Consider the following 72,089-nt stretch of genomic DNA (forward strand, 5'->3'; position numbering starts at 1 on the left):
CTGCTGAAGTAGAAGAAGATCGTCTGAGTGTTGCAAAGACAGTGGTTGGTAAATCAAGACCTACCACAGGCCAGCTTAAGCCTAAGGTTCCAGATTACTTAGTGCACAATGGGGTTCGCCACTACTGGACAGCTGTTGAAGTTTCAACTGTTGTTCGCACTCCTAAGTAGGAACTTTCACCGTTATTTTGTCCTCTCACCATAGCCCAGGGTGAAGAGATGTTTCATAGGGCTTTGCATTTTACTATTTCTTAGGAAAATGTCCCTCTTTGCTTCGCCCAAAGCAATAGAGTTTTGTTTTATAGGGTCTTTGTTTCAAGAAATGACTGTCCATAAATAAAAATGTCATTCTGTTCCTTCGTTTAGTTTTCCCTTTTCTTTTTTCGGAAATTGGTAATCCTAAAAAACACCCTTAAAAAACATCAAAATTTCATTAACTGCATACACCGAGTCTTCCCTCGTTGTCTAAATAAAACTTATCACACATATGCAGATTAATCATAAAATACCCCGTTGAAACGTGCGACCGTATGACTTCTCCAAGCTTTGAGTTTCCTGTATTCGAGGCAGAGGAAGAAGAAGACGAAGAAATATCAAAGGAAATTTCACGGTTACTTCAACAAAAGGAAGAGGCCATTCAGCCATACAATGAGCCTCTAGAGATCATTAACCTTGGTTCCGATGGAAACAGAAAAGAGGTTAAGATTGGAGCTTCGCTCAGTTCAGAGATCAGAGAGAGTTTGATACAGCTGCTCAAAGAATTCTCAGATGTCTTCGCTTGGTCTTATCAAGATATGCCAGGGTTGGATACCAGTATAGTGGAGCATCACTTGCCATTAAAAGCAGAATGCCCTCCGGTCAAGCAAAAATTAAGAAGAACTCATCCGGAGATGGCCATGAAAATCAAAGAGGAAGTTCAAAAGCAGATCAACGCAGGTTTCCTCGTCACTTCAGAATACCCTCAGTGGTTAGCTAACATTGTTCCCGTTCCTAAGAAAGACGGAAAAGTCCGCATGTGCGTCGACTACAGAGATTTGAACAAAGCTAGCCCTAAGGATGATTTTCCTTTACCACATATTGATATGTTGGTAGACAGTACAGCAAAATCCAAAGTTTTCTCATTCATGGACGGATTTTCAGGATACAACCAAATCAAAATGGCACCTGAAGACATGGAAAAAACAGCTTTCATCACCCCCTGGGGCACGTTCTGCTACCGTGTTATGCCTTTTGGACTAAAGAACGCAGGGGCAACTTATCAAAGGGCCATGACTACACTTTTCCACGACATGATGCATAAGGAAGTGGAAGTCTATGTGGACGACATGATTGCCAAATCAGAAAATGAAGAAGATCACATACAGAATCTGACAAAGTTATTTCAACGCTTACGGAAGTTTCAGCTTCGCCTGAACCCCAACAAGTGTACCTTTGGTGTCTACTCAGGAAAACTCCTTGGTTTCATTGTCAGCAAACGAGGAATTGAAGTAGATCCAGACAAAGTCAAGGCAATTCAAGAAATGCCTTCGCCCAGAACCGAGAAACAAGTTAGAGGATTTCTTGGACGTCTGAATTACATCTCGAGATTCATATATCTCATGACTGCAACTTGCGCTCCTATTTTCAAACTTCTACGGAAAAATCAAAGTTGCGTCTGGACAGACGATTGTCAGAAAGCGTTCGACAGCATTAAGGAATATCTGCTCGAACCACCCATCTTGTCTCCTCCAGTGGAAGGAAGACCTTTGATAATGTACTTAACCGTCTTAGAAGACTCCATGGGTTGTGTCCTTGGACAGCAAGACGAGACAAAAAGAAAAGAGCATGCCATTTACTACCTGAGCAAGAAATTCACTGACTGTGAATCCCGCTACTCCATGCTCGAGAAGACGTGTTGTGCTTTGGCCTGGGCTGCCAAGCGTCTCCGCCAGTACATGATTCGACATACTACTTGTTTGATCTCTCATATGGATCCAATCAAGTACATCTTTGAGAAGCCTGCTTTAACCGGGAGAATTGCCCGTTGGCAGATGTTGTTATCAGAATATGACATTGAGTATCACGCACAGAAAGCCGTGAAAGGAAGCATTCTAGCTGAGCACCTGGCTCACCACCCACTCAATGGTCATGAATCAACCAGTTTCGACTTTCCGGACGAGGACGTCATGTACCTCAAGATGAAAGATTACGACGAGCCACTACCAGACGAAGGACCTGAGATAGGATCCCAGTGGGGCTTAATCTTTGACGGAGCTGTCAATGCTTATGGACGAGGAATTGGGGCAATCATTGTTACACCTCAGGGTACCCATATTCCATTTACTGCCAGATTAACTTTCAAATGCACAAACAATGAGGCCGAATATGAAGCTTGCATCATGGGTCTCGAAGAAGCCATGGATCTAAGAATCAAACACTTGGATGTATATGGAGATTCTGCTTTGGTCATCAATCAAATCAAAGGAGAATGGGAAACACGCCAACCAGGGCTAATTCCTTACAAAGACTACGCGAGAAGATTGTTACCATTCTTCGACAGGGTAGATTTTCATCACATTCCTCGTGAAGAAAACAATTTGGCTGATGCATTAGCCACACTCTCTTCCATGATTAGGATAAATCATTGGAATGACATTCCTCGGATCGATGTTATGCGCCTGGATAGGCCCGCTCATGTTTTCACAGTAGAAGCAATCATCGACGACAAACCGTGGTACTACGACATCAAGAACTTTCTTCAAAAGCAAGAGTACCCTCTTGGGGCATCAAAGAAAGATAGAAAGACTTTGAGAAAGTTAGCTTGTAGATTCTTCTTGAATGAAGATGTTCTGTACAAGAGAAACTTCGACATGGTTCTGCTCAGATGCGTTGACAGAAAAGAAGCAGAAATACTCATGAGAGAAATACATGAAGGTTCCTTTGGTACTCACACCAATGGACATACCATGACAAGGAAAATACTGAGAGCAGGATATTATTGGCTGACGATGGAGTCAGATTGCTACCAGTACGCAAAGAAGTGTCACAAATGTCAGATCTACGCCGATAGAATTCATGTGCCACCATCTCTTCTCAACATACTCTCTTCCCCTTGGCCTTTCTCCATGTGGGGAATCGACATGATTGGAATGATCGAACCAAAAGCGTCCAACGGACATCGCTTCATCTTGGTAGCCATAGACTATTTCACCAAATGGGTTGAAGCAGCTTCATATGCAAACGTTACAAGACAAGTTGTCGTCAGGTTTATCAAGAATCACATCATCTGTCGCTACGGCATTCCTAGCAAGATAATCACTGACAATGGGTCAAATTTGAATAACAAAATGATGAAGGAGCTTTGTGAAGAATTCAAGATCGAACATCACAACTCATCTCCTTACAGACCAAAGATGAATGGAGCTGTAGAAGCAGCTAACAAAAACATCAAGAAAATCATTCAGAAGATGGTCATCACTTACAAAGATTGGCATGAAATGCTCCCGTATGCTCTTCACGGTTACCGTACATCAGTACGTACTTCGACTGGAGCAACTCCTTTCTCCCTTGTATATGGCATGGAGGCAGTCCTACCTATAGAGGTTGAGATTCCATCAATGAGAGTCTTGATGGAAGCAAAATTAACAGAAGCCGAGTGGTGTCAAAGCAGATTCGATGAATTGAACTTAATCGAAGAAAAGCGCATGACAGCTTTATGCCACGGACAGCTATATCAACAAAGAATGAAGAAAGCTTTCGACAAAAAGGTTCGACCTCGCACAATCAAAGAAGGCGACCTTGTACTCAAAAAGATTCAATCTTTTCTCACAGATTCGAGAGGGAAATGGACTCCCAATTATGACGGCCCCTACGTGGTCAAGAGAGCTTTCTCAGGAGGAGCCTTAATACTCACGACTATGGATGGAGAAGAATTCACCCGTCCTGTGAACGTCGACGCAGTCAAGAAATACTTCGCCTAAATAAACAAAAGAACAGCTCGCTAAGTTGAAAACTCGCAAAGAGCGGCTTAGGCAAAAAAGAGCGTCTCGGTGAATCGAAAACCCGAAAGGGCGATTCAGGCAAAAATTAGAGACATAAAAAAATAATAATCAATCCCGGTAAACTTAAAACCCGAAAGGGGTAGTTTACGCAAAAGTTAGGGATATATGGCAAGTAACTGTGTTCAGGACAAACTTGATCATTCAAAATCCATAGCGGAGTGTTCATCAGCAGTAGGTCATCTTCTACGAAGCACGAATACAGCGCAACTCGGAGTGGAAGGGAGAGATAACGGTCGTCACGTTTCATCGTAGCCCTTTTCCCGAAAATTACCAATTTCCAACTTTGTAAATACTCCATGGAATCAAGCATTTGGCTGATTACCATTCCATATATAATAATTTGGGCCTTGTGCTTTTCCTTTGCAATCTAGTCTTATTCAGTTTCTTGGAATGCATTTTAAATTTGAACAGTCATTTTCTTGAAACAAATGTTTTCATAAAATAAAAATGAATTTACTTGCAAAAATAAAGGTGAAATTTCTTTCTGAGGTTTACAAACAGTAGGAAGAATGCAAACAGTTGCTCCGAGAACGGTTGAGACTCCGGGAACCAGGATTTCCCCATGAGGTCGCTTTGCGAACATCTCCCGATGACGGATCTTCACTTCAATTCATATTACTCACTTCGGACAGCGGACAACTGATAACCAGGTATTCCCAACAGAGTTCGAACTACAAGAAGAGGACATCTTCTGATCCACAAGAATTCAAGTCGTATCATAGGATTTTACATCTGCGACAATTCTATTCACCTTCACTTTACATTTTATCATTGTCATAATATTCATGCATACATTACATCATAACTGCATAGTCAAGTCAGGCTTTGATCCTGTGAATGCCTAAGTCATTAAGGCATGAACTCAAGTTTCCCCTGCAAGCCCCGGAGAAACTTTTTCCTTCAAGACAACAGATCCATACAGAGAGGATTCCCCAAGCAAGTCAACAAATGGTAGTCTCCCTCAAAGAGATAGTTTGTTCACTTTTGGAATTCCTCAGCCGAGAATCTCCTGCAGAGCGACATTCGACAGTCTTCTTCAGATAAGATAGTCTGCTTCACATTCCGGAATTCCCTAGAGGTTTGGTATTTCCCCAGCAGGGTCAAGAGGTTCCACTTCTTGTCAGAGGAAAATCCAGAATCTCCCAGCAGATCGACAAATGATTCCCCAGCGGAGTCAGCGAATGATAGTCTTCATCCAGAAGATAGTTCAGATTCCCCAACAAAGTCAGCAAATAGCAGTCTCTTTCAGCAGAAGACAGTTTGCTCACTTTCTTTCATAACAGGGTCGACAAATGGCAGTCTCTCCCAGTAGAAGACAGTTTGTTTCCCCAGCAGTCAGCAAATGGCAGTCTCTTTCAGCAGAAGACAGTTTGCTCACTTTCTCACAGCAGGGTCTACAAATGGCAGTCTCTCCCAGTAGAAGACAGTTTGTTCCCCTAGCAATTGGCAAATGGCAGCCTTTCCCCCAAGGAAAGACAGTTTGTCTGTTAAATACTCAAGAGATCGACAAATGGCAGTTTTTTCAAACAGTTTGTCTGTTTCTGGGATGTTTAATTCCCCACAGAGTCGATGAATGGCAGTTTTCCTCTTAGGGAAACAGTTTGTTGATTCCCCAGGCACCAGTCGACGAATGGCAGTTTTCACCCCGAAAACAGTTCGTCCGCCTTCAAACAAAGTCATTAGCCCCTCAAAAGATCATGAGGCCATATGACATTCTTTCAAAGACGTCAAGTCAAAAGGGAAGATGGTGAAGTTTCTTTACTACCATCAAATGGCATCTTATCTCCAAGCGCTGATAAGAAGTTTGATGAGGAAACAAACCCTTGAAGTTTCTTTACTACCATCAAATGGCGTCTCGCCTCCAAGCGCTGGTGAGAAGTTTGATGAGGAAACAAACCTTTGGAGATTTTCTCTTTATCTGAGATATTGTCCAAACGCAACTAAGACCCGTTTCGAGATTTGGACATCCGAAACAAGGAGAGGTTGTTTACCTTTTTCTAAGTATCAGCACTTAGTTAAAGAAGATGGATTGCGCATCCTACATTGCCATCCATTCACCAGAATCCACATCAAGTACTTCTGCAGGAGTTTGTCTCATCATCCCCCGCCAAGCGCGACAACGGGATCAAATCATGCAAAGACTATGTCAGTTACAACATCTCAGGAGCGCCCAAAATTCGGGCATTCTTTGATATTTAAGTCTCTTTTACGCAGAAGAGATCGAGATATCAATCTCTCTCCCTCCAGATAAAAGAAACTTAAATAGGGGCATCTGTCATACCCTAATTTTTGACCCCCCTGAGATGGCATATCTTTAGGATTTTTCATCAGGTCAAGACAAGTTCCCAGAGCAGTCACTTCTCCATCTGGCATTCAATCGAGGATGCTCAAAGACAAAAAAGCTCAGGCAAAGGATCAATCAATACAAGGATTAGTCCCTAATACAATCATGGGGCTCAAGGACTTCATTTTTCTCATCTATGATTGATTAGACATCCAGTCATCTGAGTACAGGTTTACTCAGGTCACCAGACTAGGGTTTTGAGCCTATCAAGGACTAAAATCAGGGATCACTTTTGGGAAACCCTAAAAAGCCCCAGGGAACCATTCAAAGACATCAATCATCTTCAAATAACTCATATGACAAGATCCACTGGACATTACATCTCAGTTCAAAGCCTACAGTCATTATTTTCACATGGTCGACAAATTAGGGTTTTGACCTAATTCACCAAGATGGTTGACTTTTGATCAGGGCATGAATCCAAAACTCAATACATGATTCAAGAATCTCCATTACCTCAATATAATCCATTTACATCATTCATTTGAGGATAAGATCTTGTTTCTACACAAAAGTCCAAAAATTCACTTTGTCAGGAAAAAGTCAACTGTGAAGGATCATCATTGACTTTTAAGGTTTTTGGTCAAAAAATGACTTTCAAAGATCAATATCATCAATATATGGGTATTAAAGTCATTTGACCAAAGAAATTCAAAGAAATTCATCAAGGAGCAAAAAGTCGGGAATTAGGGTTTTTGAAGGCATGGTGAGAACTCAAAATTTCACCTACACAACTCAAAAAAACTTCCAACATGAAAGTTGTAGATCTTGCAAAATAAAACAACATCTTACAAAGGAACTTTTTTCAAAAGATCAACCATTTATGAAGTTTTGGAAATTTTGAAGTTTAGGTCATAAACACTTAGAAATTTTTCTAAGTGTTTTAACCTAGTTTTCATCCAACTTTGGGCTCATTTTTCACAAATTTCCCAAATGATTCTGAAGAAGACATAAACTAATGATTTAAAGTAGATGTTTAGGGCTTTCCAAATTGTGTTCAACCTTCTCCAAATTCAATTTGAGCTAGGAGTTATGCTTGTTCAAAGTTGGCCTCATGAAGTGAAATTATAGGTCATGGACACTTTTGGACTTTGCAAATTTTGTGCAAATAACCTCTCTTATGGATGCTACACGACCCATAACACATCTGAAAACATGCCATGCATTCATTTTCACCATGCCATAAGAATTGAAGAAGATTCTAAAAACAAGAACATGTGATTATGTAATGATTACATTTGTGAATTTATGGCAAATTGATGAATCACCCAAGGAATCTTCTCACCAACCAATTAGAGCTCATTTCTGGCTCAGAATTGTCCCCTAAGATCAAGCAAAATCGAGGGCTAGGGGATTGATCAAATGGAATCAAAATTCTCATCATTGCATAAGAGATATTTGCAAATTTCCTTCATGGCTAAGAAAGCAAATCAACTTCACTAAGGAAGCTCACACTCTCACTCAGTACTGAACCAATTGCCTATAAATAGAGGCCTCATTCTCATTCAAAAAAGACACCAAAGCAACCATATTCCTTGCTTTCTCTTTCTCTCCTCTTGTTCATTGTTTTTCAAAGTTCTTTGGCAAGAAGAATCGATTTCTTCAAACCAAAGCTTATCTTTGGGAAGTGAGCATTCTAACATCTCAAGGGAGGTCATTTGAGGTGATCCAAGCACCTGGATCACTTCTGTAGGTGGAGGAACACCATTATTGCTCTCACTTTGGAGCATTTGCAGTTGGAGGTCCATGGAGTGATTCAGAAGGTTTCAAGGCAAGCCAATCATCCAGACACACTCCTCAGGTCATAGTGAAGCTAACCAGATGGCTGCAGCTCATCTGTAACTCAGGATTCAACAACCTCCATGTCCACTTGAAGCTCAAATCGAGGGAGGTCCATAGAACAATTCAGAAGGATTCAGGCTACAATAAGCATCCAGTTAGCATCATTGAGTCTCAGGGAAGCTATTGAGATCATTCATTCAAGCCCAGGTGCTCTCAATCATCCTCACGACCTCCATTTTCAGAGGTAAGTTTCTGAACTTCACCTCTCTAATTTAAGTACTCTTTGTGAAATAGCTCGATTCTATCTTGCTCAGCATCATCAGAGGATTGAAAACCCTCTATCATCATCCATTTATCTTTCAGTATAGTCATTTAATTTGATTTTGAAATTTTAGGGTTCTTCACGATTTCTGGTAAATTAGTTAGATGTAGTTAATGATAGTTCATGTTAGTTACATATTTAGAATCGTGAGTGAAATTAGAGCAAGTTTCGTGTTTACATCATGGCAAATGATTGAGAAATGAGTGAGTTCAGAAATTCAAATTCATGGAGCTTGAGGTTGAAGACGAAGATGGTGGTGGCGCGCAAATTTGAATTCTCAGGGGAGAGTTTATTTTATTTTGAGTGGTATGCGTTTTATTAATGACTAAACAACTTGCCCCAGTGGCCACACATGCGCTCTTAGACTCCTCATGCCCAAAGTCTGGGGTTCGAATCCCCCTCGCCCCAGACTTTTTGTTTCTTTTATTTTTTTTTCATGGTTTTACTACTTGTTTGAAAATATAATGAATTGAAGGCAAGTTACTAACACTGAGCGCGCGCTGGCCCAGTGGTTTGGTTTTGGGTATGTGACCTAAAGGGCGTGAGTTCAACCCCTCTAGGTGACAAAATCATATTTTTTATCACTTTTCACACTAAATTTCTTCACAACTTCACACAATTATTTAACCTATCAAATTAAATCATTTTCACTTCATTTTTCACACACTTTTTATTTAACATATCTATTTTGTGAATAATCAAAAAAAATCATAAAAATATTATTTATTTCATATATTTTAATTAGGTTTAAAATAGTATGTTTTTAAGTGTTTTCTTAAATACTTTAAATATATATATTCACTTTGATTTAACCTAATCATTTTATAAATAATTTTATGATAAAACCCTAATTGTTTAGGTCTTAACTAAGTAAAAATCTTTATTTTTACTTTAATTAAGTTGACTTTTGTCAAATCTCAAAACTATTTTCAATCTCTGATAAAATCAAATGATTAGGGTTTCCAAACAACGAAACCTCATATCATTCCAAATCATTTTCAAATTTCTGCTATAACCAGTACTGTAAAGTACTGGGCCTCTAATAGAGTGTAAGTCCCAAAAACCTTCTCTTCTTAGCTTGTTTTCAAAACTGTATTTTCAAAATCTTCTTTATGTTTTCAAAACATTCCTCTGGTATTTGAAGGGCATTATTCCCGGTGAAACTCTTCAGATACCTATGTGACCTTTGTCCATCTTCACTTCTTCTGTTTTCAAAAACCATTAACTGTTTATCATAAATATTCAACTGTTATCAACAAAACAACAAAAATATTGTTGAGGCTCTGTACATACTTCTTCAATGGCCTCCACTCCATCCAGGTTAGGCTTTACAAGCTTTCAATTTACAGTCTTTGTTTAAATTACTGTCAAATATAAACTGTGCATATATTAGTTTAGAACTACGTTTGAGTGTAAACCCTAGGACAGTTAAACTATATATATATTATAGGAATATGGCCTAGGATTGAGAATGTCTTCCCGGTGAAGGCTCTTTCCTAATTAGAGATCTGTAGTTCAAACCCCCAAGATGAATTATTCCCGGTGAAACATCTTGGCAAAAACCTTAGAATCCAAAAATAAATAGGACACATCCACCCAAAGAGGAATTATTCCCGGTGAAACCTCTTACCCATTTGCTTAAAGCCAAAATAAGTTCAAAAACTACATAGCTTTCTCTTGTGCTATAACAAGGACCCTCGATTAGCCTCCTCTTGGGCTTTGTACAAGGACCCACAGGCTTCTTAAAAGCATTTCCAGCTTCCTCTTGAGCTTGTATACAAGGACCCATCAGGTTTCTTATAAACATAGGAACAGGTCTTTAGTCACCTTTTAGCCTACCTTGGTGAGTTTCTTCCAATTTAAACCAGACTTTTAAACAAGCTAAGTTTGTCTCAATTTCACATTGAGTACATTTTTGGAATGAGAGACATGGACAGTCTCTGTCACCCTTATCTTCATCAATCTTCCTTAGTAAAGTCTAGGATCTATGTTTTGGTCATCCTCAGCATTGAGTCAGCCTTCATCTTGGGCTTTAAACAAGAAGTCTCACTAGATAATCTTTCTGCCAATCCTTTCATCCCTAAATAATTAATGGAGTGCTACCCAAATCAATCACTTTGTCAAAACCCCTGGAAAGGGTTAGCCTCCAACATAAATCACTTTGTCAAAACCCCTGGAAAGGGTTAGCCTCCAAAGTCAATTAATAAAAAGTCAAAAAATAAAGATTCATTTCTCTTAGGAGATAATTTCCCCAAAAGAGTCAAAACCCCTGGAAAGGGTCAGCCTCCAAAAACATGATAAAAGTCAGTCTTTTAATAGACAAATTCACCAGCTGAGTCAAAATCCCTGGAAAGGGTTAGCTTCCAAAGAAAAACAGTCTTTTTAATCTCCAGTAGAGTTAAAACCAACAAAAACAGTTAGCCTCAACCTTGGGCTTCATACAAGGCACCAAACAATAAAACTCCCCTGTCAAGAGTCAGCCTCAACCTTGGGCATTGTACAAGGCAGATAATAGAGTCTCCCCAGTGAGTTCTTCATCATTCAGTAGCCTCAACCTTGGGCTTTGTACAAGGCAGATAAACCATACTTTCATGTGTCAAAGATTCCTAACACTTAGGATCTTTCCCCATATAGTCATCCATACTCAATTCATTTATTTAAGAGTCCGCCACAACCTTGGGCTTTGTACAAGGCAGAAAATAATGTTTTTCATAGCTAGAGTCAGCCACAACCTTGGGCTTTGTACAAGGCACATAAATAGAGTCTCCCTCAGTAGAGTCAGCCTCAATTCTGGGCTTTGTACAGAACACCAAATAAAATCCATCAAATAAACATTCTCCAAATAGAGTCAGCCTCAATTCTGGGCTTTGTACAGAACACAAAAATACCCTGTAATTAATCCCCAATGGAGTCATCTCCCAGAGTCAATAATATCAATTAATCAATCAAAAAGCCTCAAGCTTGGGCCTCATACAAGCCAGCTAAAGTCAAATCTTTTATACAGTGGATAGACATAGCTTATCTCTATAGAGAGATATTTTTACTACTCTACCACATTCAAACAAACAAACATTTCAATTTCAATTTCAATCAAAGTCTCCCATTTAGGACTCTGAAAGACATGCTCTGGCACATCCCCAGACTTGTACACTTTCCCTAATTTGGACGAGCAACTTTCTTTCATTTAAGAGGCATCTGACTGGCATACTTGCACACACACAAGTAAGGTCCCCCTCTTGAATGAAATGAATCCAGTTATTCTGTCACTCTTTCAAAATGTTTGTGGTAGAATAGTACAAATACCTCTCTGTAAAGATGATTTCATGTCTCTTTACTGTAAACAGAGATTTAATTCCAAGCTTCAACCTTGAGCTTCAAGCAAGGCACCAAAAACAATCAATTTCCCTAGTTAGTTCCCCGAACTACATTAAGCTCTGACTTCCACTAGGGATATGTAGGCATGAGGTTCACAAGGAATCTCAGCGAGCTAATAAAATACCAAAAATAGTCAGTCTGTCTGTCTGTCTGTCTTTTCAAATCAATTCAATTCCTTCTCCTAACACAAAGGAGAAACTTTCCCAATCATTAGCAGCAAACACAATCACAAATGACACAGAGAAGGTTCCTGTAGAGTACTACAGATATGTAGGGTGTTTAAACACTTCCCTATGTATAACCGACCTCCCGGACTCCAGAATTTCTAGTCTAGGTGAAATCCCCACACTTAGCAAACTCCTAGGGTTTAGTTGAGATCTTTTTTCCCCTTTCCTACTCGTAGGACAAATAAGAAAGTTCGTGTGATATCGTAGGAAGAACTGAAATAAAATTCATCCCACCACGGGCGCATTCTCCTTCCAAATTTCGCGTGAAGGGTTTAGCGTGCCGTCCTCCCAAGTGAAACGGGGAGGTAAAAGAAAACGACCACCACACCGACCTCCCATTGAAATGCTTTTTTGTAGTACCTGAGGATGTAGCCACTTGAATCTTACCACTTCGAATGCCATTCTCGACACGTTCCCCAATCAGTATGAGTTCAGTGAATCCAGATGATGAACTTCCCAGTAAATGACTATAGAAAGGGCCAGTCAATGTATTCATAAACATATCTACCAGCTCTCTATCAGTCAAGGAAGGTTTGACTCTTCCAGCTAGATCTCTCCATTTTTGAGCATATTCTTTGAAACTTTCATTAGAGCCCATAGACATGCTTTGTAATTGCATGCGAGTTGGTGCGAGGTCGGAATTGTATCGATATTGTTGGTAGAAGGCACCCATCAAATCCTCCCAGGTACTGATGTTAGCACTTTCCAATTGATAGTACCATTCGAGTTGATTTCCAGATAAGCTTTCTTGAAAGAAATGGATCCAGAGCCTCTTATCAGCAGTGTGAGGCTGAATCTTCCTTACATAAGACCTCAAGTGTAGTTTAGGACAAGAGACTCCATCATACTTAGCAAAGGCGGGAGTTTTGAATTTTGGAGGAATAACGACCCCAGGAACAAGTCCAAGCTCTTCAAAATCCAGCCCAGGTATCTTCTGAATTTCCACGCTTCTCAGGCGCTCTTCTAACATCTTGTATTTGTCATCGGGATGTTCATCCTCATGGTAATAGTCCTCTTCTTCTTCAGAGAGTTTGGCAGAATCGTGGTTACTTTTTGCATCGGTTTTGATACTAGCATCATCGTCTTGCTCATCCTCATCACTGTCTTCGGAGGCTTCAGCATCCCTGAGTTGCAAGATCGGTCTAAGCTTTTTCACCTGAGTCTTCTTACCCTTCTTTTTCTTCTTTTTAGTCAGCATGGCTTTCAGCTCTTCTTGCCCCTTGGACAAATTCAGAATCAAGGCTTGGAACTCAGTGTTTTGAGCTTGGAGATCCTTAACTGATTGTTCGAGATTCATGATGCTGAAATAAACAGCGAGGAAGGATGAGAAATCCATCATAGGAAACCTGTTATGCGATGTTATGAATGCAAATGAAATGTTTTCAAGGATCTTTAGGAATCTAGTTAGCAGCATTAGAAAATGAGTTGGTCACGTCTTTGTTTGAAGGATTCTAAATTTTGTCTTTGAACGTCCTTCTTTGAGAATCAAGCTCACCATATCGAGTGGGTCATCGCCTCTGATTCGGGATACTTCTGAATTTGAAAATGCATGGCTAGAGGAAAATAAATCCTCTTGCCCCTTGATTGGTACTGTGTCTTTGAATTGGAAGGTATGTGGCCAGAGGAAAATAAATCCTCTTGCCCCTTGATAGGAATTCAGTCTTTGACAAAGGCACCTGAAATTGTGCGCCCTAAATTCCTAAGATCCTTGAAAGGGTTAGTTGATCATGTTATGCTTATGATGTCATGATGTCATGATGTTATGCGAATGTAGTTCATTAGTCATAGTGTGAGATAGTAAGGACAAACAAGTCCTTTCAACAGAACCTGCGAGAAAATGAAGGTTAGTAGCAAACACAAACAAGTGACACAAGTTAGGCAAGTCACATAAGTCACACAATTTTGCCTTATGGTTAGGCTTGCACGTGGTTCACAGGTACGTACCCTCCCCCTGAAGTTTAGTTGGTTCAACCTGTCCTATATAAAGATCGGGTTCTAGGGAGCTCATATCATTGACCTTTCTCGAAGGCGCTTATCTTAGTTTGGCAATCGAATCACCAACCGAGAAGGTCCTGAAAGTCCAGTCCATATGAGTGTAGCTTCGAGTATCAACCAACTTCAGTCGGAACCAAAGCCAGCCATCTCGCTACTTTCTAATAGGCCAAGGTCAAGTTCGACTAAGGTTCTAAGGGCGAATTAGTGCTTAATGACACCACGCGGCAGCCAAGCATTTCCTCAGGTCGGATCCCAAGGAACACCAGGACAAACCAATGTGTCACACTAACGATGGCCATCAGGTCAACCACATCAGTATACGCTGTGCAGTCTCATTGATCTCATGCCATTTACCTAAGGTACTCAGATCCGGGTTAGGATCTTTCACACAGCAGAATACCCAAAACAGCCCTGCAAAAGTAAAGCAAACAAAGCAAACAATAGAAAACATTTAAGTGATTCCTAAACTTTAAAGGTAACCCCTCTTTTATCGAAATTTATCCCCAGCAGAGTCGCCAGTTCTGTAATACGGTGAACTGACTTTTTATCGATCGAAATGTCGCGGTAAGCAAGAGTCGCCACCGACTTTTATTTTATCCAAACAAATTCGGAAAGGCAAAAAGAAACAGAAAAAAACCTTTTTAAAGAAATCTAAGTTCGGGGGGTAATTTATGCAAAGGGAAGGTGTAAGGCACCCTTTGCATCCATGGTTTTCCATGGGCTCTTAATTGCTTTGCTTGCTCGTTTGTTTTTTTTAAAAAGGTAGATGAAAGAAAAAAGTGGACTTTAGCTCGTAAATGAGCGTAGCCAGTTTTCGAAGAATTGTGAGAAAGAATATTAAAGATGAGCATTGCAAGGCAGTTAGGGGCAATTACCTTAAACTCAGATGATAGGTCTCTTTTTAGCCTTTCAGAATGAAAGGGTCTATCCTTGCCATAAGAGGGCAGGAAGCCTTTCGTTTGGAGGTTGAAGGGTCGTCGAAGCATCCTTTGCCATGAGACTGTCCCATGCCATAGAAGGGCAGGTAGTCTAAGGCAAGAATCAGAATAAGCCATTTTCGTTAGGCAACCAGAAGATACCTCAGCCTTTTTCCGTAGGCAACTTCCGAGGGTCGAGGTCATTTGTGTATCGAAGGCAGCATCATTTAGGGTCGTGACCTTTTTATCGAGGCAACATGGCTGAGGTATCCTCGTATTCGAGGGACTTGGCTTATTCTGCAAAAAAAACACAAGGCAACAGGCAACAAGGCAACAGAGAGGTTACCCAAAAGCGTGCGTGTGTGCACCAATCACGTGATTATATTCAATTATATTATCTTGTAAATTAGTGAGGCTAATTCAATTTAATGGTTGTCACTCCCTATTTTACTAACCACGCAGATAATATAAGGCAAGAAACAGTAATATGGGGGAGGGAAATTGTAACCAGCGGATCCCTTAATAGGGTTTGACACAAGTAATAATTAAACAGAAAAATAAAAGGTTAGGGTTTAGGGTTACCAAACTCGTGGCTTTGGCAATTTGACAAACCCTGGAAAAGGCAAACAAAAATAGGGTGAGTGTATGGCTAATTCAAAGGCGAACGGGATTGACCCTAAAATAAAGAATAAATAAATATATATAAAAATAATTAAATAGGTAAGGGTACTTAGCTCGGATTTGATCTGATATGGTTGATAGGACGCTTTAAGGTTAACCCTGAAAAGAGGCAAGGCGGAGGCAGAAAAATTGAGTGTAGGCAATGTTTATTTAAAAAGAGAAACCCTAAAAACAGGAAATAAAATAAATTTTCAATTTTTAGCGTCGAGTACTTAGCTTCGGTTCTTGATCAGGCGCGTAGTCGGAAGACACTTGAAGGATAACCCTGAAAAGGCATAGAAAAAGAAATATTTAGTGTATGGAATGATCTTCGTAAACCCTGATTAGGGCACAAGTTAACTATGATTAATAGAATAAATAACATTGATTAAATCGGCAAAATAAGGTTCTCGATTAAATTGTCTAATCCTAATGGGCATTTTTAACTAATAAAAACATTGATAACGAATTAAACAATTAAACAATTAAATTAATTTAACCATTTAATTAAAATAAATATTTATAAAATAAATTATTTAAAAAAAGGAATTTAGTAGATGTTCTTCTTTAAAAAGAGTGTTTAAAAGACATTTTATTAAATAAAATAAACTAAACAACATATAAAACATAAATATTGAAGAAAAATAAATAAATAAAATTAGGGAACTTAGCTGGTGATTAGGTGTGATGCATCCTTGAGGTCTATGGCACACTAGCAGCCTCCCGTGCGTTGGATGAGTTTCAGTGATAATCTGAAGGGTGGCACTTGCAGGTGCGTGTTGGTTTCGATGAGGGTGCAAACGCTGGATATGTTAGCAAGTCAGAACATCAAAATTACCAAAATTATAGCGTGGAGGGTAGGGTTCGAACCCAGGCCCTCACGCTGAATATCCCTTTGCCTTTACCAGTTGAGCTACGCGCTTACGTTGTTACACAATGGAAACAGAATTATAATAAACAAAGTAATATTTCAAACTCAAGCAAAACGCGCGCTGGCTTGAGTTATCTTCTTCCTCGCGACTCACAGATGCAGCAACGATTTAGCTTCGTGGCAATAGACCTGCAAACCTCAAACTCGACATGGAAGCCGGATAAATAGAAAACAGGAACCCAGATCAAACAAGCATAACCTACTGAACACGAAAACGGGGTCGATTTGGACTAATTTACTCTATAATAGCATGGCCCCAATTCAAAACCTCAAAACCCTAACAATGTTAGATTGTGTTTCCTGCAACTGAAACTTAATCAAACAATCCAGATAGCATTGTAACACCATTATAAACATGAATATAGGTTCAAAACATATTAGGGATGCATGAATCATGAGAATTGAACTTGGCTAAAAGTGAACAAACCGTAACGAACTGGGCACGATTCTGAGGGCTCTGGCTCTTGAGAACAATTGGAGATCCTTCAGTGATATCTTGGGAATGTATCGGAATGCCTTGGATCACTTGAATTGCGCTACAATTTTGACTGCAACCTCACTTTTTCTCACGGTTTAGTGAAATTTGATGAAGCCAATCCTTGCCTCCGAATCCTTCTTTTTCTGCATCTGAATATATTCCTCTCTTTATAGAGGATCCATTAGGTTAACATTTTTAGAAGGAATTTGATTGATTCTTATGATTGAAATTTGATTTGGATATGATTGAATTTGATTATCCAATCTTCCTAAATTGGTTCAATTCCATTCTTAATATCTTCTCCACGTTTTGACTGATCCTGAAATAGGTGTGAATTGATTGAGAACAAATATATGGTCTTTTAATTACCAATTTATGATTTATTTGATTCAATTTGTATTTAAATAAATAAATTCAAGATTATATAATAATAAAAATCATAAAATAGATAGAAAAAGGTTTATGTGCTTCTCAATTTCTATTTGCACCTAAAAACTAAAAGAAATAGAATAATATGTAAATATAATAAAAATGATTTGTTAATTTTAATTAAAATTCAACTTAAATTTAAATTGAATTAAAATTATAATTGTAAGCCTAAAAAGGGGTTAGTGAACCAAAAATATTGCTAAATCGTAAAAACGACCAAAATACGCAAAGATGAACGTATTTTTAAAAAATTGCAAAATTGAGTTATTTTGCAGATGATATGCAAAAGCATACACTTAAAAAAGAATCTGGAGGGCAAATTTTGGGGTATGACAACAGTCATGGAGGAACTTCTATCTCCTATCACCAGAAAGGATCTAAAGATGAAGAAGGAGGATGTAGTTATCAGAATATGCATCAAATCATGACTAAGAGGCTTCTACGTTTTACTGCAACCACATCAGATATAGCTTTAGAAATTGGTGATTGTATCAGAAGTCAAGAAGCACTCACATCGAACCACCTCAGTCAAGCAGAAGGAGTTCTGGAGTCATAATTGGGCACAAGCAAAGCTCTATATTCCTATGATTCGGACTGTATCTCGGTAGAATGCTGTGATTAGACTAAAACTTATGAAGAAGTTTATATCCTAGAAATTAATGTCTCTTGGTCCTGTGACAAGCAGAATTGCGTCGTTCTGCCTGAGGGTGAAAATGACGGTGTTCAACTAATGGCGCCTAACGATAATTCTTCTCTAAATGTTATGACATCATCATGTGACAACTCTAATGCCTCAATATTTACAAGGATTCTAGTCATCTCAACATAAATACTGAGGAAATAAGGACTGTGACTCTAGAGTATAGGGATACTGAAAGAAAGCTTGCTATTAGTCTCTCAAAAGGATTGAACAATACTCATCTCAAGAAAAATCTTGGGATAGGTATTCATGAAGAGTTATAGCAATCACTTTAAGAGTGGCATATGCATGTGGAAGAGCTAAAGATAATGGAGCTTCTACTGTGGTTGCTGGTGCATGACTGCTGGTCATATGATTTTATGTTGCTTTGCACTTTGATTTTGTTTATTTTAGTTTATGATTTTGTAGGGGTTAAATGCCTAGGATATTCTCTTTAGTTTTCTTACCTGATGAAAAAAACAAAAAAAATGTTGAACAGGTACCTTGCTTAGGTCTACTACCTTTGTCACTTTGTGGCTAAAAAAGGGGAGTACAAGTTGAGTATACAAGAGGTGCTTGTGTTGAGGGGGAGAGTTCTCGGGTCTCTCTTTGTGGTGTGTGTGTGTGTGTGTGTTGGTTTTGAGGGGGAGCTAATCAGAAGAATCATTATGCTGTGCTAACCCCGGCTAGTTGAAATGTTTTTCCGCTGCTGTATTTCTGATGACAGGTTTATTTGGTTGTTTTAGCCAAAATGTGCCAAAGGGCAAGATTGTAGTTTCTCTAAGGTTGGCATGAATTTTGGTAAAACATACTTAGTAAGAACAGGTTGAAAGAAACGCAAGATTCCTAACGTTCAGACATCAACATGTCAAATTAGATGTCACAACATGTCTGGTATGACATTGTGACTGCAGAAGCTGATCTGTCAAGTGAATCAGGCGTTTTTATTGCTACAGGAATCTCGTGTTTCAGCTACAGAATATTCAGGAATAATTAATTAGCTGATGTGTTATCCAAGATTGATTCAATCAAGAGATTTCCACACTTTCTATAATTGGAGACAATATAGGAAACTTTGGATTGAAGACCTATTTTCTTAGAGAACAAGTAGCAGTTATGTATTTTTTTTATTTTTTATTTTTTTGTAATAATGTGGATGTCCAAATTTGTTGGAGATGGGAGTTGAACCCAACTCCTGCACTTCAAGGTGCAGCGCCTAGCCACTAGGCTAGAAGTTCTAAGTTCTTATATGTTTGCATTTAATGATTGTTATAGTATCCAACTAATTATTTGCATTTAATTAATAATTATATACAACTAATTATATACTATTTACTGTAACTTTTTTAATATATATTTTATATACTATTTACTATAGATTTTTTAATACTATGTTTTATATACTATATTTTATATGTTTTATATAATATATTTTACCGTAGCTTCTTTAATATATATATATATATATATATATATATATATATACACTAATTTACATATTTACGTTTTATATATATGCTTTAATAAATAATAATATACTGCATACTAATTTACATATTTTTTAATATTATGCTTTAATAAATAATAATATACTATTTAATATTATGCTTTTAATGTATGCTGCATCTAGTATAAAATATTAAAATATATATATAAATTAATTTAAACTATGAGTATTAATTAGTATATAGTATTGGAATTGTAATTGTAAATATATATATATATATATATACTTGATGCAATATTGGAATTGTAAATAATATCAGTCAGTATTATTTCAGTATATATTATACCATGCAGTATTGGAATTGTAAATAATACCATTCAGTAAATAATACCATGCAGTATTGTTTTAATGTAAATATATATATATATATATATATATATATATATATATATATATATATATATATATATATATATATATATATATATACACTATTGGAATTGTAAATAAAAATGAAGTATGCTATTAATACGATTCAAAGTATTTATTGAACAAAACAAACCGCTTAGCTTAGTGGTTAGGCGCTTGGACTTTCTAATGGAAAGGAGTGGGTTTAACTCCTACTTCTAACAAGTTTTGGTTATTTAAAATATTTTGACATATCAACCAAAAATTAATATAATATAAATTGCCAACGTGGCACTATAAATAATAATAAATTAAAATAAAAAGCCACATGGGCCATCCACAGCATTAGAAAAAAATAAAAAAAATACATGTCACGTCAGCTTTTTTGCTGACTGGATGTGATGAAGGTAAAAAATGAGAGAATCTTGAAATGTTAGGGAAATTCTTGTAACTTTTTTTTTGCAGGGGGTTTTTCAAATGACCCCTATATGGCAGGGGAAAATAGGTATTAACCCTTAATCTTATAAATAGAAGAGTTGTAATCTAGTTTTAGGTGGAACTGATACTTGTGTTTTTAGGGTTATAGGAATCATTATTTTAAGTTGTGCTGTAAGTTCCATATGTATGCATTCACAAACCTGTAGGTGTTGAATGTTGGTTTAATCTCCAAAGTTGTTAAGCAAGGAGAGTAATGTCGTTCTCATAAGCTTTTAAGCATCGAGGATTGTGTGTCTTGGAAGAGTGTCTTCTGTTTTTGTTATTTATGTTATTTGTCACGGGTTTGTGACGGAGGGGATTTGAGGAGGGCCTCATACCTAGGCAAGTCTTAGGTATAAGTCATAGGAAGGGTAGTGATTAAGTGAGAAGTTGTAAACGAGGAAGTTTAGCTTCGAATTGATACTATCGTGTATTGGTTTCATCCCAGGCTTGGTATCCCCTAGTGTAGGAAGGTTGTTCCTAATTGGGTAAACAATTCTGTGTGTTCTTTACCTTTGTGCACAGTTATTGTTTTCGTTATTACTGTTGTTTATTCTATTAGTTTTGTCAACAGATATTTTTGTCGTGACATCTCATTCGACATCACATATCTGATACAAAAATTTCACATATCAAAAACATCATTAAGTACCTCTTATCTAAAATGCTTTTTGATGGAAATAGGAACTATACAGGCTAGTGTTACTAGAACTAGGGAGCCTTTTCCAATCCAACCGAGGGAGTATGAATTCTAATGGAGTTCTCCGGACAACTTCATACAATCTACCAATTTCTGCGACACCATATTATTCGTACTGCCATAATCCACGATCAGATTACACACTTTGTTCTTAATAGAATAATGTGTCTTAAAAAACATTCTTGTGTTTCCTAGCATATTTGAATGCTAGTAAATTTCTATGCAACACAAAATTTACCCTCTCAACATATTCTTCTGCTACACTCTTAACCCCTGCATATTCATCACTTTTAGCTACATATCATTCGCTTTCATCTTCCTCTTCCCTTTCTTCCACAATTGCAACAACTCTCCTAGTTGGACAAACGTTTGATCCATGACCTCTTCCATTACAATGATATCACATGTCTCCGGGGGGTTAAGCATATGGATTACTCTGACTCTGGATGAATTTTTCACTCTATTGTACAATGATATAACTGCTAGTCCCTTTATTCCTAAGGTTGGAATCCTTGGTTAAGGCGCCCTTTCCGTTGTTGCTTGCCGATTCAAAGTTACTCTTATGCGAATAACTAAAATTTGATAAATTTCTAGTGGATTTATCCATCAATTCTTCCTTCAAAACTAGATTGCACAGTTCAACCACATTCCATATGGGTTGTAAGCCATCTTCTACTAGAGATATCCTTTTAAGACACTAATGTATCGAGCCACTTTTTGGCTCTCAGATTCTCTTAGTTCGTTGCGCTAAAAAAATCTAGGAACTTAGTTGTATATTCTTTCATCATTCTCTTGCCTTAAACATACACAATTAACATTTTATAAAGAATTTGGTCATAATCTTCATATAAAAACAACTCCAACATCAATTTTGTCATTCTTTGCCAAGTTATGACATGCCCCCTTCTTTGTCTCTACCTCTTAGCAACAAGATTATCCCATAAGACAACAGTAGTAATCTTCAGACTTATTGCCACCATAGTAAATTTCTTAGTCTCAAGCTCGCCCATAGTGTCGAAGAATATGTCAACTCTGATCTTCCAATCTAGAAACTCCTTCATTCCGATTGTTCCATAGAATAATGAAATATCAGTATTTACTCGATCGTTATGGTTATATTATTGATTCCTCTGATCATTTATCTCTTCCTCGCTGGATGCTTTGTCTTCAGAACTTGACTTTTCATCAATAATATCAAGACTGTTTCCACCCTATAGAACGCTAATCGGTTCTCTTCTCTTGTCTTTTCGCAAGTTATCATTGTCAACAAATACACCGTAATAATGGTTCAACACTAAATGCAGATATTAAAGGTAAATATATGTCTAGAAATTAGCAACTAATAGATGAAAGCTTTGGATCTAGTATTGACTAGTACATTTCATATAGCAGTTCATACAATGAAAACATGTTTTAGGTAGTTAATCCAAAACAATCATTAAGAATGAAGCATCCATATATAATTTAACTTAAGAAAAAATACATAGAGCGCCATGGTCTGCATCAAAATATTATTAATAGGACAACTAGATCTAACTTGAACAAAATAGAAAATTAGTTAAGCATAATCATCATTACCTTACAATTAAGCCCTACGAGAAAGAAGTTAAACAACATTTGTTGATGATTCCTCATACCTCACATCCAACTTTATTCTTCCTCTCATATTCTCTCCTTTTTCGATTTGGGTTTTTCATTTGATTAAGAGTAAAAAAAGTTAATAAGTGTCTACATTTTTAACTTATTCCTTGGCACTAAGATAGAAGTTTGTGTACACCAGTACCTAGTGTCTTTGGAAGTAGAGTATGAGTTTCCATGTAGTTACGATGATTTCCAAGGCGATTCTCTCAATATTTTGGTACCTAACCTCAAAATCTTGTACACATCGATCATGAAATAGGTAGCTTTCTAAACTTTATCTTTCTATTTACAAGAAAATAGCTCTTTGTCTGGTGAGTAACATATAGATAAAAAGAGAAGGGGGATCTAGCCTTCAGACGTGTCACTATGGTAGCCAAGACCATCTTGGTATATTTTCCGTGGGAAGTACTGGATTCTCTCCCGCCGGTGAAACCTCTAGAAATGGTGTTGACAAAATTAAGTGGTGAATGATAATGAGTGCGGCTCAAGTAAGTTTTATTGGGGCCCACGCTAGGTGCCACTATTACTTGTTAAAAGTAAAATTAGTGAGAAGTCTTAATCAGGTAGGTTTTTTGTTAGTTGAAATATCACAAGAAGTATCAAAAGAAATAACAACCTATAAAGAAGCATCAATTTGAACACAAAGTGTACTTAGATGAGTATCACTATAAACATCACAAGTATATGTATCATAAAATCAGATAAAGAAGGAAAATTAATATAAAGTAAACTAGATTAGGTTCGTCAATCAAATTAACAAGTAATTCAATTATAAAAAACATTAACTTTACAATATGTTAAATTTTGTAAGATCGGTAAAAGAGTTCTAGCATTAATTTTAAAAATATTGTTATCCCACATTTAGTGAGTTAACACATGTCTATATTAGTATTTATTTTAATGTTATTTTTATTTTTATTCATTTATTTGTATGTTTATTTGTTTTTTTAATCAAATTAGTGTGGAGCACATTAGGTGCTCCCGTTTATTAGTTTAATGTTTATTTTGTGTGCAGAAGCTAGCAATTAGTCAAGCTGAGTCATGACTGGGCAAGTTAGAAGATGAGCAATGAGTGAGGAAGAAAAAAATTATAAAGAAAAACCAAACTCATGTGAAAGCTAGCAACATGGGAATAGGAATCAGTACTGATGGAGGGAAAGACTCAAATGGCGCTGAAAAAGATAGTGGAATGAAGTCAAATTCAAGGTGGAAAGAAAGCAGCACTAAAAGACAAAATTCTGGTACAAAAGTACTCTGCGCGCCGCCTACACCTGCTGCATCAGACTGTCCATTTCTCCTTGTCCATTCCCCTTGGTCGGTAGTATGAGTATCCTCTTTGTCCTTCTTAAAACGTTGCTTAGTGCATTGGGCTGGGTGATATTCTTGATCCTAGGCCCATGATTCGAGACCGAAAAAGAAATTCTAATTCCTCGGCTTATAAAAGGAGCTTGAAGAAACTTTGGAAAGGGTTCAACATTTGTTCCAAGTTTATATATTTTCCTGAAGCATGTCGTAGAAGAGTGTTGTCATTTCCTCTCCTCACCCATCTATGTGCTTGCTAATGAACACCGGCACAACTGGAGTTTCCTCTTGAAGACTTAGCCATCTCAAGTTCTACTCAAAGTCTCTTTTAGGTTGTTATCTTTTGTGCAATTTCTTATCTTAAGATGTTTCCTTTGAGAACCATGTTCATTGTTTGTACTCAGCTCACTATGAGTTAAACTCCTTTTAGTTGAGTTATGTGAAGTTAATATTATTAGTGTGTTTATGTTATGTGCTTGTGTGATTAGTGCATGTTTTACCATGTGTTATAAATCTTACACACATTGTTCTCTTTGTCTATTTTAATTTATTATCAAAAAGATGGATTTAAAACCATCACCTATTGTAATTTTCCTACTTATGCTTAAAGTGAAATCATAGTGAAAATTCTGGTAGGACAGACTCAGAATGTCATACACAAGGTCACAACACCTTTTCTGTCATCACCTTAGCTGAGGTAGTACATACAGATCCCCCAAATTTTGAATACTTCTTGCATTCATAAGTCCATGAGTGCCGGGATCATATTAGTTCAGTTAACACAAATAACTCTGTTTTGCATAGGTTCTGTGATAGCACAGTCATTAAACCAAACACTGATGTCATGAACAATGTTATAACATCCAAACTGAATAAACAAATAAACAATGCAGAAACATAAACAACACACAGAAAGGAAGGAAATCCACTATCAGTAGTCTTAATTTGAAGCTAAACTCCCCCGTTTACAACTTCACACTTAAACCCTACCCAATGCAATCTCTACCTAGGTTCTCCCTAGATATGGAATATCTCCATTCCACTCCCAATCATAGCAATGATGTCTAGAAGTCAACAACTCAACCACTGCATCGACAACCTAATTCCCAACACTCTAAACACAAATAAACACAATATCAACTTGAAGTTGCTTACAAGCTTCCTCCAAGAACAAACCTTCACTCATTGCTTCACAGCTTCTGAGTGATTACACTAAACCTCTCACCTACAGGTTTTGAGGCACAAATCAGTGAACATCCCACACACCGGGTGATTCACCTACACGGTTAACCCTAGAGACTACATCTTCCTAGCTCTGGCTAATATCTCTACTAAATTAGGTTACAAAGATTTCTATTTATAACCTGATCCCAGTTGGACTTGGGCTTACAAATCGCAACACTTGTTGTTACAAATATGCAGAAAATATTCTGCTACTAATAAGGTCTTTAATCATAAGTTTCCTAATTTATCTCCTAAATTAGAAACCGTTGAATCTTCATTCTTCAGATTTGATTCTTCAATATTCTGACTTGATCTTTGATCTTTAAATATGTGCCACATAGGATTACATAATATTCATAGAATATTATGTATCTGTTTTTAAACCAAACTGATCTTTCTTCCTCAGTTCTGCAGGCGCGATGTCATGGTTGAAGTCATGACATTCCATATAACATCTTGCTTTAGTACCTGTTTTGTTCTTTTCATATTTGCAAGACTTATACACTATTACTTTCAGCTGCTATTATGTTTTAGCCAAGCATGGATGCCAATAAGATAATTCTACATAGCAGAACATCAACAATCTTCCCCTTTGGCTTATTTTGGCTAAAACTTACATTGATCAAGAGCAGCTGCTTCAACTTTCAAGACATCAGGAAGAACAGTCTTTTACATTCTCAAAATTGCGACTTCTGTTCTTCACTTTAACCAAATCATAACATCTTCAAATCACTCTGTCTTCAGATCTTTCCTTTGTTTCTTTTGACAGTAGAAAAATCAGCATGCTATGTACCATCTCTCCCCCTTTTTAGCCATAATATGACAAAGCTTGAACCAATGTCATACCTTTGAAGTTCAACACCTTCATGCAACACTCGTACATGAGGAGGACGATGGATGCTGGCCTTTGTCTGTGAGGACTATTGGTGACAATATGAAAACCCATTCCTTCTAGCTCAAGGTCCAAGATGAAGCTTGAATGAGTTTCTGCCATCCTTCCTCGTAACTCAGAACACAAATCACAATTGTGTTCATAACTCAGATCACAAATCACAATTAAAATGACTCCATTATTGAAGGCTGAATAAGGAGAAACATTTTTGTTGTTATATGTGAAATACCACTGGTAGAGACACATGATTTATCCATACTGTGATTTTATGGACATGTTTTGGTAAATGCATCCATCATAATACCAAACCTGCACGCACCCAACACGAACACTCATGAAACACATCTTGAGAGATTTGATTTCTGAAGCCTGTTGCGAAGATGCTAATTTATAGCCATTTGAGATCATAGATAGTAACGATGGTCTTTGGTCTTGTTCAATGGTCAACCGATTAAATAGGAAACAGTTCTAAAAGCAATTACTTTTTCCAAAGCAGTTTTTTGACTGTTTTCTTCTGATAGGAGTTATCTTTAATCCAGCACATGCATAGTCATTGATTAAACTTTACGCCGGCCACTGACTAGACAAGATAAACCCACTGCAGTATTCTTTGTTTGACCCTGAAGAATCAATGTCTTTAACTATGTCATGACATCCTGTCATACATTATCCCTCTTTTACCCCTTAAGCACAATGCTCAAGATTCTTTTAAGAGATTTTGACAAATCTTCCTATGAACCAAGTAAGAGACCTCCCACTTACTCTACTGACTCACTAGTCATAGAATTCTGTTGTTATGATTACCTTTAGACTGTGTACTGCAACAGTGAAGAGCCTTCCACCACCTGTTGAAGCATGCAGCCACAAGACCAGATAAAGAATTGTGGATACCAGATGCACATGGTTGGGTTCAACCATTCCCAGATAATTGAATGTAATGATACATCTTGTTATATGAACCTTTTGATAAGAAACTCCCTCTAATTGAGTTGAAAAAGCTTCTACTGACTTGGAACATCTTCATTAAGATGGTAGAGTATTACAGACCAAGATAATTTTCTAGAATTTTATCTTGAACTAAGAAGTCACTCCCCCTATCTGAGATAGTCTGAGCTTCCCCAATGGAATAAGTATGAAATGATGAATGGAAAATATAAGACTCATCTTAATATCTTCAAGAGCAACACCCTTTGTTCAACAATCCTGCTGAACACACTCACTATAGCAAATTTGTTCCTAAAAAAAATACTCACATCAGAAATTAGATGTTATAACGTCTTGTATAACATTAGAATACAACTGAGCTGTTTAGTACATCCCATTAACTCCACTTCTCTTTCTGCAACAGATTCAAGTCTACCACCTTGTCTTCACCTGAAATGTTCAACTGATGACCCTTTGACACTAGATGTTTCCATAGAAAGGTTGCCACAGACCACCATAAAGAACTGCCACTTCTTCCATTGTTGATCATTACCCTGCCATGTTTCAATCAGATCATGGTCTGCTAAGACAAACTGAGCTCCTTCTTGATAGAACTAGAAGAATCCCCTTTTTTTTCTTTAGCTATGTTGATCATCTCACTGTTGCACCCCAAAATTTGCCCATCTAATTTTATTTCTAACTGGCTTAAAGTTTCACATTCATGTGCATATCTTCATTAGGTCATTGACATAACATACATCATTAATCAATAATCTGACAAGGGATCAAGGGTCGTGAAATAAGCTGGAGTCTCACATAGGCCTTGGCAAAAGATTATTTATTCCCTCAAAAAGGGTATTTGTTACTTAATCAAGACTGTGATTGGTACAGGTCTTCTAGAAGGCATTTGTTCAGAAAACTTATTGCTTGACCCAAGGTTTATTTCCTAGGTTATTTGAATCAAGATTTCTTGATTAGGGTTATGGCCTCATATGTACTACATTGGTTAATTCTGTTACGATGCTATGATTTGAGTTGAGGTATTGATTCGTCTCTGTGTGGGCAACTATTGGTCGGGTTTTGTTTCTTCTACGACAAGATATTGGGTTAATGGCCGATTTGAAGATTAAAGTGCAAATTTTTTTTGATGTTAAGCATTGAGAGAAATAAAAGATAATTGCTCATTTGAATCCGAAAAAGGAAAATATAAAGATGCTCACATTCAGTTATGAGTTGACTTTTATGTCAACAAGTCGACTAAAGAAAGTTGACATTCGTGGACCAAATTATATTGACTTGCCCATATGGATTCTTACACTATTAGAGGCATTAAGGGTACTTGAAGAAAGAAATCACAATCGAAGGATCTCATTCAAAAGAGGAATATTTGAAATTTCTAATCAACAAAAGTGGAGGGAAAGTTCAAGGTTTGAATAAAGTTACAAAGAGTCAAATTACATTTTGATTCAAATTGATTTCATCTGCCTAGTTCTAATAAGCCCATGTTCTTCTTTGATCCTAAAACTTCATGCCACTCTTCCTTTAAAACTTTGCCAAAGCCTCACTTCATCATTCCAAGCCAATATGACCTTGCTGCTAAAAGCCCTGCACAATTGAGACTCGGTTTAAACCAATAAAAACAAGATGCTGCACAATACACATAACCATGTCAACATTCAAACCTGCATCAGCCTGCAACTTCAAATCGAAACAACCGGCATGGAAAACTTTACAAAAAAACAATTAAACCGCAAATCTGCATCAGTAGACAGAAAACCAAACCTGCCCTGCATTCAAACACACCATCAAAACTATTCAGACTATTAGAATAAATCCAGAAAATAAATCCAGCTTACCACTCAAAACCCGCAAAATAAAATCGGAGCTGCCATCAAACATTCACAGACTTGCAGCACCTCAAAAATAGACCTGCAACATTAAATCATCATCGTTATCTTACCAATCCACAACAAATTCAGCCAGTTCAAAAATGGATCAGATTCGCAAAACCAGCGCCCATTCTAATGTTCATACAATCCCATTCATATAAGTATACATTCAGCAGCAATTCCTAAAAGAAAACTGAATCCAATAACCTAGTACTAACCGAAAACCAAACATGTCCTAACTGTCACTAACAGTTTATAACTAATTCAGTTACTAACCTATAACCGTCCCTAACTAACCCTAACAGAAAAATAACTACCAAAAAAATCAGTTACAACCTTCCTAACAGAATTCTAACTGAATCAAAACAGAAATATCAAAGGAAAAACTAACCTTCTCACCTTTATAAATCAGAACCTTCACCATTGTTCAGGGGTTCCTCCACCATAATCACCACTTCACCATTATCATCAACCTTCTCCCTTCTCACCCTCTGCAACTTCACCACTACATCTCTTCTTCACGACACCAATTCTTCACCATCTTCATCATTCTGCAACCTTTCTCCTTTTCTCTCTTCATCTTCAACCACCTTCTCAGAAAATCTTCAGCTTCTCTTCGATTTTCAACCTTCAATCACCATAAACAACTCCTCAATCTCAGAACCTCTCCCCCAATCATGCCTCAATCTTCATAATCTCAGAATTCATCACCTTCATCCTCTCTCTTCATCACCAAAGCTCTTCAACCTTCTTCAACGAAATCACCATAACCGGATCCCTTCATCTACTTCAATCTTCAACCACAACCACTTCCCTCTCTTCAGCCTTCAACTCCCTTCATCTTCAATTCTGAAAATCATCACCAAGAAACTATCATCAACAACAACAACACTGAGTTCGAAAAAGAAGAAGAAGAACGCAGAATAACCAAAAGCAAAAGAAGAGAGGAAAGCACCTGGATTTGTTTTGTTTGGTGCTTGATTCGAATCGGAATAGAGAGATGATGCCAAGAGCTAATCGAAAAATAAGAGACGATCCAGTCGCCGTCGCTGTTCGCTCAAGGAAAGGAGGAGATTGATGTTTGCTTACTGGCCTGATAGTGAGGAGGATCGAAGAATAAATGTCCGCCGCCGTGTGTTGTGTGAGTTGAGAGTGAGGTCGCGAGCAGAATCGAGGGAGATTGAGACGGAGCCGAATCGGAGTTCTCTGACCGCTGCGAGTTGCTCGACGGAGAGAGTGAAGTTCTCCGGCCGCCGTCGTGTTCGTGAAAGAGAGTAGGAAGAAGGAGAATTTGAAGCGTCACAGGTAATTTAACCTAATTCCCAAACCTCTATTTTAGGTTTTATTTGTTTATTTTATTTTATTTCATAATTAAATCTGAGAATCTGGATCCATAGTCCTTGGGCCTCACACGAAGTAGCATGCTATACCCCCCTTTGAGAGCCCAACCATACGGTTTTTTGGCCATAGGAGAAACTGAACAAAAACTATTCTGGGCCACTGCTGTTTGGGCTTAGCGCCATTATTTGGCTTACACTGATTTCAACAATTCACCCCCCGGGGCCCATTATTTCATGTTAAATTTAGATTGTTGACATAGTTTTGTTCTATATTTTTTTAGATGATAAAAGGTAATGAAAATCATAATTTTTTCATTAGATTTTTAGGTAATAACAATAGTTAGAATCATAACTTTTGTTTGGTTTTTAGGAAATAAAAATGACATAGAAAACAATAAAAATGTTAGTTTTTAGGATTAATAGATTTTAGTATATTTAGGTTTGAATTAGATTTCCCTTGTTGACAATAAAAAAACTCATAAAAATAGTAGTATTTTTAGGTTGATTTTGTACTAATGCTTGAATTGTTTTTGTAACCATTTCCATACTAGTTTTTGTATAATTGTTGTGTGATTTTGTTACTTGTTTTGGCCATATTTTTGGCCTACTTTGTTAATATCATTTTAATGCTCCTTTTAGAATTTAGTCACCATGTTAACTTTAGAATTAGACTTAGAATAACAATTAGGCTAGAAAGTAGGATAGCCTCCCATTTTCATTCTTTTTCTTTTTCAACATTAAAACATTAACAAATAGAGATGCGAATCACATTAAGAAAGTGATGGAGAAATGGGTGGGATTCATTCCCTAATCTGTTTCTCAATCACTTAGTGGCATAGAAATGAGTGGGATTCATTCCCTAATCTGTTTCTCGGTCACTACTTAATGGGAGAGAAATGAGTGGGATCCATTCCCTAATCTGTTTCTCGAACATTAATTAATGGGATAGAAATGAGTGGGATTCATTCCCTAATCTGTTTCTTGAACATTATATAATGGGATAGAAGTGAGTGGGATTCATTCCCTAATCTGCTTCCCGATCATTATACATTTTTATGTGATTCGAATCGCAAAGTAAATTCCCTTAAAAAATACCCAACCAAAAACACTTAAAACACTTAATAAAGGCTCAAATTAAAAGCAAAGTAATGAAGTGGTGTGAAACCTTGTATTGGGTTTTGTTCATCATGTAGTTACATAAAAAACACAAACCCAAGTTCACTCTTTTGCCTTGTTAGGCGCTTAAGAACATGTTGAGTCCATTCCAAAGTAGGCGTATAAGTCTCCAAAGGTCGAGCATCGTGGATTGTGACCTTAACCGCTGTTCAACTAAAAAACACAAAACAAATGGAAACTATGGAGCCGAACTACGGTCGCTCTGATTCCTGAAAAGGATACGTAGGCATTGGGTCGCGGGGCCTAAGCGAGCACATTTGTAAATAATTCCTTCTTTTCCCCGTATTTCTTTTTGCATTCATTCGCATTTAGGTTTTAGACATTAGACACCCTTTAGATAGAAACAAACATAGGTGGATACCATCGAGTACGATGGGCGTGAGGGGTGCTAGCACCTTCCCCTTGCGTAACCGACTCCCGTACCCTGTTCTCTGGTCGAAAGACCTTGTTCTTATTCTGAGTTAGGTTTCCTGGTATTCCTTTCCCTCGATGGGATGAATATATTAGTGGCGACTTTGATCCATTTTTCGTGGTAGCGACAGCTGGCGACTCTGCTGGGGATGTGATAGACCTGTGCTGGTCCATTCTTAGCGAGTCGATCCTAGCCTTTGTTTGTTTCGTTTATTGGGTGTTTCTTTGTTTCCTTATATGTTTATATCCTGTATATATACTTGTATATCATGTCTATTTTCCTGCTTGCATATCATGTTTACTTTCCGCATGCATCTGGACTATATTATGGGTCCCCGTGGGGACCATATATTTTCTCTGTTTGCAGGTTGGGTGGGATGTTCTATGAGGTAAAAGGCCCAATACCCAGGCCAGAGTTGACACATAGGATACCTAGGATAGAGTGAATAGTCATGACGCCAACAGAATGTCAGGTTCTGTTGATTGCGATCATGAGACCCACGACCAGTTGAGGTTCAAATGAGATACCATTATTGGCATGTATTTGCAACGATGATGGTGTTTTAGGAGAACTGTTAACGCTGGAGACCTTTTGACCTACCCTGACCTAGATTCACTTGTGAGTGGGGAGGGATATACATGACAGGTACCGTGGGTGACTATTCATATTCTGTTGGTGACTATTGGTTCTCCTGGTATTCAAAAAGGTGTCGGACCTTTGATCTCATGACATTTGACCTACCGAGGCTTTACATCAGCTATTCAGAGGATTGTATAGTGGTTACTCGGATTATATGGACCTTGATCCCATCCTTTTGCACTGCATAACATCATTACTTTATCCACTTCATTTGTGGGGGATTCTAAAGTCTATTTCCAAAAAAAAGAGAAAAAAAAGTAGAAAAACTGAAAAGATGGAAAAGAAAAAAAAAGAGAAAAGATACTATATGCAAAAAAAAAAAAGAATAAAAGAGAAACAAAAGTAGATGAAAAGACCTTAGGATCCCTTAGAAATGAAACATGCATTCATACTATCATGCATTTCATAGAAGCTTATGGGGCCCTTTCTACTCAGATACTGACTCCAACAACAAATTGACTTCTCACCGCTACGTGCTTGAAAGTTAATGATGGAACAACTCCGTGAGGACTTGAATGAGATGAGGACATAAATGGGGATTGACATGAATCAGTGTATGGAGGTTATTCAAGCCTTTTCTCTTTGACTAGAAGAATTGAGATAGGTTCCTCAAAGGCTAGACGCAAATGTTAATCTCTCCCATGAGAAGGTCTTATGAATCAGAATGTTTGAAATAATGTTGAGATTCCTATTCTTGTTAAGGAGAATTCACATCATTAGAATAATTTGGAAATTGAAGTCTTCAAGTTTCAGATTATCGAAATTGATAAAAGGTTCCACCTCTTGGAGGAAAGGTTGAAATCCATAAAAGGTCGTGACTCCACTTATTTAGACATTGTTGGTTTGTGCCTAATGCCTGATGTCAAGAGCTGAAAGGGTCATTTTATTCTCTCTCTGGATAGTTTGGATATGCAAGCCACAGTGGTAATCATCTCTTGTACATAAGTGGAAGTTGCTTGGGGCTCCCGACCGAGGGATAAGCAAGACGTATTCTTATCTTGAGCATTGCACCATTTGCATTGCTCGAATCCCTAAAGCATTACAAATTCTTGTGCATCTTCGTCAGAATCTTTTTCCATGTGGTAATCAAGAGTGTTTTGCAGAGACATTTCTCGTTCTCAAGCTGTTGCTTCATATCGTGTGCCATCTCTTCCCGGAATGTTCTTATCAGACGGCTTTTGCTTGTCAACAAAGAAAGGAAAATATGAGATGTAATTCTAATGCCTTGTGCCCAATTACTTCCCTGCTGGTTAGAATCTCAGTTGGTTAAGATTTGTGTTGTGGGTCTTGCTTACCACATATAGCTCTCTTGATTGTGATGATCATACTAGTTTCTTCCATTTATAATGGTGATTACTGTTCTAGCATCTATATTTGGGGCTCTCGACCGAGGGATAAGCAAGACATTGTCTATCTTGAGTATTGCATCATTTGAATTGCTCGAATCCCTAAAGTAAGGCAAAAATGCACCATTCTTGTACGCCTTTGTTGGAATATTCTTCTGGGAAGTAATCTAATGTGTGTGGAAGGAACACGTAATAAGGCTAAGTGGCTATCATGCTGGGGCACCTAGCCATTAAACTAAAGGTGGTAGGACATTCAACGGCAGAATTCAAGTCCTCATTGATTTCAGAACAACCGCATCCACGCCAAGAGGTTTTATGCACAAGATGAAGTCTCAATGGGGTATCAAAACTGCAAAAGGCATTCGAGAGCAATAAGTCCATACGGAGTCAGGTCTCCTCAATAATGGCATTCATTTAAGATCTTTATTGCATTCTCATTTGTAATATTTCATTGTTTGTTTAAGCATTGATTGCATGTAAAAATTTGTTAATTTCTGAATGAAAATCATAATACATTGTTTATGTTTGTCTTGAAGTAATCCATTCGTTTTCACTCATAAAAATGTTTTTGGCATTACGATACCAACTTTTACTTATCACTTTTTTAGGCAATGAGCGGAGGGAGAATGATGATAAATAAAAAATGCAAAATCCCTAATTGTGTGTTTTTGATTAAAATCCTGCTGATGATGTACAGGCATTGTTTCAAATCCCCAAACACCGGAGATATAAGGGAGATAGACCCTCGTCAACCCCTTTGAGCCTTGAAGTAGGAGTTTCTTTTCTGATAAAAAAAACCCTTAATTTTAACCCTGGGGCAGGGTAGTGTTCAGTTAATCCGACCGAGCATTCAAAACTCATAAAGGATGTGCATCTAAGGATACAACAATGGTTATCTTTCAAAAGGTTGAGGAAAGTTAAAACCGTGATGGTTATCCTTCACCTACCAAAAGGACAAAAGATGACGATACCACAATGGTAATCCTTCATCAATCATGGAATGAGGCAGTCGCAATCACTTCCAACGAATCAAAGACAATGCGACGTCACACGACTTGTTCAAAAAAAAAAGAAGAAAAAATATGGCAAAAAAATAAATAAATAAAATGATGAAAGAAAAGAAATAGCAATAAAAAGAAAAAGTTGTGAAAATAAAGCAAGAACAAAGTCGTGTGATAATGAATCAAAAGAATAAAAGGTGAGCGACTGCCATGTCCAAAAACATCATTGATTCCTCAACCGTTTCAAAATTCCTTGTGAGGGATGAGCACTCATGTTGAGTTAATTGAACTTAGGAGTGGAGAACATCACGAAGGGGGTGGGCACCAAATAATTTTGAGCCTAAAAATCCTTTGTTTCTGAAAACCGTGAACCCGGCCAAGTTACAACCCTTAAAAGTCCTAATTGAAGTAGGGTTTATTTCGAAGACGCACTCCAATGAGATAGCGTTTAACTGACTCTCAATGAAGCGTAACACATATCTATGTTGGTATTGTATGCCCGCTTTACATCTCATTCACAAGAGGTGGCCACCTCATTGCATAAAAAGTTTTTAAACTTCAAGACTAGCATAGGCTTTGCATTAGAATTATCATTCTTATAATTAACATTCTTTTGCATACAAAACATTTGCTTAAACATCAAGGAAGTTTGTATGATGAGAATCCATGAAGATCTTGATCACGTCAAAGTAAAAGAGACTTGAGAACTCCGTAGAGTAAAAAGAAATCATTATCAAAGCAAGTTATCTGAATACTCCTTTGAGCCTGTGCAGTTTGATGCCCTCGTTGTTTGATCATTAAGGGACAAGTGCCTGAAGACTCCAATGAGCCTGATCAGTTTCATAATGTTTTTGATTGGTTACCCTGAGGGGAAAGGGTTGAATTCTCCAATGAGAAAATCAGTTGATACCTTCTTTGATTAAATACCCTGAAGGGAGAAGTCTGAATACTCGGTGTAGTAGATGCATTTTGATTAAGTACCCTACGAGGAAGAGTTTGAAGACTCCATTGAGCGTGATAAAGTTGCTTCCATAGTTTGGTTGATTTCAAAGGAAGTAAACTTGAGGATTCTGATAAGATGTACATAATCAGGGGCAGTCACGACGAGGAATCTCTCTCGTGAGTTCAACCTATCTGGGGCAAGCAAATCAGGGTTTGACATCTCAAATTCAATCAATCTGGGTTAATCAAGTCGAGGAATCTCTCTCTTGATTTCAATCAATTTGAAGTAGTGACGTCGAGGAATCTCTCAAACTCACTCAATCTGGGGCAGTTACGTTGAGATTCGACAAATCTCTTCAAGGATCCGTGGATCAAGAGAAAGAATATTTCAAACGCTTGAATATGCTGGGGCAGGATTATCTCAAGTAATTGCGGTGTAGGGATCCTTTCGAGGCAAATATCTTCACAAGTCAGGCAGCCTAGGGCATGATCTTTTTGGTTTGTATTGAAGGAACCGTCATTCACTTGTAAAGTGTAGTTGGCCATCCCAGAATGGAGAAGTATCATAATGCTTTTCCCCAGCAAGTTACTCTCTCCCCAAGCATAGGAGTTTATTTCTCCTGAGAGTTATTTCCATTCCTCAAGCATAGGAGTTTATTTCTCCTAGAAAAGTGCTCTCCCCAAGCATAGGAGTTTATTTCTCCTGGAAAAAGTCTCTCCCCGAGCATAGGAGTTTATTTCTCCTTGAAATTCAAGTCTCTCCCCGAGTATAGGAGTTTATTTCTCCTGAGAGTTTGTTCCATTCCACGAGCATAGGAGTTTATTTCTCCTAGGAGTGTTCCAATCCTCCCAACAAGGGTTCCTTATCCAGATTTCTAATCCCCCACCATGGTGAATTGAGGGAATCTCCTCAAAGCTGAAAATTCTCCAAGAAATGGCACATGGTGAGAAGTCAGAAATTATTCTTCAAGTCAACAATCATAAGTATATCTTGCAAGTCAAAGTCCAATGTCTATTGGCACCCCCACAGAGTTCTTAACACTAAAGGGATTCTCCCTGGTGTTTACCTCTCCCGAGGTCAGAGACAAAGCTCGATCTACAAGTCAGCGAAATATTCTTTAAAGGGCCCTCGTCATCTCTTGCATATAGTAATCATTGCATTCACATTGCATCTACAAAAATGCGTAGCATTTCCATGACTATGGAGCATTACGCCATGAAAAAATTCAAACATGCATCAATACATAAGCCAAGTCTGTGTGTGCTCCAAAGGCACAAAGTAATATATTCCCAAAAGAAGTCTCACTTTCTCCCTCCAGTGTGGATTGAATACAAAGTCATTCTTCGTCAAGATCATTGTCTCTTTGGTTATTTCCCGTTTGCTGAACTCAATCGTTCGGGTAACCCATACTTTGTGGGTGGCAATTCGAATGATTGTCACTCTTGTAGAATTACACCCCGCCTCTCGGCCTGAGGGAACCATGTAGTTCTTATGTTCCATAAGTAACAATACCTTCTTCAAAGCCCAGTGTTTACTGGCATCATCTAATAGAGTCTGGTCGTCACCAGTCCTCTCTTTGTATTTACTTTTTGTGAGTCCCGTTACCGCCTTTTGCATAAGGGATATCTCTTGCTTCTTACAAGTTTGCCTTGGTTATTTTCCCGCATGCCGCGTGCATAATAGAGTGCGAATGAGGGTGGGCATTCAACCCATCTCATTTTTCAATCATTTGAAATCCATACTATGTGTGTGGCAATTCGAGTGATTGCCACCCTTGAAGGGTTACACCCCGCCTTTGGCCTGAGGGATCCATGTAATTTTTATGCTTCGCGGACATTAATGCCTTTTTGAAAGCCCAGTGTTTACTGGCATCTTCTGATTGATTCTAGTTTTTCTTTCAGTCAAGCCCAATAGTTATTGGCATCGCCTTCAGTTCATCAACATCCCTAATAGAATCTAGTCATTGCTAGTCTCCTTCAATCAAGTCCAATGATTATTGGCATCTCTTTCCTTTAAAGTATTGTTGTTACAGGCATCCTTCAAAGTCTGGTTGTTACCAGCAAAAGTCCTATGGTTATAGGCATCCTTTGGTCAGTTCTAGTTGTTACTAGTCTGTTCCTTTAAAGTCCTGTTGTTACAGGCATCCTTCAAAGTCTGGTTGTTACCAGCAAAAGTCCTATTGTTATAGGCATCCTTTGGTCAGGTCTAGTTGTTACTAGTCTGTTCCTTAAAGTCCTGTGGTTACAGGCATCCTTTGGTTAGGTCTGCTTGTTATTAGTCCTTTCTTTCAAAGTCTGGTTGTTACCAGCAAAAGTCCTATTGTTATAGGCATCCTTTGGTCAGGTCTAGTTGTTACTAGTCTGTTCCTTAAAGTCCCGTGGTTACAGGCATCCTTTGGTTAGGTCTGATTGTTATTAGTCCTTTCTTTCAAAGTCTGGTTGTTACCAGCAAAAGTCATGTTGTTACAGGCATCCTTTGGTCAGTTCTAGTTGTTACTAGTCTGTTCCTTTAAAGTCCTGTTGTTACAGGCATCCTTTGGCTAGGTCTGATTGTTATTGGTCCTTTCCTTCAAAGTCCGGTTGTTATCGGCAAATGTCCAGTAGTTGACTGGCGCTTCTTGTTTATATCAAGCATTTAATAGTATCCCTTGGCCGGAATTAGTAGTAACTGATGTCCTCTTTCAAAATCACAATTACAAACATCACCTCAGAGTTGTTGCTCCTGAGCGCAAATTTTTGGGTTCTTTCGTATTCAATCCACTTACACCTCAAATGTCCAGAACTTGTGTCGTTCGTACATTCAGGTTTAAGACGATTAAATAGGGGCAGCTGTTGCACCCCAAAATTTGCCCATCTAATTTTATTTCTAACTGGCTTAAAGTTTCACATTCATGTGCATATCTTCATTAGGTCATTGACATAACATACATCATTAATCAATAATCTAACAAGGGATCAAGGGTCGTGAAATAAGCTGGAGTCTCACATAGGCCTTGGCAAAAGGTTATTTATTCCCTCAAAAAGGGTATTTGTTACTTAATCAAGACTGTGATTGGTACAGGTCTTCTAGAAGGCATTTGTTCAGAAAACTTATTGCTTGACCCAAGGTTTATTTCCTAGGTTATTTGAATCAAGATTTCTTGATTAGGGTTATGGCCTCATATGTACTACATTGGTTAATTCTGTTACGATGCTATGATTTGAGTTGAGGTATTGATTCGTCTCTGTGTGGGCAACTATTGGTCGGGTTTTGTTTCTTCTACGACAAGATATTGGGTTAATGTCCGATTTGAAGATTAAAGTGCAAATTTTTTTTGATGTTAAGCATTGAGAGAAATAAAAGATAATTAATCATTTGAATCCGAAAAAGGAAGATATAAAGATGCTCACATTCAGTTATGAGTTGACTTTTATGTCAACAAGTCGACTAAAGAAAGTTGACATTCGTGGACCAAATTATATTGACTTGCCCATATGGATTCTTACACTATTAGAGGCATTAAGGGTACTTGAAGAAAGAAATCACAATCGAAGGATCTCATTCAAAAGAGGAATATTTGAAATTTCTAATCAACAAAAGTGGAGGGAAAGTTCAAGGTTTGAATAAAGTTACAAAGAGTCAAATTACATTTTGATTCAAATTGATTTCATCTGCCTAGTTCTAATAAGCCCATGTTCTTCTTTGATCCTAAAACTTCATGCCACTCTTCCTTTAAAACTTTGCCAAAGCCTCACTTCATCATTCCAAGCCAATATGACCTTGCTGCTAAAAGCCCTACACAATTGAGACTCGGATTAAACCAAGAAAAACAAGATGCTGCACAATACACATAACCATGTCAACATTCAAACCTGCATCAGCCTGCAACTTCAAATCGAAACAACCGGCATGGAAAACTTTACAAAAAAACAATTAAACCGCAAATCTGCATCAGTAGACAGAAAACCAAACCTGCCCTGCATTCAAACACACCATCAAAACTATTCAGACTATTAGAATAAATCTAGAAAATAAATCCAGCTTACCACTCAAAACCCGCAAAATAAAATCGGAGCTGCCATCAAACATTCACAGACTTGCAGCACCTCAAAAACAGACCTGCAACATTAAATCGTCATCGTTATCTTACCAATCCACAACAAATTCAGCCAGTTCAAAAACGGATCAGATTCGCAAAACCAGCGCCCATTCTAATGTTCATACAATCCCATTCATATAAGTATACATTCAGCAGCAATTCCTAAAAGAAAACTGAATCCAATAACCTAGTACTAACCGAAAACCAAACATATCCTAACTGTCACTAACAGTTTATAACTAATTCAGTTACTAACCTATAACCGTCCCTAACTAACCCTAACAGAAAGATAACTACCAAAAAAATCAGTTACAACCTTCCTAACAGAATTCTAACTGAATCAAAACAGAAATATCAAAGGAAAAACTAACCTTCTCACCTTTATAAATCAGAACCTTCACCATTGTTCAGGGGTTCCTCCACCATAATCACCACTTCACCATTATCATCAACCTTCTCCCTTCTCACCCTCTGCAACTTCACCACTACATCTCTTCTTCACGACACCAATTCTTCACCATCTTCATCATTCTGCAACCTTTCTCCTTTTCTCTCTTCATCTTCAACCACCTTCTCAGAAAATCTTCAGCTTCTCTTCGATTTTCAACCTTCAATCACCATAAACAACTCCTCAATCTCAGAACCTCTCCCCCAATCATGCCTCAATCTTCATAATCTTAGAATTCATCACCTTCATCCTCTCTCTTCATCACCAAAGCTCTTCAACCTTCTTCAACGAAATCACCATAACCGGATCCCTTCATCTACTTCAATCTTCAACCACAACCACTTCCCTCTCTTCAGCCTTCAACTCCCTTCATCTTCAATTCTGAAAATCATCACCAAGAAACTATCATCAACAACAACAACACTGAGTTCGAAAAAGAAGAAGAAGAACGCAGAATAACCAAAAGCGAAAGAAGAGAGGAAAGCACCTGGATTTGTTTCGTTTGGTGCTTGATTCGAATCGGAATAGAGAGATGATGCCAAGAGCTAATTGAAAAAGAAGAGACGGTCCGGTCGCCGTCGCTGTTCGCTCAAGGAAAGGAGGAGATTGATGTTTGCTTACTGGCCTGATAGTGAGGAGGATCGAAGAAGAAATGTCTGCCGCCGTGTGTTGTGTGAGTTGAGAGTGAGGTCGCGAGCAGAATCGAGGGAGATTGAGACGGAGCCGAATCGGAGTTCTCTGACCGCTGCGAGTTGCTCGACGGAGAGAGTGAAGTTCTCCGGCCGCCTTCGTGTTCGTGAAAGAGAGTAGGAAGAAGGAGAATTTGAAGCGTCACAGGTAATTTAACCTAATTCCCAAACCTCTATTTTAGGTTTTATTTGTTTATTTTATTTTATTTCATAATTAAATCTGAGAATCTGGATCCATAGTCCTTGGGCCTCACACGAAGTAGCATGCTATACCCCCCTTTGAGAGCCCAACCATACGGTTTTTTGGCAATAGGAGAAACTGAACAAAAACTATTCTGGGCCACTGCTGTTTGGGCCTAGCGCCATTATTTGGCTTACACTGATTTCAACAATTCACCCCCCTGGGCCCATTATTTCATGTTAAATTTAGATTGTTGACATAGTTTTGTTCTATATTTTTTTAGATGATAAAAGGTAATGAAAATCATAATTTTTTCATTAGATTTTTAGGTAATAACAATAGTTAGAATCATAATTTTTGTTTGGTTTTTAGGAAATAAAAATGACATAGAAAACAATAAAAATGTTAGTTTTTAGGATTAATAGATTTTAGTATATTTAGGTTTGAATTAGATTTCCCTTGTTGACAATAAAAAAACTCATAAAAATAGTAGTATTTTTAGGTTGATTTTGTACTAATGCTTGAATTGTTTTTGTAACCATTTCCATACTAGTTTTTGTATAATTGTTGTGTGATTTTGTTACTTGTTTTGGCCATATTTTTGGCCTACTTTGTTAATATCATTTTAATGCTCCTTTTAGAATTTAGTCACCATGTTAACTTTAGAATTAGACTTAGAATAACAATTAGGCTAGAAAGTAGGATAGCCTCCCATTTTCATTCTTTTTCTTTTTCAACATTAAAACATTAACAAATAGAGATGCGAATCACATTAAGAAAGTGATGGAGAAATGGGTGGGATTCATTCCCTAATCTGTTTCTCAATCACTTAGTGGCATAGAAATGAGTGGGATTCATTCCCTAATCTGTTTCTCGGTCACTACTTAATGGGAGAGAAATGAGTGGGATCCATTCCCTAATCTGTTTCTCGAACATTAATTAATGGGATAGAAATGAGTGGGATTCATTCCCTAATCTGTTTCTTGAACATTATATAATGGGATAGAAGTGAGTGGGATTCATTCCCTAATCTGCTTCCCGATCATTATACATTTTTATGTGATTCGAATCGCAAAGTAAATTCCCTTAAAAAATACCCAACCAAAAACACTTAAAACACTTAATAAAGGCTCAAATTAAAAGCAAAGTAATGAAGTGGTGCGAAACCTTGTATTGGGTTTTGTTCATCATGTAGTTACATAAAAAACACAAACCCAAGTTCACTCTTTTGCCTTGTTAGGCGCTTAAGAACATGTTGAGTCCATTCCAAAGTAGGCGTATAAGTCTCCAAAGGTCGAGCATCGTGGATTGTGACCTTAACCTCTGTTCAACTAAAAAACACAAAACAAATGGAAACTATGGAGCCGAACTACGGTCGCTCTGATTCCTGAAAAGGATTCGTAGGCATTGGGTCGCGGGGCCTAAGCGAGCACATTTGTAAATAATTCCTTCTTTTCCCCGTATTTCTTTTTGCATTCATTCGCATTTAGGTTTTAGACATTAGACACCCTTTAGATAGAAACAAATATAGGTGGATACCATCGAGTACGATGGGCGTGAGGGGTGCTAGCACCTTCCCCTTGCGTAACCGACTCCCGTACCCTGTTCTCTGGTCAAAAGACCTTGTTCTTATTCTGAGTTAGGTTTCCTGGTATTCCTTTCCCTCGATGGGATGAATATATTAGTGGCGACTTTGATCCATTTTTCGCGGTAGCGACACTCACCAAACTTCTGCCCATTCTAATCCACATTAAGTCAGAACTGTCACTTCCGACATTAATGCTGCTTCTTCATTCTTCACATATAGTGATGTTGTGATATCACACAAGACATTAGTTTATCAGACTTAGAATATCATCCATTCCTTTGAGTGTTCCCTTACATACACCGGTTGATGCCTTGTCTTGCTTCATTCTCCCCCTGAGAATTATAACATAAGGATGTTTTGAATGATTGTCCTTACCCTTGAAGCATTCTTCATTTGGAGACTTGCCACTTTTTCCAAGTTTGGAATCCTTCGTTTGCTAGCTACACAAGATCAAGACTGCCACTTCTTGTACCTTGAAGTAGAAGAAACTTCTGAATAGCCCTGAACTTGTCTTTAACAAATAGGTCTGAACCTAAACTTTACAGCCAACCATTGCCCTTCTTAATTCTTTAAGAGAAGATAACACAGAACTATAATTGATACATAGTTCACACCAGACCATGGATACTTAATACACATACTCTGCTCCCGACATAGTATATGAGTCTTGTATTCAGGCTGTACATTCAATAAGTACTAAGTCTCCCATCAAAGTACCTATTAGACACTCAGATAGAATTTACTGCTCACACCAGATCCTTCTAAATGATTTCTTCTTCATACATAAGAGCATTCTTCTTGGCAATAATGTTTCAACATCTGTTATGACATCATTTATTAAGGCTTTTAGGATCTCACACTCATCATCCTTTTTATGTCCCTTGAGGAAAGACAGAGAAAGCACGACACACACCATCAACTCAGCTACACATCAGTCATGATTAAGGGATAATATAAGCCATATCTCAATAGATTTTTCTTCAGACTTTCATTCTGATTTTGAGATAATGGATGTCACAATTTGTACCTACAGAGGAGATTCCCTCAATAAGGTTTCTGGAACAGATTCACTTATGACATAACACAAAAAAAACTTAGATTCTTCACAGCAATCTGATTCCCTTAAATCATCACACAATATTCAAAACCATATTTCACTGTAATAGAGATACAGTATTCAGTTTTCACCATTAACTGTTATATGGTTAAGAAAAAATTCCACATATCTGGTTCCTTTGATCAGAAGAGAATACCAGATATAAGCTCATCTTGAATTCTTCATACAGGTCTTAAAAAACTGAATGAATTCTTTTACTTGCACTGAGCTTTACTCCCATATTCCCATATATATGTCCAAAATAAACTGACAATTGGGATGGAAGGTTCAGTTGATTGTATTATGACCAATCAACACACAAGGCAGATGTCTCCTCTTCCAGATCAGGAGTAGGTTCCAAGCTAATGCACTCACGCTACATCAGTTTAGGACCAGAACATTTGTTCTTCAACTGGTAGCTGCATACCAGTTCTTAATGTCCCAACATCAGATAGGACATATGTTCCTCCTTCTAGGAACACCTCAACCTTGAAGATTTCAAGGTGCACACTTGCAGATAATTATGAATATCATTGATCAGTTGACATTCATCAGCTCTAATAAACCATGTCAGTATGAGTGGACATGAGAGGATACTCAAGTATCTTTGACACTTTAATTATAGCTATCAACACCTGCCATACATTCTGTTGAACCTTCATAACCCTAGGGTTTTTCAGAGACTATGCAGCGGAAAAATAGTCATATATCAACAGAATTCACACAATGCTTACTCCAGTAACCAGTGGTAAGCATGACAGCCAAGGAATGAAGCTAAACAATCCAACACAACAAGACCTAACCAATGTTCTGACAAAAAGGAAACAGATAAGCACAAATATTACCTTATCATTAACTTCACTCCCGCATGAAGTTTTTGATATTCTTCTTCTGTACTTTGCTATATGCTGAATAGATCAATACAAATTCTTCACTCCCGCATGAAACCTTTGGATATCCTTGAATCCAGCAACACCATCTTCTCTTGCTAAGAGAGTACACCTGTTTTGATCAGATTGGTTTAGTCTACCATACATAGGTCCATCCTGCACTTCTAGGGACCATACAATATGAACAAAACTTGTTCAAACAATCTTCTACCTTCAACTACCAGAAAGTATCCCTTATGGATCTCATCCAGAAACAGACAGGATGCCTGCTCTGATACCAATTGAAAATTATGGTAGGACAGACTCAGAATGTCATACGCAAGGTCATGACACCTTTTCTGTCATCAGCTTAGCTGAGGCAGTACATACAGATCCCCCAAATTTTGATTACTTCTTGCATTCAGAAGTCCATGAGTGCCGGAATCATATTAGTTCAGTTAACACAAATAACTCTGTTTTGCAGAGGTTCGGTGATAGCACAGTCATTAAACCAAACACTGAGGTCATGCACGATGTTATGACATCCAAACTGAACAAACAAATAAACAATGCAGAAACATAAACAACACACAGAATTGTTCACCCAGTTCGGTTCTAACTAACCTACTCTGGGGGCAACCAAGCCTGATCCACTATCAGTAGTCTTAATTTGAAGCTAAACTCCCCCGTTTACAACTTCGCACTTAAACCCTACCCAATGCAATCTCTACCTAGGTTCTCCCTAGATATGGAATATCTCCATTCCACTCCCAATCATAGCAATGATGTCTAACAGTCAACAACTCAGTCACTGCATCGACAGCCTAATTCCCAACACTCTAAACACAAATAAACACAATATCAACTTGAAGTTGCTTACAAGCTTCCTCCAAGAACAAAGCTTCACTCATTGCTTCACAGCTTCTGAGTGATTACACTAAACCTCTCACCTACAGGTTTTAAGGCACAAATTAGTGACCATCCCACACATCGGGTGGTTCACCTACACGGCTAAACCTAGAGACTACATCTTTCTAGCTCTGGCAATTAGCTCTACTAAATTAGGTTACAAAGATTTCTATTTATAACCTGATGTCATACCCCAAAATTTACCCTATCATTTTAAACGTTCAATTATTCATATCACTAAGTTATTTTTATATACTTATATATAACTTTTTTTTTAATTTATTATTTAAATTTATTCTAAAAGGGGGTGTCTAGTGGACTTAACATTTAAATTGCTAAGCCCATCCTTAAAACCATTTAATCCTATAAGTGGGGTGCATTTTTTCTTTTAGAAAATCATGTTAAGTTCATTTGAACTTTAGGTCCATTAGAACTTAATGTGTATTCTTATATTATAATTATAATTGACTAAAAATCTAAGTAGTAAAGTTTAAATAACCACTTTGGACTATGGTATGTATTTTCGGAAAAAAATATGTACTATTTTCTTTAATTAGACCATGCCAACAAAATTAATTTATAGTATTAAAATCATCTTATTATTTAGTATAGTATTTTGGTTCTTATAAATATCATTATATTATGAATGATAATATTAGTGCCTTAATTAAACTAATTTATTAAAATAATTAATTTTGTAAATATTATATTATTTACATCATCATTAGTTGCTGATGGTTTTTTTTTAAAAAGAAATTTTTTTTAACGTATATATTAATCTATTAGGAAAAATTACTCTTTATTTTTATTAATTTTTTTTAGAGGAATATTTGACTAGGTCAAAATTAGGGTAGAACTCTCTTCATCTTTCTAATGGCCGCCGACCACCTTCAACCTTACACAAACCCTAACTTTCTTTCCCAAATCTAAAAAAACATGTGAATCAATAAACACAAATTGAATCAAATATTCAAAAAAAGGAAAAAATCATTCATTTAAAGTACAACAATTACAAGCTTTAATTGAATTAAAACCAAATCAAATCCGAAAATTGCACAAAATCAAATCTTTAATCAGAACCAAATCGTAAACACTTTGAAACCTTGATTCTGCAAATCAAAACTCTAAAACAATTTGATTGTCTTTCATTCGTAATAACTAAGACTTAAAGAATGTTTCCTAATTCAACTAAACCTAAAGACACTATAAAACGAGACATAAAATATACAGAATGGGGGGAGAAAAAAATCGAAAATTAGAGTGGTGGAAAATTAACAAAAAAAAAAGAGAGGAGAAGAAGAATTCGTGAAAAATTGTTTGTGGAGATCATCACCATAACGCTCCGAGTGCACCTCTTACCACCGCGATTCCCCCGCAAGCTAGGGTGCCGCCGCCGTCACCATTTTGATACCTTAGCCATCGACTTCGGTAACCCTATTCCCTTTTGATTTCTATATGTTTAATTTAATTGGTGTTTCTTCATTTGTTATTATGGTTTGCTATAGATAGGGATGATAAACACAATTGATTGATTTTGTTTATCTTTTTGCTTGTTTAAGAAAATAATAAACACAAAAATGGAGAAGATAGGAAGAAATGAAAAATGATGATGAATAGTAGTGATGAGAGAGAGAAGCAAATAGTAATTAGAGAGGGGTGGAGACCGAGAAAGTTATGTGGGGGAGAGGAAAAGCCTTTTTGGGAAAGTGGAGGTAGAGATAACATTATCACCTCACACCCTTTCATAACGCGACACGTGGCCACTAAAAGGCCACGTGATTGGTCGGCTAGATTATGGTCCATCAAGCTTTTATGATACACCTTTATTCAACTTAACATGCAGACCATTGGACCGTCCTATTCTGGATCTACGTCCCAGATCGTAACTCTGGAGGCCATTAGATCTGAATCAAACGATCACGATTCTGCAACCCACCGTAAATACCATACGCGCACTCTCGTCTTGTCCAAATAGACCTTGAGTCATATTGGGCCAGACCTATAATATTGACACCCCATAAAAATTGCTTAGTAGTACAAGACACACCCTCTTTATTCTTTAATCAAAATTTCTAATATATTTTCTTATTTAATGAATAATTTAGATAATAGGGTTAAATAAGTTTTTGGTCCCTATAAAATTACCAAATTTCGTTTTAAGTCCCTCTAAAATTTTCCTTCAAATTTCAGTCCCTACAAAATATTTCGTCTAAAGAAATGGTCCCTGACGTTAAAAGCCACTAACGGCTGCTGACGTGTCAAGACAGGTGGAAATTTTTTAAACCAATTACTAATTGTTTTAATCCAGCGTGTTATTAAAGGGGCCACACAGTGTCATTCCTTTGCAAATCCTTTGCCCTAATTCCTCTTCTTCATCTTCTGCCTCCATCGTGTCCTAGTTCCTCTTCTTCTTTTGCCCTAATTCCTCATTCAGTGTCACTTTGTGCTTCTTCTTCGTTCATTCCTTCAAGTTATTCTTCGTTCATCGTGACCTATGTCGTCTGTTTCAGTGAAATCGCGATTTGGTGGTAGGTTTTGTGGGTGTCAAGCTCGGATGGTGATGTATCAATGTAACAATGGACCAAATAAGGGGAGGTTGTTTTGGAGATGTCCTTACTGGAAGAATGCTGAATGCTGATACTTGTAATCTATTCATATGGGCTGAAGATGTTGGTGAAAAATCTGGAAATGAAGATCTTACCATTAGGAATTCAGAGTTTGATGTCATGGAATCTGTGGGATATATGAAGTCATTGTATGAGGATGCAAGGAAGAAGAACAAGAACTTAAAGGCCAAGTTGAAAATATTGGAATTTCATGGAAAAATAAAGATGTTGGTTCTTGTTGTGTCCTGTATGATTAATTTGTATTTTGTGTTCAAGTGTAATTACTGAGTTGTTTAGGCTTGTGAACACTTGATCAAACGATTACGATTCTGCAACCCACCGTAAATACCATACGCGCACTCTCGTCTTGTCCAAATAGACCTTGAGTCATATTGGGCCAGACCTATAATATTGACACCCCATAAAAATTGCTTAATAGTGCAAGACACACCCTCTTTATTCTTTAATCAAAATTTCTAATATATTTTCTTATTTAATGAATAATTTAGATAATAATACAAAAAAATAATTTTATCTTGTATTCTCAAATATAAAGTTTTGTTTAACGTTTTTTATTATAATAATTATTTGACTATTTTCTACTAATAATGTAAAATGATTAATAAAACGTTTGATTTAGATATTGATCTAATTAAAATAAAGCTCATTTAATATAATATCTAAAATTATTAGTTTTATTAGTAACTCATAAAAAATTCTATTATAATTAAATTTAGATGGCATTATTTTTTTCCCTTAACTAATTTCTTAGCATTTGTTATATAATTACAATTGTAAAAAAAATATATCTAACGATACTTTTTTAACTTTTCTTTATAGAATTTTAAATATAATTATAACAACACTAAAACTATATATTTTTTTTCTTCTCTTCTAAAATAATGATAGTAAATGTTTAAACACTTACATCATTTAAATTACAGACTTAAACATGCAATGTAATCTTGCTAACACATTTAACATAATTATTATTACAAAAAATATAAAAAAAAATAGGGATTGTACATAAAAATCATTTTTTTAATTACGAACTACGGTAACTGCGAACTACGTGAACTACGTAAAATACACTCAACATACAAAATAACGTACAATCCCATAAAAAATACCAACAAATAAACTACGAACTACGTTGACTCTGATCCTCCATAAGGAGGTATGTAGGCACTTGGCAACAAGGCGAGTCCCCTTCCCCAAAAATTAAGTAGGTTTGAGATTTTATTCTCTACCCTATTGTATACCTTTAACCACAATCTTTTATAAACCTTACCATAAAACTCTTATTATAAACCTTATTATAGAGACACTGTAAACCTTAAGGAAGGGTTAAGGGTGCCTAACACCTTCCCTTGACCCTAATTTCTCAACTTACCTAGAAAACTCTTAAATAGGTTTTATCCCATATTTTCCCTTATCCTTAGGATAGAATAAATATAGGTGGCGACTCTGTAGTTTAAGTTAATAACTTAAAATTTAAAGCCGGTCGTAACACCTGATCCCAGTTGGACTTGGGCTTAAAAATCGCAACACTTTTGCTGTTACAAATATGCAGAAAATATTCTGCTACAAATAAGGTCTTTAATCATAGGTTTCCTAATTTATCTCCTAAATTAGAAACCGTTGAATCTTCAATCTTCAGATTTGATTCTTCAATATTCTGACTTGATTCTTTGACCTTTAAATACGCGCCACATAGTGAAGGATAGAAAAACACTTAGAAGGGGGGGGGGGTTGAATAAGTGTGGTCTTAAAAACTCAAACGATAAAAACAATTTGCACAGTTATTTTTATCCTGGTTCGTTGTTAACTAAACTACTCCAGTCCACCCCCACGGAGTGATTTACCTCACCTGAGGATTTAATCCACTAATCGCAACAGTTTACAATGGTTTTCCACTTAGCCCACGACTAAGTCTTCTAGAGTATCCTGATCACAACTTGATCACTCCAGGAACAAATGCTTAGACACAAGCTAAGACTTTCTTAGAGTATCCTGACCACCACGTGATCACTCTAATTACAACTGCTTAGACACAAGCTAAGACTTCCTAGAGTATCCTGATCAACACTTGATCACTCTAGTTACTTTACAAATTAATGTAATCAAATAAGAGTTTTACAATGCTTCTGAAAAGCTATAATCACAACAGTGATATTTCTCTTAGAGTTTAAGCTTAATCTCACTAATATATTACAACAGCAATGTAGTGAGCTTTGATGAAGATGAAGTTTCTGAGCTTTTGATTTGAACAGCGTTTCAGCAAGTTTTTCAGAATAAGTTTGTTCAAAATTGGTAACCTTGCTTCTCATCAGAACTTCATATTTATAGGCACTTGAGAAGATGACTGTTGGGAGCATTTAATGCTTTGTGTATTCCGTACAGCATTGCATTTAATGTTTCACGCTTTTGTTAACTACCTCGAGCCTTGTTCACGCTGTGTCTACTGACGTTGCCTTTAATAGCTTCCAACGTTCCTTTTGTCAGTCAGCGTAGCCTGCCACCTGTACTTTCTTCTGATCTGACGTTTGTGAATACAACATTTGAATATCATCAGAGTCAAACAGCTTGGTGCATAGCATCTTCTTGTCTTCTGACCTTGAAGTGCTTCTGAGCGTGATACCATGAGAACTTCAGTGCTTCTGCTTCTGATCTCAAGTTCTTCTGATGCTTCCATAGACCCATGTTCTGATTCTGCCTTGACCATCTTCTGATGTCTTGCCAGACCATGTTCTGATGTTGCATGCTGAACCTTCTGAGACAAAGCTTCTGAGCGCTGATTTGTGCATACTCTTTATATATTTCCTGAAAGGGAAATTGCAATGTATTAGAGTACCACATTATCTCACACAAAATTCATATCCTTGTTATCATCAAAACTAAGAATATTGATCAGAACAAATCTTGTTCTAACAATCTCCCCCTTTTTGATGATGACAAAAACATATATAAATGATATGAATTTGCGATCAGAAAGAGCAGACGGCTAAAGACAATTACACAGCTATAGCATAAGCATGTGAATATGTCTCCCCCTGAGATTAACAATCTCCCCCTGAGATGAATAATCTCCCCCTGAAATTAATACTAGAAGAATTTTAATAATAAAAGACTTCCCTGATTATTTCGGTAGAGACGTCCACATGTGCTTGATCTTCAGAACATTCATGATTTCTGATTTCTGCTTCCATAGGACAGCTTCAGAACATTGAATTTCTTTAGATCCTCAGAACATTCACAGCTTCTGATTCCTGCTTCCATCGGACAGCTTCAGAACTTGAATTTCTTTGATCTTCAGAACATTCACAGCTTCTGATTCCTGCTTCCATCGGACAACTTCAGAACTTGAATTTCTTTAGATCTTCAGAACATCCACAGCTTCTAATTCTTGCTTCCACTTGGACAGCTTCAGAGCTTGAATTTCTTCTTTCATCACTTCATGCTAGAATGTATCAGAACATTGTTGAATGTACCAGAGCATCATCAGAGAATCTCTACATCCTGAAATGTTACAGAACAAAACTAAACGACAAAAGTCAGCATGAATGAATCAGAACATAAAATATGTTTCAGAACACATAATATGTATCAGAGCCATATAAGCCATATAGAATGTATCAGAACATATAGACATAATGTTTCAGATCATATTCTATCATCAGAATATCTGAACATTCTTGCTTCTGCTTCTGATTCTGAAGCTTCATAGCACTCAGCTTGCTTCAAGAATCCAAGAACTTGATTCATCTTGTTGCTTCTTATGTTGTTCTTTAAAGAGAATCTTCAATTCCTGCAACAACACAACTTAAAGCATAGAACTTTGCAAGTTCTGTTAGTAAAGCAACTGATTAAATCAAATCATTTATCACATATTTCTCCCCCTTTTTGTCATAACATCAAAAACATAAAAGATTCAAATGAAAAACAAAAAAGAAACGCATGGAAGAAAAAGATAATTTTCATTGAAGTTCAAGCAGACAGAAGTACAAAAGTTCAGGGAGATAAGGAAGACCAGATGCACAAAAACAGATGCAGCAAAAGCAAAAACAAAACAACTAAGACTCAATCTAAGATGACCCTAGCCTTGACAAGATCTTGGCCAGCATCTCTTGAACCCCATTGTTGTGCTCATTCTGCTTCTCTATGAAAGCTCTAAACTCAGCATTGACTGAGCTTTGCTCATCCTGGTTCTTCTGAAGAACTTCCAGAGTCCTTGCAAGACGGGAAGGTTCATCAGAAGAAGCTTCACAGCTTCTATCCAACGGGATGGCATTGTGATCTGTAGCTTCCATTGATAGATCATTTGCAGGGATTTCCTCAACAGGAACTGATTCAGCAACATGATCTTCTACATCTGCTTCTTGCATAGAAGCATCTTCATATTCTACAGCTGGAATCTCAGAATCTCCATTCTCAAGTGCCTGAAGAATGGCAGCTAGATTCCTAGGAGCAGACGGACCTTCAACTTCTGGTGGGTCAACAACTTCTGGAATGACCAAGCTTGGGTCTTCCTTAGAAGGGTTTTCCCTCAGAAAGTCAAAGAGAGTCTTGAAGTCTCCAAGTAGAACAGGATATTGAGGTATCCAGACCACAATCTCCCTGCAAGGGTTAGCTTCCAATGCAGCAGCCAGTCTTGCTTCTTCCAATTCATCCACAAACTGCTTCTCCTCAGCAGCAACACAATTTCTGAGAGGATGGTAGTATATACCATTATCGCCCTCCAGAAGGTAACCAGGGTAACTAGGGGCAGCAGCCACTAGTCTTTTATGTACTCCCATTGCTTCTACTTGAAAATCCTTGCGAAAGCTTTTCCAAAGATTTCTTGTAGAAACATCATCCAGACCATTTAGAAAGGCATCCTTCAGAAGGTCTAAACTGCTAATCACCTCATGTCTGAATAGTTCCAAGTAGGTATAGGGTTCAGGTTCAGGCGGATTGAAGGTGAATTTGTAGTCAGGTTAGAGAAGGTAGTAGGGTTTGGATTCTCTGGTAGGTAAGGGATGGGATATAGAAGGTGGAGGTGCGGTGGATGAGGAAGGGGGGATATCTGAGAGAATGATTGATGAGGATGGGATATCAGAAAGGATAGATTGAGAAGAGGATGGAATATTTGTAAAGGGAATTGGTGAGAAAGATTTATCTGAAGGAGTTGGGGGAAGAATACTTAGAGGTGTGGGGTTTAGAATGGGAGAGGAAAAAGATGATGGAGAAGGATTTGGTAAAGTGAAGTTTACTTTAGGTTCAGATGGGGGTGATTGGAGAGATGGTTTAGGGACAGAAGGAGGTGGAGTAAAAACCTGCCTGGAGATTTGTACAGAAGAAGCATGTGAAGATCTGGTTCTGTGAAAGGAATCTCTGATCCTTTTCTTCCTTCGTTCTTTAGAGTCCACCTTGTTAGGATCATAGGTGACCCTCAACTTCTTGGCTTTCATAACCTCATCTTCTCGGGCCTTTCTTTTTAGCCTAGCCTTTTGTTCCTTCTGATCCTTCTTCAGAAGATCAGCTTTGGACGGAAGTACTCTGCCACGGATCCAAGCAGGATCAATATCTGATTGCTTCCTAACACAATCTTCCAGGTAAAGCTTGACAACCTGATGCAGTTCTTTATGAAACAAGGAGACGAATCCTTCAACAGCAACTCTTCTTGACAGAATGTCAGGAAAACTTGTGCACACAACAGGTACATTCTTAATAAGTTCCAGTCTGAACAAATCAACACCATTGAAGATGGGACCTTGAACTACTCCAAGAAAATGAGGTGCATTGAGTTTTCTGATGGAGTCCAGCACTTTGCTTTCAATCAGAATGTCTGAAATCATTCTTCCGAACGGAATAGTTGTTCTTGGAATATGAGGGTACTTCGCCCTTTCATCTTCTCTTGACTCAAAGATAGAAGTCTTCAGATTCTCAAACAGAATATGAGAGATGTTGATCTCAGTCTTTTTAAAGTTGTGTAAGCTTAGGCATCTCATAGACCTTTCCGTTAGCTTTCCATTTCCTCCGACGACGCCTAATTCTGAGTTGGGGAACTCCAATTATGGAAAAAATAATAAAAGGGAAATGTTCTGTCAGGTGCAATCGATTTACATTGTTGTGCAATCGATTCCTCATTGAACAAAATGTAGAGAATGTCAATTTTTCACATTGCAATCGATTGCTTGACCCATGCAATCGATTTCTCACTAAACCATAAGCAAAAATCACATATTTTGAGCATAGTGAAATCGATTGTTCCACTATAGCAACTGATTGCTCACTGAACCAGAGCTAAAATGCTACATTTCCTGCATTGTGTCAGGTCCAAAGCCATTGATTCTCAATCCAAACAGACCCAAACATAACATAATCATTCTTTAAATGAATTTACAGGTAAATGAGATAAAGAATAGGCAAACAAATTCATAAAATCAAGGATCGCGTATCTTCATAATTCACCACAACATGCAACACGATCAAGCATCATATTTCTCAAATTAAACACAAAATCAACATATTTAGCATAAGAACATAGAGTCACTTATTTCTAATGAACCCCAAAATCACTTATTATGTAACTCTAACATTTACCCCAAAGTTTCTGCCTAGGAACCCACCTTTAAGAACAAATTATGAGTTGATGATAGAGATGAAGCAAGGATGATAATGATGATGAGGCATGCAATTAGTCTTGGACTTCTCCTCTCCTTTTCTCCCTTAACCGTCCCCTTCTCGTTTCTCTTACTCTTTCTCAATCTTTTTAAGAAGTTAATGAGTTAGAGGTGAGTCCTGGCTTATAAATATTCTTCAGGTAAAAGGACTAATATACTCTTGACTTATTCTTCAAAAGACTAAGCAATCCATGTCTAGCGAATTCCATTCTAAATCCACTTCCTAATCACTAATCACAATAGTTATGTCTTAATACCAACATTAGCATTATGGAGAATTAGTGAATAGGGATGTTACACATAAAATATATATTAAATGTGATGTATAATACATATCAATATATGATATCACTTAGATAAGCCATCAATCAAATACACAAAATGCTAAAAAGAAAAATATTATATCGATTGATATACACGGTAACAAAATTTCAACAAGAGTAAAAGCAATGCATTTATTAACAAATGAAAGTTTGTAGTTATCAAATTTGAAATTTTTATATATTTGTTTCTGCCTCACTTTGACTCAATTAAATCTAAGGAAAATTAAATGGCAGGAAAGTTATAACCACCAATGTATGCACTAATAGTGTAAAATAATTTTTGTGAAAAACGATGTCAAGAACAAAGTATAATAGAGAATTAGGAAAGACAAGAAGAACCAAAAGGATTGGTTTATAACTGTTATTCTTTTATTTTCTCTTAAAACAAGATTACAAGTGTTACAAGAAGAAGAAATAACCCTCTCACCCTAAATTAGAATTTGCAGTATGCAATGATGAGAGACTAGTATGCTATTTATAATAAAACCTAACATATTAAACTAATGGGCTTTTTCACAAATACCCATTACAAGCCAACTTAGGGTACAAGCTAACTTAAACAATTGGACATAACAAACAGGCCCAATTCGCAATACTAACAACCATATCATTTCAACACCCACATACTAGAAAACACTTCGACTACAGTATGTAGGTCTTCGACATAATCTCTGTCGAACCAGAAGCTACCCTTCGACACACTAGAGTTCGATCCAATTCTCACAAATCTCCACCTTGAAACAAACTCTATAACATCAAAGAACAAATTAGCTTTCTTCATGCAGCTTTATCAACTGCATACAGTGGAAAAACTTGCAACTCGGCAATGTCTTGGTGATCATATCAACAACATTGTGATCTGTCAAAACCTTTAGCACTTGGACTTCTCCACGCTCGATTACTCATCTGACGACATGCAACCTCACATCGATGTGCTTAGTTCACTCATGATATGCTGAGTTCTTCGACAAGTGTATTGCACTTTTACTATCACATTTAACAATGATACCTCGACCTTGAAGTTTCAGCTCATTCGCAAAACCTTCAAGCCACAATGCTTCTTTCACAGCTTCAGTTAGGGCAATATACTCCACTTCAGTGGTTGATAGAGCAACAACTTTCTGAAGTGTTGCTTTCCAACTAATTGTTGGGCCAAACATAGTGAAAACATATCCAGAAATAGATTTTCTAGAATCCATACAACCTGCATAATAAGAGTCGACATATCCTTCAATTACTGCTTTACTATCTTCACCCAAGGCTCCACCATAAATTAGGACCCTATTCAGAGACCCATTTATGTACCTTAAAATCCACTTCAATGCTTGTCAGTGAGCCTTTCCAGGATTCGCCATGTGTCTGCTTGCAAGACTTAGTGCATATGCTATATCGGGTCTAGTATAGACCATATCATACATCAAAGAACCAACTATATTAGCATATGGGATGCTTTTCGTATACTCTTTTGACATCAGTACTGGAACACTGATCAGTACTCAACTTGAATTGAGAGTTTGTTGGAGTCACAACCGGCTCTGAATTTGACATACCAAACTTTTCAAGAATCTTCAGTAGGTATGCCTCTTGAGATAAGCATAATTTTGATTGCTTTCTATCTCTTCGAATGTCAATCCCAAGAATTCTGGAAGCAGCTCCCAGATCCTTCATATCGAACTCCTTATTGAGTTCAGCCTTCACCCTCATTACATCTTCGACATTGTTGCTTGCTCTGAGAATATCATCCACATAAAGCAACAAAATAACAAATGAATTATCAGGTCGAAATCGAAAGTAAACACAATGATCAAATTGTCTACTAACGAAACTTATGCGTTCCATGAACTTGTCGAATCTCCTATTCCAGTATCGAGGAGATTATTTCAGTCCACATAAGAATCTATTCAACTTGCACACATAATCAACACCAAGTTACGCCCTCTTAAACTTCTATAGCATAGTCAAATAGAATTTTAGTAAAGGATATTATCAACATCCAAGATAAAACTAGTAACTGTTAACTAAACAACATTGAAAAAATTTACCAACAAAATTTATCAACAAAATTAAAATGAATACGAGTTAAGAATAGGCTATCTCAAAATAGAGGAGGATCTGGAAGAGTGAAAGGAAAATAAAATCCCTCTTTTCGTCATATTCAAGCACATTGGAAGAATAGGGACAATTGAGGAAGGAATTAGAATGTGTTAGATGAAGAAACTCTGACGAGTGATTATGAAACTATAAAGAGAAGGAAGCATACATACTGGTGGAACAAAAATTGGATTGCATTAGTGACATGGGTCTTTTCTAAATATCAATATAGAATATTAAGCATTAAAATTAAATTTAATATAAATATATTATGTAAACAAACGCACGTATCAGACTAGAAAACATTTTGACTTTGTGTATAATTTCATCCAAATCTAGCACATTAATCTTGAAAATTATATCATTACAATGACTTCAAACGCACCAACAAATTGCTAGTGAAAAAACACCCACTCTTTTAATTGAACACTCTCTGTCCAAATTGGCCATCATAATAATCCTATTTTCTTTTTAAGAAAGATGAATTTTCATGTAAAAAGAAGAAAAAAAATCGCAGAGATATGACTAGACCTATAAGATTCTATGCTCAAAGAAGTCATATGTTAACAAACAAAACCCTGTATCCACATAAATCTATACCACATAATTCATAAGTTACTTTTATTTATGATCTCTATACCTACTACGGTAATAAATTTCTATTGGGATATGCCACTTACCCACAATTTTATCAGCAATTATTAATGATGTCTATTGATATATTGTAAATTTCTTGTAGTGTTCGCCAAAACTACATTTTCATATTCATAAGAATTGTTTTGCATCAGGCCTTAGGTTTTGATGATAACTTTTCATGTTATCTTAAGAAATAATTATACACTAAAGGTTTTCTTTTTAGTATGTGGCTTTTTTGGATGGAGGATAATTCACAATAAAATTGCTACAAAAGACCAACTTCACAAAAGAGGTATTTTGGATAGCAATAATTTATTGTGTTTTGTGTTCGACGGAGGAGGAGAGCGTATCGTATCTTCTTGGGGATGTAGGGTGGTGGTGGCTATTTGGAAGAAGGTTTTCGAGTGGTTAGGTAACGATGTGGGGTTGCCTTTGGAGGAGTTTGAATTCTATCCCTTTCGTTACAGGAAGGTGAGGAATTTGGTCAAAAGGGAAATTGTTGCGGTCATTTGGTTAGCAACGGTGTGGTGTGTTTGGAAGAGGCGGAATGCAATCATTTTCAATAATGTGACTTTAAGTTTTACGGAATGCATGACGGAGATCATTTTCAATTCTTGGAAATGGTTATTTGCTAGTCATAAAGTTATGAACAATTGTAATTTCTTTACTTGGAGTACTCTGCCTCTTCTTTGCTTTGAGATGTAGAGGTTCTGCATTTGTATTGAGTGGAGTATCCCTTATACTGCCTTTCCAATTCCATTTCCTATTGAAAAAAAAGTATATGGATTTTTTCTTGTAGGTTTTGACTCTGGTAAGAAGGCTTGTGACGTCATCTGGTTCAGAACTCAACACTCTAGAAGAACACTAGTTCTGTGTTACAATGGAAGTTATGATTCTGGAATGCTACTTATACAACGGTTCAAAGGAACGTTAGTACAGGAGCTTTTGATCATGACTCTATAAAGAAATCTTTGGAGGCCTTCTAAAGCTTTATTTTTGCGTCCCATGTTCTGAATGTGCTGAAGTCGAAGTTCTGTTGAACGCGTTATGAAGATTCGAAGACATCGCTTCAGAAGTCCAAGTGTTGAAGACTTTGGAGACAAAGGTTCTGCTGAACAATATTTAAAGACTCAAAGACTTAGGTTTGAAGATTAAATTTTTTATCATCTGCAACATGCTTCAATCAACATACTATCAGAAGCCTCTGAAGATTTAGAAGATCAAGTACGGCTTACGTGTGATGGTGAGCATAAAAGTACTAACGTAAATTGTGACCTCTACTCTTTTAGGGTGGCGTAAGCACATTCCAACCTGTACTTGTTACCTACCATTTTCACTATGACTGTTAGGGACTTTACATTTGTACTTTGCATTACCTATTATATCCTCCAACAGGTCTATCCTTCTCTATAAAAGAACCCATTGGGAGTATTTGAAATCAACAAATCAGTTCTACAAAACTACACCCAAGCGTTGCACAAACTGTGTTAGAGAAATGTTGTGTATAGTTTTGTATTTTAAGTAAGGAGTTTTAATTTGTTTGTATCTTACTTGTCACACTTTTGTGTTGTTGTACTTAAACATTGTGTAACCTTCTTATTATAAGCATTTTAAAATACACACTTGTAATCAACTTGATTGATTGTTTCTTTGGGGTCTAGGTGCTAGTCAGAAGCCCTGAGAAGAATGTGGCCGCGGTCATAGTGGTTTCACGATAAAGATCAAGTGAACTTGTTGGGATTGTCAGCAAGGTTGATCGGAAGCTTATTATGGTTGTTTCCTTGAGAAGGCTATATGCTAGTCATGAGTCTCAAGAAGGCATTGGTTGCGGTCACTGTGGTTGTATGTAATCAGTTTGGTTATAGTGGATTAAGTCGTTATTGAGAAGACAAAATCACCTTGGCAGATGGACTGAAGTAACACTCAAGTCAAAGAAATGAAGGTTCTTGCCTTGATTCAAAAATATGAAGCCTTCTGAATGGAGGATGACAAAACTATGAGATAATGTGTTCAAAAATATCATTGTGTTCAATTTTTTTATCTACCAAGTTTTTGAGTTACACTTATTCAATCCCCCTTTCTAAGTGTTTTTCTATCCTTCAATTGGTATCAGAGGCTGGTTCTAGGTGCAAGCACTTAACCGTGTTAGACAAAAGATTCAGGGAGAAAAACACAAAATGGTTGATCCAGTTCCAATTCATACTGATCAAAACAACAATGGTAACAATGGAAGTAACAACTTCAATGGCTACTGTCATACCTCAATTTTTGACCCTAAGATCATACATTGGTGGTAGTTTAATCATCATTCAAGAGCACCAGTTTGAGACTCCATTCTTGATATTGTGTTTATCTCTGAGGGGAATCATCAAGCACTTTTAGTTTTTATTATTTGTTTTATACTAACCAAAATACAAAAATATGTATTTTGTCTCTTTTGTTTATATTTTACAGGTAAAAGATCGGGCAAAAATCTAAACAGTGCAAGAAATCAATTTTTGAAAATTTTGAAGATGGAAATCGATTTACCCAAGGGGAAATCGATTTCCCTGGGGCGAAATTCAAAAATAATAAGGAGGGAAGTGTGACATCATTTTGGCACCTACTTTCTTTGATCATTTTTGTCATTTTACCAATTTTCCACCTCAACAAAATTAATTCCCTTCATTAAACCCACTTAAACCCCATTTTTCCATTTAAATACCATTTAAACACCAATTAAACACAAGTTAATTAACCAAAAGCAAAAAGACCAAATTGCCACTACTCTTGCTCCCATCCTATAAATAGAGGTCTCTACTCCCTTATTTCACAAGCTTGGAGAGCTAAAAAAGTTCTTGCAAATTCATTTCTCACCCTTTCCAAAACCCTCACCCAAAGTTCATTTTCATAGAATTAGTGAGATTCACATTGAATCTTACTAGTTTTGAACTAAACCTCCTACATTTCACTGTTTTCTTTGTTTGTTCATCTCCAATTTTGAAGGATCTACACATTTTGTGCTTGTTCTTGAAGCTACTTCAACATTTGGTTCAAGAATTGGTAAATTCCTAAACTCTAAGATGTAGATCTTTGTTGCTTGTGTTCAATGCATCTTTGATGCTATATTGGTCCTATTTGATGGTGAATTGGTGGAAATTTCGTGCTCCAATGGATATGTGATCATAAGGTGTTTGTATGTTTGTCTAAATTGAGTTTTATAGTGCATAATGCTGTTTTTTTGAAAACTGTGCGCAGGAAATCGATTTCCTCCAGAGGGAAATCGATTTCCACTCTGTTTTTTGCGCCTGTTTTTGAAGTCTGAAGGCAAGAAATCGATTTCCCACAGAGGGAAATCGATTTCATTAAGGCAGAATGCTTGTTTTTGTGGTTTTTTGACTTGCTTTTGGTTCTAACTCTTCTTCTACTCCATTCTTTTGATATTTTCTTTGAATCACAAGTTAGAGGCCTAATTTCTCTCTAATTTCAATGGACTTAGGGCGTCGATAGGATGAGAATCCAAATCTGTAATATTAAGTGATTGAAATTATGGATGAAAGGAGCCTTTGAATGTGGTTCCATCTTTTATTTCTTTTTATTTTGATCGATGAAAGTCTTAATACCTTAGGAATTCTTATGGATTCTTGGTAAAGACTAGATCACTCCCTATTTTTCTCTTCGTGCGGTGTTGCTTTCGGAGAGTGATCTACATATCGCTTCTCTCGCATGCATTAGCACACAAAGTTTTGACCGGTCTCGTTGTAGGGTGATTTCTACATAAATCACTTGGCGATGTGCTTAACATAGCGCAATATTTCGTGTCCTGAATCAAAAAAGATCAAATATGGAAGAGAATTGTATGCGGTTGATTTAAGACTTATGGAGGTTTATCGTGTAGTCGCTATGATTTTATCAAGCTTCTGATAAATGTCCATTGAATTTAAATCCGAGAACATTCTTCACTCACCATCGATCTTTATTACTAACTTTGATAACATACTTGACAAGTTTCAAGATGGTTATCTTTAACATCTGACAACTAACTTTAATTTCAGCAATTTATTATATTGCTCTTTATATTTCTCGCTTTATCGCTTTATTTTAGCATTTCATCATATTTCTCTTTGTCCATTTGGACATTTATATTCTGCTATTTTTCCTTTGTCCATTTGGACGTATTGTTTATGTTTCCGCTATTTTCTTTTTGTCCACTTGGACCATACTTTACTTTTATGCTAAAACACTAATAAACAACAAAAATCTAAAAAACGCTTAAGGCTTTTTTTTCGGACTATTGGTTACTATCCCGAGCATTTTGGAGACTTGGACTTTTGGACTTAGTACCTCTGGACCCTGTTATGATATTGTTACTTTGTTGTTATTTTGTCTGTCTGGCATTGGATTGTTGTCTGTTTGTGTATGCAGGTATTTTCTTGAAAGTCCTTAATGGTTAATTCCAAGGCATTGTGATAAGGATTTTACCCGAAAACAGCCGTTACTCTGTTTGATTTTCGTCAGAATTTTAGTGTGCTTAATGTGAAGTGGTGCTAAGACAATAAGTTCATCTGGATCCCCAAGTAATGTGTTGGTTTGGTATTGATAAGTCCAAAGGATGGGAAATCTACCTTGACTCATAATGTCAAGTGTTGGCTTCTTATTTCGGTTAGACCGTTCTTTTCCTTAGCTTTTATTTTACACATTAGGATAGCCTCTTCATCTCCTCCCACTTCTTAGATTTTCAAAATCTTTTTCCTTTTTCAAAAAACCTTCTTATGTTTGTACAACCTTTTTAAAACCTTTTCTTTAAAAATATCTTTTGCCCTTAGTGGCTTTTCTTCAAAAGTTTAGACACGACTAATTGTTGAAACGAGTGGCATTACCCCACGATTTTGAAATTGATTGATATAATGAGATCTTTTCCGCATGAGAGAGCTAGTGGCATACTCGTTAATTTCTATCCGAGTTGGAGCCCTTCTTTCATTTGCGATGCAAAGAACTCGTTTGTTCTCATGCTCAAGATCAATGGCTGAGTATTTCTCTCCGACGATGATAAAGTGTTTATTCGTTTTAAAAATGTTTTCCCTTTTAAGTGGAACTACATTAGCTGACTTCTCCATTTCACCGAGGAGGTATGTAGGCACAACGCTTAATGCCTTGCTGAGTTTATTTTAAAAATAAAACAAACCCTTTTTTTAGCACACACAACACAGATTTTCAAAAAGGTTCCTGTGGAGTACCACAGATATGAGGGGTGCTGTAAACCTTCCCCTTGTATAATCAACACCCGTACCTAAGATCTCTTCTTTTTGTTTAAAAAATAAATTTTGGGTTTTTTCGTTCTTTTCACTTTTCCTTTGGAAATAATAAAGCGCGGTGGCGACTTTCACTGAAATATTGAGTCGAGTCAACTTAATGGCTTCGATCTCAGATTTTCCCCGCTACAGAAAAATGGCGACTTCACTGGGGATCCAGTTTTAAGTGTGTTAAGCCTATTTTTGTTTATCTGTGTGTTTTTTATTTGTATATATTATTGTGTGCTTTGTTTGTTTATTTTCTTTTTTCTTTTTGGTGCTCGATGGTTCCTCTGTGATGAGATAAAGTTCTAACCCAGACTCTGGTGAGTAACTTGAGATAGGAGGTGGCAAAACCAATAGTCGCATGTCAGGAGCAATCCTTACCATGAGCGTCATATGGTGGAACCCAATCAGTGGAGGCCTCATGGAAGGTAGTAGATGTTGTTACGAATCATCGTAAGAACGCTATTTCTTTCAATAGTTAGTGTCCGTAGAAGCTGAATGGCCTAGAACCCTTTTAACCCATCTAAGCCTTTTTAGGATGTAGTGCAGAAACAAGATCAAGTACCAATTTGAGCTTGTTGTCATGCGATACTACGCTCAGACGAGGTCTTTTTAGGCATATTATTGGCGCCCACGAGCAATTGTGCGTTCCTGTAGTATTCGATAGAAGATTGAAAACTCTGGGAACCTTTGTAGAACCCGGTCGGCAGGTACAAAATTCCTTAGATCACACCTTGTGGGATGGGTAGACCCGTGGCTCCATGCTCGTGACGTCGAACCTTTGAACCTGGATTGTGTGATTTTGTGTGATTTTTGTGAATCTTGTGTGCTCTTAATTGTGGTTGATGCATAAACCATGCATTCATAAAAATGTCCTTCACAAATGGTTTTCAAGGAACTTAGAGACTTTCTTTGTAAACATCACAGGTACCATGGATCAAAAGAGAAGCATCAAGAAGTACACCTTCAGGAATTCAAGCGCAAAAGAGTTGAAAGAGCTAGCAACTTTGGTTCCTAATCTTGACAACTTCAGAAACCGTTATGGGAAATTGATCTCTATCTTGAAAACCAAAGTGGAGAAGGGGATTCTTGAGACTCTTGTGCAGTTTTATGACCCGGTTTATCATTGTTTCACCTTTCCAGACTATCAGCTTATGCCCACTTTGGAGGAGTATTCATATTGGATTAGTTTGCCAGTCACAAATGATATACCATTTAGTGGTCTGGAGAAAGAACCTCAGGTTGATGAGATAGCAGAGCTTCTTTAGTTGAAGATATCAGATGTGAAAGCAAATATGACCAAAAAAGGAGGAATTTGGGGTTTGACTTCTAAGTTCTTGATTGGAAAGGCTTCTACGTTGGCTAGCAAAGGAAGTATGATTGCTTTTGAGACATTTCTGGCCTTGCTCATCTATGGTTTGATACTCTTTCCCAACATTGACAACTTTGTCGATGTTAATGCTATTCGGATCTTCATCATTGGGAATCCTGTGCCTACTTTGCTTGGGGATACTTATCATTCCATTCACCATAGGACTGATAAGAAAGGTGGACTTATCAACTGTTGCACTCCTTTGCTCTATAAGTGGTTTATTTCGCACTTACCTTAGACCAAGAATTTCTTGAGCAATCCTGATGGTCTCTCATGGTCTCAGAAGATCATGCCTCTTACTAATGGGAACATCCATTGGTACAATCTTGCTTATGACATTGGTGAGATTATTGATAGTTGTGGAGAATTCCCTAATGTACCTCTTCTTGGTATACAAGGAGGAATTACTTACAACCCTATTCTTGCAAGGCATCAATTTTGTTACCCCATGAAGGAGCGACCCGCTAGTATTCTTATGTCAGGAATCTTTTATCTTAATCAAGATGGAGATTCAGATATGAGAAATCGGTTTGTGCGTGCTTGGCACCATGTTGATAGGAAGATACATTTGGGAAAGAAGCAATGTGTTGCTCTCAAAGACTATACTGATTGGGTTCAAGCTAGAGCTCACACCTTTCAGATGCCTTACTTACTCGAGGAGCCTTCTCTACTCATTACTCCACCATTGTCTTTCACTATTCCCGTCGAGAGTAGTGAGGAGCACCTAGAACTCGTGGCTAAGTTGAGATTGGAAAGAGATGATTGGGAGAAGAAGTTTCATGCTTCAGAAATGGAGAAGAAAGAGTTGAAGATACATTTGAAAGAAAAGGATGAAATGCTTTATATCCAAGATGGTTGGTTGATGGAAAAGGATGATCAGATCCGTCATCAGGAAGAGTTACTTCAACAACATGGTGGAAAGCAAAAGAGACAACAAGAGGATTTATTTTCCTCTGGTAGTCATGAAGATTCAGTTGCATGGAAAGAAGTTGCTGATAAGCGGATGGTCGAGAAGACTCATTTGAAGGCCTTTTATGAGGATGAATTGGAGAAGCTCCGTAGGAAGATGCAAAGAGGAGCTGGATCTTCGTCAGAAGTGTTCCCTTCTAGTTTTTAGCTTTTCTGTTGTTTTGTAATTTTGGATCTTTGAATCCTTTTGTAAGCTTTTCTATTATTAATAAAAGATTTTGTTATGTTTTATGTTGTTTTTGCTAATGTTTACAATTAATGTCTTAGAGTTCCTTGAAAACCAATAAAAATCATTTGCATTGCATTTCATGTATCGTTCTGCATTTTGGTCTTGCTTCCGAGAGTATTACCCGAGGTCTTATTCAGTGTTCTTCATAGAAAATCAAGCTATCTCACCGATATAACACTCGAGCTAACTGCAAGAATAAGATGGAAAGTCTTGAACAAGAGAATCGTGAGCTACGTTAAGAGGTTGTTACTTTGAGATATGGTGTGGAATGTCTCACTGCTCTGGTTGAGACATTGATGGCTACTCAGAATAAGAATCAGAATCAGGTTCCTCCTCCCAATGCCCAAGCTCAGGGTCAGGCTACTGTGGTTTCTGAAATCGCTGCTACAACAATTCCTGCTATTCCTGTTGGTGCTACTCAGCAACGTATGCCTAATGGATACCCCTGGGGTATGCCTGAAGGTTATCTGTCTGCTCCTGAGATGACTCGTCCTTTGACTCCTGTTATGGTCACCACGTCTCCTATTGTTCATACTGGTCCTTTTGTCCCAGAATCCATTTAGGATACTGCGCCAAGTGAAGGATTGGGTGTTCACGACAGAATGGATGGTTTCCAAGATCAGTTTGAAGAATTTCAGAAAGAGATGAAAGCGCTGCGTGGGAAAGAATTGTTATGAAAGAATGTGCATGATCTCTGCATTGTTCCCAATTTGAAAGTACCTGCTAAGTTCAAGTTGCCGAAATTCGAGAAGTATAAGGGAAATTCCTGTCCTCAGGCGCATCTGGTGATGTATGTAAGGAAGATGTCCACTCAAACTGATGATCAACGTCTGTTGATCCATTATTTTCAAGATAGTTTGACTGGAGCTACTTCAAAGTGGTATATGGGCCTTGATAGCACCCATATTCGCACTTTTAATGATTTAGCTGAGGCGTTTGTGAAGCAATACAAGTATAATGTGGACATGGCTCCTGATAGGGATCAGCTGCGAGCTATGATGCAAAAAGAAAAGGAATCCTTCAAGGAATATGCTCAGAGATGGCGTGAGGTTGCCGCCCAAGTGATTCCTCCGATGGAAGAGAAAGAGATGACTAAGATTTTCTTGAAGACTCTTGGTCCATTTTACTATGAGAAGATGATTGCAAGTGCTCCTGTAGACTTCACTAAAATGGTGGGTATGGGTGTTAGGCTGGAAGAAGCTGTGTGAGAAGGTCGTCTAGTTCAGAATGACAATCCGTCTGGTGGTGCAAAGAAGTATGGTTCTTCATTCCATAAGAAGAAGGAATCGGACGCTAATGCTGTTTCTCATGGAAGGAATAGTCGATCCAGAAATCAATCTCAACAAGTGGCATCAGTAACTTTAGTTGTGAATTCAGCGCCTGTAGCTCCTGTTAATCAACAACCAGCGAAGAGGAATCCGTATCCTCGAGTTAATTTTGATCCAATCCCCATGACGTACACTGAACTGTATCCTGCTCTAATTCATAAGAAGTTGATTCAACCAAGGTCACCGCCTCCCGTTCCAGAGAAACTGCCTTGGAGGTATAAAGTTGATGCCACTTGTGCTTTTCATCAGAACGCTCTTGGGCATGACTTAGAGAATTGTTGGCCTCTAAAGAATGAAGTTCAGATATTGGTTCGTTCTGGAATGCTTTCTTTCCGTGATATTGGTCCTAATGTGCAGAACAATCCATTGCCAACTCATGAAGCGTCTGCTGTCAATATGGTTGAGCATAGTTTTAGACACTGTCGTGTGCCTGATATTTGTGCTCTACGTGGATCTTTGAAGGAGATACATGAGAGGTTTGTAAGAAAAGGAGTGACAGATTTTAGTCATGATGGTTGTCCTTTGTATGGTGAAGATCCTATGGGATGTGCTGCCCTCCAAGATGATGTTCAAACACTGATAGGTTTGGAATTATTGGATGACGAGATAGATAACACTTATGTATATCACAAGTTGCATTTGGATCAGTTTAATGGGGTTGTGAGTAATATTACTGCGTGTAACAATTTGAGCTTCAGTGATGAAGATTTGCCTGAGGAAGGAAGAAATCATAATCTGGCTTTGCACATCTCTGTCAGTTGCAAGGAGGACTCAATGTCTAATGTGCTGATCGATACTGGCTCATCACTGAATGTCATGCCAAAATCCACTTTTGCTAAGCTGTCTTATGGTGGCACACCAATGAGATTTAGCAATGTGATTCTTAAGGCTTTTGATGGATCACAAAAATCAGTGGTTAGAGAGGTTGATTTGCCTATTAGTATTGGACCGTTTGTCTTCAAGATTACTTTTCAGGTGATGGACATCTTTCATGCATACAGTTGTTTATTGGGACACCCATGGATCCATGAAGCTGGGGCAGTTACTTCGACTCTTCACCAGAAGTTGAAATTTGTGAAAGATGGAAAGATGGTTGTCGTGAATGGAGAACAAGCTTTGCTGATTAGTCATCTCTCTTTGTTCCGTGCTATAGAAGCTGATGAAGTAGTCATTGGAACTGCATTCCAAGCCCTGTCTGTTAATGATGAATTCAAAAAGGATGAAGCTTCCATTGCCTCCTTCAAGGATGCTCAGCTGGTGGTTCAGAATGGTCATTTAGGAGTATGGGGACAAGTGGTGAGTCTGCAAGAGAACAAGAATAGAGCTGGTCTGGGATTTTCTACCTCAGACAAGTCTGTGATGAAGCCTGGATCTGCTTTTCGTCCTTATCAAGAGATATTCCATAGTGCTGGGTTCCTACATCCGGCTCCTCCGGATGTGGACGCTATCATTGAAGATGAACCAGAACTAGAAGTGCCAAGCTTTGTGACCCATGGAAAGATGATCAAGAACTGGATCACCATTGATGTTCCTGATTGTACTCATGCTTCAAAGTAATTTGCTTTTATGTTTTTCAAAATCCTTTCATTCTGCCCAAGATGAAAGTGAAATTGCTGGGGCTTTTTTCTGTTTGTTTCAAACATTAAAATCATCAATAAAAGTCATTTTGTTTCTGCATATATATGTTTTTTACCTTTTGCTTTTTCTGGAAAGTGGTAACACAAAAAACCTTAAAAAATGTTTTCATTTGCGATAATCTGCACGATTACATGTTTGTATATATCTTTCCTTTTCCTGAAATAATAATCACTTGTGCAGATTAATCAATAAAATCGTTGAAAGTAATGACCCTGCACCCTCTCCCAACTTCGAGTGACCTGTGTATGAGACGGAAGAAGAAAGTGATGAATGTATTCCTGATGAGATTTCCCGACTGCTTGAGCACGAGGAAGACACCATTCAGCCGTATAAAGAGCCGTTAGAAGTCATCAACTTGGGTTCTGAAAAGGATAAGAAGGAAGTCAAGATTGGGCACTGCTTGGTCAAGATGTTAAGAAGAGGATTGTAGAGCTTCTTAAAGAGTATGTTGACATTTTTGCGTGATCCTACCAAGACATGCCTGGGTTGGACACAGATATTGTGGAGCATCGTTTGCCGTTGAAACCTGAATGTTCTCCTGTCAAGCAAAAGCTAAGAAGAAGTCATCCCGATATGGCGGAGAAGATTAAGAATAAGGTCTTGAAGCAGATAGATGCAGGTTTCCTTGTCACTTCTGTATATCCTCAATGGATTGCCAATATCGTGCCTGTGCCGAAGAAAGACGGAAAAGTTTACATGTGTGTTGTTATAGAGATTTGAATAATGCCAGTCCGAAAGATGATTTTCCTCTACCTCACATTGATATGTTGGTAGATAGCACGACAAAGTTTGAGGTTTTCTCCTTCGTGGATGGTTTTTCAGGATACAACCAGATTAAGATGGAACCTGAAGAAATGGAAAAGACAACCTTTATTACGCCATGGGGGACATTCTGCTACAATGTGATGCCTTTTGGGTTGAAGAATGCTGGCGCGACGTATCAGAGGGCCATGTTCACTCTTTTCCATGATATGATGCACAAAGAGATTGAGGTTTATGTGGATGACATGATTGCCAAGTCCCAGTTAGAAGAAGGGCACATGGAGGATCTTTTAAAGTTGTTTCAGCGTTTGAGAAAGTATCGTCTCCGCTGGAATCCAAACAAATGCACTTTTGGTGTCCATTCTAGAAAATTATTGGGTTTCGTTGTCTGTCAGAAAGGAATCGAAGTAGATCCTGATAAAGTCAAAGCAATTCAGGAAATGCCAACACCAAAGACTGAGAAACAAGTGAGGGGTTTCCTCAGACGTTTGAATTATATCTCCAGGTTCATTTCCAATATGACTGCTACTTGTGAGCCAATTTTCAAGTTGTTAACGAAAAATCAAGGATGTGTGTGGAATGAAGATTTTCAGAAAGCTTTTGACAACATCAAAGAATATCTGCTTGAACCTCCCATTTTGCTCCCTCCAACTGAGGGAAGACCTCTGATTATGTACCTCACAGTGCTTGAGAATTTAATGGGATGTGTGTTGGGTCAGCATGACGAGTCTGGTCGAAAAGAGTATGCAATATACTACCTTAGCAAAAAGTGTACCGAGTGCGAAACAAGATACTCGCTACTTGAGAAAACTTGTTTTGCTTTGGTGTGGGCTGCTCGCCGACTGAGACATTATATGTTGAATCACACCACCTTATTGATTTCCAAAATGGATCCAATTAACTACATATTTGGAAAACCTGCATTAACCGGAAGGATTGCTCGCTGGCAAATGTTGCTATCTGAATATGATATTAAATACCGAGCTCAAAAAGCCGTGAAAGGAAGTGTGTTGGCAGAGTACCTCGCTCACCAACCAATTGATGATCATCAATCTATCAGAATAGACTTCCCGGATGAAGATATAATGTATTTGAGAGCTCAAGATTGGGATGAACCGTTGCCAGAAGAAGGACCAGATCCTGGATCTAAATGGGGTTTAATTCATGATGGAGCTTCTAATGTTCATGGCCATGGTATTGGTGCCATTATTATAACTCCGCAAGGTTCACATGTTCCTTTCACTGCAAGGATATGTTTTGATTGTACAAATAATATTGCTGAATATGAAGCTTGCATCATGGGACTTGAAGAAGCCATTAATCTGAGGATTAAGATTCTTGATGTTTATGGAGATTCCGCGCTTGTGATTAATCAGATTAAAGGAGAATGGGAAGCGCGTCATCCTGGTTTAATCCCTTACAAAGATTACGCCAGAAGGCTGTTGACATTCTTCAACAAAGTTGAATTCCACCACATCCCTCGAGATGAGAATCAGATGGCTGATGCTTTAGCCACATTGTCTTCCATGTACAAAGTGAATTTCCATAATTGACCTCGGATTACAATCAGGCGTCTTGATAGACCTGCTCATGTATTCGCAGTTGAGGAATCAGCAGATGAGAAGCCTTGATATTTCGATATTAAAGATTTCCTTCAGACCCAAGAGTACCCACTTGGGGCATCAAATAAGGATAAGAAAACTTTGAGGAGATTGGCTGGAAGTTTCTTCATCAATGCGGATGTTTTAGATAAGAGAAATTATGACATGATTTTGCTCAGATGCGTGGATAGACACGAAGCAGACATGTTGATGCATGAAATTCATGAAGATTGTTTTGGTACTCATGCCAATGGACATTCGATGGCTAAAAAGATGCTTAGAGCAGGTTACTATTGGTTGACAATGGAATCTGATTGCTACAAGTTTGTAAAGAAGTGTCACAAATGTCAAGTGTGTGCTGACAAGATTCATGTGCCTTCGACACTTCTCAATGTTATCTCCTCTCCATGGCCATTCTCTATGCGGGGTATTGATATGATTGGCATGATTGAACCCAAGGCTTTGAATGGACATCGATTCATCCTGGTAGCAATTGATTACTTTACCAAATGGGTAGAGGTTGCTTCATATGCTAATGTGACAAGGCAAGTTGTGGTCAGATTTATCAAGAACAACATCATCTACCGATATGGTGTACCAAGTAAGATCATTACTGATAACGGTTCAAATCTGAATAACAGTATGATGAGAGAACTGTGTGAAAGCTTCAAGATTGAACATCACAATTCTTCGCCTTATAGGCCAAAGATGATTGGAGTTGATGATGCAGCAAATAAGAATATTAAGAAGATTGTGCAAAAGATGGTTGTTACGTACAAGAACTGGCATGAGATGC

The 72,089-nt window shown here is 37.4% G+C and overlaps 2 long non-coding RNA genes across 2 annotated transcripts; both read right to left on the reverse strand.

The window, feature by feature from the left end:
* Nucleotides 1-28,586: 28,586 nt before the first annotated feature.
* On the reverse strand, nucleotides 28,587-29,058 carry LOC131599594 (uncharacterized). The gene is made up of 2 exons (XR_009282855.1): nucleotides 28,876-29,058; nucleotides 28,587-28,798 (listed from the first exon to the last, which is right to left on the reverse strand). It is a non-coding gene; the product is annotated as an uncharacterized LOC131599594 (long non-coding RNA).
* Nucleotides 29,059-39,501: 10,443 nt separating this feature from the next.
* Nucleotides 39,502-39,896, reverse strand: LOC131599595 (uncharacterized). The gene is made up of 2 exons (XR_009282856.1): nucleotides 39,791-39,896; nucleotides 39,502-39,713 (listed from the first exon to the last, which is right to left on the reverse strand). It is a non-coding gene; the product is annotated as an uncharacterized LOC131599595 (long non-coding RNA).
* Nucleotides 39,897-72,089: the final 32,193 nt, after the last annotated feature.

The sequence above is a fragment of the Vicia villosa genome, linkage group LG4 (assembly GCF_029867415.1).
Source record: "Vicia villosa cultivar HV-30 ecotype Madison, WI linkage group LG4, Vvil1.0, whole genome shotgun sequence".
Classification (NCBI taxonomy): domain Eukaryota; kingdom Viridiplantae; phylum Streptophyta; class Magnoliopsida; order Fabales; family Fabaceae; genus Vicia; species Vicia villosa.